The sequence below is a fragment of the Odocoileus virginianus genome, chromosome 34 (assembly GCF_023699985.2).
Source record: "Odocoileus virginianus isolate 20LAN1187 ecotype Illinois chromosome 34, Ovbor_1.2, whole genome shotgun sequence".
NCBI classification, from domain to species: Eukaryota; Metazoa; Chordata; class Mammalia; order Artiodactyla; family Cervidae; genus Odocoileus; species Odocoileus virginianus.
The window spans coordinates 8,254,482-8,325,977 of record NC_069707.1 but is presented as its reverse complement, the minus strand read 5'-3'; the positions used below and the strand labels follow the sequence as shown (position 1 = coordinate 8,325,977).

General features: G+C 47.7%; 1 protein-coding gene across 2 annotated transcripts; it reads right to left on the bottom strand.

Annotated features, from left to right (window-relative positions):
- Window positions 1-19,227: 19,227 nt before the first annotated feature.
- Window positions 19,228-70,784, bottom strand: LOC139033022 (rho GTPase-activating protein 20). Of its 2 annotated transcripts, none has more exons than XM_070461540.1 (4): window positions 70,596-70,784; window positions 57,139-57,221; window positions 48,605-48,763; window positions 19,228-20,560 (listed from the first exon to the last, which is right to left on the bottom strand). In XM_070461540.1, exons 1-4 carry the CDS (start codon window positions 70,665-70,667, stop codon window positions 20,386-20,388), a joined length of 489 nt encoding a protein of 162 aa, XP_070317641.1. In that variant the 5' UTR covers window positions 70,668-70,784; the 3' UTR covers window positions 19,228-20,385. The 2 variants fall into 2 exon arrangements, with proteins under 2 accessions (XP_070317641.1, XP_070317643.1); XM_070461542.1 differs by lacking the exon at window positions 19,228-20,560 and adding an exon at window positions 44,281-44,936.
- Between the last annotated feature and the right edge of the window lie 712 nt (window positions 70,785-71,496).

Sequence of the window (71,496 nt, the reverse complement as noted above, 5' to 3'; positions counted from 1 at the left end):
CCTCCGAGTCTTGTGTCCAGTATGGTGTCGCTTTATTACACTTATTCTCAGTTCTCCTAATGATACAAATGTCCTTCTATATATAAACTCTAAACTCAGCCATTGACATATGAAAAATGAGGAAGCTGGATATAAGAGAATTGCTATTTCTCTTTGGATGTGTCATTTAAAGAAATTTGATTGTTGCTGGGGGGTTATATATATATGTTTTCATGTAGAGGATCATATCTTCTAAATTTACTATGAATTAGTGAATCTATTATTATAAGAAACACATATAAGCATGTCCATTACATGTTTCAGTAACAACTCTTTTGAAAAAACAGAATGTTTGTTAATTATGTTGTGATAACTTTGGGCCTTTTCAAAAGAAGAAAATGCTTAAAATGCAAATGCTATAAATTATATTCAGTTCTGTTTTTTCCTTCTTCTTCCTCTCCTTCTTCTCCTCTTTTTTTCTCTTCTTTTTTTGGAGACTGAATTATGGGACTAGACATGGATACTTACTGACCCTGAATCAGAGCTGAATGGGTTTTAAGTGAGCAATTAATTTAACGCCCTGTTCATATCCCGATGTTTTTATCTTTGCAGCACCCCTTCCAAATCGTCTCTTTGACATTGTTCTTGAAGTCTTCTCTTTCTCAGGGCCTTCCTACTCCTGAAGAAGCCATTCCCTGATTCAGCAGAAGGCTCCTGGCTATGTCAGAGTGAAACCTGTCCCCTGTCCTGTAAACCTTCCCTGTTTTAAATCCTATTCTCTCCTGGGATATAGGCTTCCAGCTTCTTCTATTTAACCCCTGCTGCCCCCACGCCTCCCACCCCCAAAACAGACCAAGACACTTCTCAGTAGGCAACGTTCTTACATGACATCCATCATCAGCTCTGCATTCTAACAGTTCAAGGCTAAAGAGAGGGCTGGTGAGACACTTACTGAACATCTACTACATGCACTGTATTGTTCTAGGCATTTTCAGATACCTCATCTGATGTCATTTTTAGAACAACCGTGAGTAGTCACTCTCCTTGTCTTATAGCTGAGTCACTTGGGGCTACACGTGTCAGTTCATTTACCCAAGTTCACTCTGTTGAACCTGAGTCTTTGGATACTAAGACCAGTAGTCTTTCCATGATTTCTCTTAAGGATAATCCTTCAAGTGATTCATTTATTAGTGGAAATGCGATGTCCAACCCCAGTATACCAACATAGACCACACGAGTCCAGGTGGATCCCTATGGGGAGCTCTCACTTAACAGAGTCAGATTTAGGACATTGTCCTGAAGCTTCACAATCTCCTTCTGTCAGTTTCATTAATAATAATCAATTGAATACAATTTGAGGGGCTTCCCTCATAGCTCAGTTGGTAAAGAATCTGCCTTCAATGCAGGAGACCTGGGTTTGATTCCTGGGCTGGGAAGATCCCTTGGAGAAGGAAATGGCAATCCACTCCAGTATTCTTGCCTGGAGAATCCCATGGACAGAGGAACCTGGCGGGCTACAGTCCATGGGGTCGCAAGAGTCGGACACGACTTAGCGGCTAAACCACCAGAATACAATTCACATCATCTTTAAAAAAATACATAGCACCAAAGACTCAGTGACCTACAGAAACAGTTCCATAGACAGATTAGCATTTTCCACTTGTCTATAATTCTTCCATCAGCCAACAACACCCTATTTTAGTGAAGTTAGTAGTAAGTATGTCAAGAGAAGGGGCTTCCCAAGTGGCACAGGGGTAAGGAATCCATCTGCCAATTCAGGAGACGCAAGAGATGCAGGTTTGATTCCTGAATCTGGAAAATTCCCTGGAGTAGGAAATGGCATTCTGCTCCAGTATCCTTGTCTGGAGAATCATGGACAGAGGAGCCTGGTGGGCCACAGTCCACAGTGTCGCAGAGAGCCAGACAGGACTGAGCGCACACACTCCCACATGCCAAAAGAAGAGTAAGTTAGAGCCCTGGCAAGTGCAGAGCAGTGATAGCTTTGGCTCTTCTTGTAGACTGGACGGTTGATGGGAGACCACTTGAGAACCAGTCTTTCCATTCTAAGCTCACTCTTCCTTTCTCTCTGTGACCCACAGCCCTGAGTTTCTTAATTAGAGTGAGATCAACTACTCCCTAGGGCTTCCCAGGTGGTGCAGTGGTAAAGAATCCGCCTGCAATGCAGGAGACACAGGAGATATGGGTTCGATCCCTGGGTTGGGAAGATCCCCTGGAGGAGGAAATGGCAACCCACTCCAGTATTCTTGCTTGGAGAGTCCCATGGACAGAGGAGCCTGGTGGGCTACAATCCATAGGGACGCAAAGAGTCAGACATGACTGAACGTGCATGTAAAGCAACTACTCCCTGCATGGAGGAGTCTTTTCCCAAAGAGAGGTCACAATTTCCTCAAGGACTTTTGCATCATGGCAGTGCCTAATGACTGATGGATACCCTGGCCTTCTAGAAAGTTCTTCAACTTACAAATAAAAAAGTTTCAAAATAATTGAGCCTTTTCTCTGATTATGAGCCCCCCTCCCCAACCTGTCATGTTTTAGCCACAGAATCTTGTTACTCCCTAGAAAGTACACTGCACTTTTAGTCCCTTGGACTGCAGGGAGATCCAACCAGTCCATCCTAAAGGAAATCAACTCTGAATATTCACTGGAAGGACTGACGCTGAAGCCAAAGCTCCAATACTTTGGCCACTTACTTTGAAAAATCGACTCACTGGTAAAGATCCTGATGCTGGAAAAGACTGTAGGCAAAAGGAGAAGGGGATGACAGAGGATGAGATGGTTGGATGGCATCACTGACTCAATGGACATGAGTTTGAGTAAGCTCCGGGAGTTGACGATGGACAGGGAGGCCTGGCGTGCTGCAGTCCATGGGACATGGACAGTCGGACATGACTGAGCGACTGAACAACAGTAAGGGTGCACTCTTCTCCTGCCGTCCTGTGGTGAAGTTGCTCCCCTCCCTAGAAGGCTGCTCACCACAGCCTAGTGGAATCCTCTCGCTCTCACCCTCTGAGTCCAGCTCAAGCCCCATCTCCCTAAGACCCATCCCACAGACTCTTCCAGAAGGAATGAGCTCCCTTCCCTGGTTCTGCAGATGCTCACCCTGCATCTCCAGAAACCAGGGGCCAACCTCCACCTTCTGTCCTGACAAGTGCCCTGCACAGTACATGGTACAGAGTAGGCATTTACTACACTGCTATTACCTTCCGCAACAAAATTCTGTTATTATGTGAAAGCAATTAAATCTCGCTCTATGTTTATTGGGGTTGAAAGGTGTTACTCAACCTCTTTCTTCCTCTGTCGTGAAGTGACAGTGATTGGGGGAGTGCTAATGCTTAAGACCTTAAGGACGTCTGCTCCTGGCAGGTCTGGCTGTCATGATTGGCAGGTTGACATTGACACCAGCCCTTTAGAATTAGGCCGACAGACTTTCTGGCTTTGGCTGAGGTAAGGAGGCCTCACCTGGGACAGGGTTGAGACAGCAGGGCTCAGCACCTGGGTACTGACTGTGTCGGTGAACTTGGAGGGCACAATCACGACTGTCTCATCACCTCCCACCCTCCACCGACCGAAGCCTCGCTTCTCTGGGGGCAGGAAATCCTGCCACGTTTCCTCTCAGATCCTCTGGATTCACCTGCCCCGGAGTCGTCTAGTCAAGGCTATGGTTTTTCCGGGAGTCATGTATGTATGTGAGAGTTGAACTACAAAGAAATCTGAGTGCTGAAGAATTGATGCTTCTGAACTGTGGTGTTGGAGAAGACTCTTGAGAGTCCCTTGGACTGCAAGGAGATCCAACCAGTCCATCCTAAAGGAGATCAGTCCTGGGTGTTCATTGGAGGGCCTGATGCTCAAGCTGAAACTCCAATACTTTGACCATCTGATGTGCAGAACTGACTCAGTGGAAAAGACCCTGATGCTGGGAAAGATTGAAGGTGGGAGGAGAAGGGGATGACAGAGGATGAGATGGTTGGATGGCATCACTGACTCAATGAACATGAGTTTGAGTAAACTCCGGGAGTTGGTGATGGACAGGGAGACCTGGTGTGCTGCAGTCCATGAAGTCGCAAAGAGTCGGACACGACTGAGCGACTGAACTGAACCACCCCCGGGGATCAGGTTCCATTCTGTGCAGCTGAGGAGGCCTGGACACCAGGACTTAGAATCAAGGACCAGGGCCCGGTGGAGTCAGCCATGGTCCAAGGCTTTTCCTCTCTCTGCTGTGAATTCTCCACTGTCCTGAGTCCTCCAGCCAGATTGGGCTCAGGTCTCACCTTTAAGTGAAGGCATGGGATTCACTGACTTGCAGAGCACTAAATTCCTTTTATTAGATGACTGTGGTTGTAGTGAATTAGCAGTAAAACTCCTTGCCTGCCTCTCCTCTAAGAAACATCCATCAAAGTCTGTGGGTGCCTGGGTGGGGTGGGGAGAGACGTCCCAGCTTCTCAGCCCAGGGCTCGTGGGTGGAGGGCAGGTGGGGGCTTGGGCTGGGGCGGAGGAAATCCAGTCCATGTCCTTTAGGGTCATTCTTCTTCCTGGTAGGAAAAGGGCTGTCTTCCAGCCGGACTTTAACTCTGCTCCTGCACAACAGTTACCCGAACATCCCCGAGGTTTGCTGGGGCCATAGCATCCCTAATATTGCAGGTATCATCGTGTCTTGCAGAACCATTTGCTGTGTCCACAAAATGCCTGCATTTTTGCTGTGGATACACATATATTTTAAATCTGCCTTCCAGATCTTTGTGATAATTAATCTTTGTATTGGAATACAAAATCGCCTCAGCATAAAATAACATTTGAAGAACTCAGTGTTTTCAGAAAGCTGGCTTGAAAAATAAGAAAGGCTAGAACAAAATGTTCTTTTTAAACTGCCTTCCCCACTTATTGAGATCACAATAAAGAATTAGAAATAAACTATCCTGAGATTAGGAGATTAGAATCTGTGAATTGCTGATGATATAACCAGCTCAATGTCATAGGCAAGGCAACACTCCAACTCACTTGCATAGATCACTTTAAGAACTAAAGAAGCCTTCCTTTGTGATTGTATTTTGGCCCCCAAAATTGCACAAAGAAAACACGATGTCAAAAAAAGATAAGTCGGCAACCCTGAGCATCATTTAACTACAGAATAATTCAGCAGATTTTTTGAAGAAAAACAGAGAAAATTATGACAACTGAGGTTCTTTGTTAGCAGTCTACAAAATTCATGTGCAGCATTTGTTAAAAAAAAAAAATTAGAACTAAAAAAGTAGTAACTGTGGAAAAATGTTTAGTTAGCCTAAGTTTCGAAGATATCTTTTAAAGAGATAGTTCTTTTAGTTTTCTTTTCTTTTTTTTTTTAAATTTAATGCTTTTTTCATTTGTCATGTGAAAAAAATTATCCAGGGTTTTTACCTCCCTGCTTAAATTTTTAAAAAGAAAAGTATTTGTCACTTTGAATCTGTGTGGTCCTTTTCTCAGTCACTATGCCTTATTTGGTGCCTCCCGAGAAAGTCTCCTGGGAATGGCCTCTGAAAGTGGCATCGGCGCCCGGGGCTGGGGGTTCAGGATGCTGTGGCCGTATGTAGGGGAATGTAGTCACAGCTCCCACAAGAGGCAGGGGTTTCTATGCTAGCTCCAACCTAGCCTGAGCGAGGTTGTCAGTGATGAGGGTTCTGTGATCGATGGATGGCTCGGTTTTCCCGTTTTCAGGTTCAGCCACCAACCACCCCTTAGTGGTGAGGACAATGAGTGCCTTTTTCCCCTCGGTAATGGGAGCCTCTAGAATGCTCTAGTCCAGACTGGTTCTGATTTAGATCTCGGGATGTTGCTCAGATGAAGTAGGAAATGGCAATGCACTCCAGTATTCTTGCCTGGGAAATCCCAAGGACAGAGGAGGCTGGTGGGCTACAGTCCATGGGATCACAAAGAGTCGGACATGATTGAATGACTAAACAGCAAGAGCCTTTCGGCAGAGGGGTCAAGGCGAATCCATGTCAATTCTGGTAAGCCTGATAACCTCCCTTAGAGGAAGGGGGATAAGAAAATGGATCGAAAGAATAAGAACAAATTTATACTAAGCCATGGGAGAGTGTGTGGTCACCAGGACACACCACTGATACTCTTAATTCCTTAGCCCCCCCCTTCTGGGAGTGGATGAACTGAACCAGGGCCCTGCTGTGTTCTTTGTAGCTCATGACTCCTGGGTTTTTCTTACAGATTAAAGAATCACAAGGTTTTGCCTCCTGCCTTTGGGCCACAAAACATTATACAAAATGCTAATAACCACACATTTAAAAAAAACTGTTCTTGTATCTGTCCTAAATTTTACAGATGTTGATGGCAAAACTGAGCCCAAAGGCCATTTCTCTGAGATGTATCCTTTGTGAGAAGATCAGTAAATCTCAAAAAGCAACAGTTTCCCCCGCCCCCCCCCACCCCCAATTTGCCAAAAGTGTTGCTCAAATTTGAGCACCTCTCAGCATCACCCAGTGTGTGTCAGTCATGTCCGACTCTTTGGGATCCCATGGACTGTAGCCCGCCAGGAATTCTCCAGGCAAGAATATTGTAATGGATTGCCATTTCCTTCTCCATGGGTTGCCATGACCTTCTCCAGAGGATCTTCCCAGCCCAGGGATCGAACCCAGGTCTCCTGCATTGCAAGCCGATTCTTTACTGTCTGAGCCACCAAGAAAGCCTAAGAATACTGGAGTGGGGAGCCTATCCCTTCTCCAAGGGATCCTCCTGACCCAGGAATCAAACCGGGGTCTCCTGCATTGCAGGCAGTTTCTTTATCAGCTGAGCTACCAGGGAAGCCCAGCATCACCTGGAGGACACGTTAAAACCCTGATGGTGGGCCTTGAAACCAGTGCCTCTGACTTAGCAGGTCTGGGGAAAGGTCCAGGAACTGTACATCCCCCAAGAGTCCCAGCCTGGGCTGCAGACCATGCTTAGGAAGCCTCCGAGAGAAGGGTCAGAAAAAAGTAACTGTGTTTACTCCTGCATCCTCGGCATTGGGGTGGTTTACGTAGTGACATCTTTATAATCACTGGGTTATGCCACAATCCCAGCACTTTGCTAGTTTGCAAGCATTTGTCTTGCCCCTGAGATGAGCCTGCAGGCCCTTACAACGGAGAAATTCATTCTGACACCCTGAGACAGCCCCGGGGGGCCCAGTAGGAAGTTCACAAATGTTCATCTGTAAGAATGAGAAAAATAACAGCTTCCCCAGTCAGAAGTGACACTTCTGCTTTATCAGGTAGTGAATGCATCTCAGATCCTGGCTGCTATGCTCGATGCTGTTTTTCCAGAAAAAATTTGGGGCAGGGGCTACTCCAAAGGAATTGTGCAACCTCTTGTGTCGAGAATACTCCCAAGAACCTTTAATAGACAGCCAGAGAGATAACAGCCACTGTTGATTCACTTAGAGGCCTAAGATCTAACGAAACAGCTTTGCTGATTTTACTTTTTTTTTCAGATAAATGTGGTAATCACCTGTTGGTGACTCACTTCCAGTGGCCCTGGGTTAAGGAAACCAAGTGGACCACAAGTTACACTGGCTTGTTCTGAAACTTGGAGTCGGCTGTTTGCCCACAGGGTGTCTGTTCCTCATTAGGAGGGCTGGGCTATCTACAATCGCCCTTCTGCAAATCCCTAAACCCTTGAAGGAGAGCTTCCTTTACAGAACATGCTATCTACCAGAACATGCTGTGTGTGTGTGTGTGTGTGTGTATGACACTGTCCTTTCACTTACACATCACAAATGACCAGGTAGATAGAATACATAAGTGTTAGTTGAATCTTTCTTGCCATACAAGAAAAGGCAGTTTCAAGTTTAAACAGCAGTCCTTTGCACACTTAACTGCACACTAGAATCCCTTGGGGGAGCTTTTAAAAATCCCTAATACCAAAGCCACTTCTTATACCAACCAGTGAAACTGTCATTTCTGAAGATGGGATCCAGACATCGGTATTTAAAAAAAAAAATTCTACAGAGAATTGCAATAGGCAGCCAAACTTGAGGTCCAGAGATCTTAGCAACAGCTTCTGGGGTAAACTGATCTGTTAGTTCTACACCTGGATCCTTTTCTGCAATCCCAGCCCTGGACAAGCTTCGAAGCAGCAGGTGCAGGGCGGGAGGCTGGGTCCATTTCCCTTCTCAGAAGAATACCAGTCCCAGAGAACCACTGTCCTGACCCACCCTCTTCTGCTCACAGAGGGACAGAGCTGGAGTAACTTAGGATCTGCTGCAATCTTGCGGTTGATCAAAAGTGGCCACGGATTCTCTACAGCTGCTCCCAGCAAGCGATGGCATCTACTTCCCCACCCTCTGAAGCTGGGCTGCTTTCACGACTTGCTCTGCCCTGTTGGGTGTGACAAAAGGAATGTTGTGTGTGTTCTGAAGCCTGGGTCTGCAGTTGCCCAGAAGCTCCAACCTTTGCTCTCCTGCACGTGGCTCTGAGATGGCCGTGTGGGCAGCCACGCTCGCCTCCCGGAGGATGAGAGGCTGCGTGGAGGGGCAGCCAGGCGCCCTGCCCAGCCAGCACCCACTCACAGACCACAGGGACTCTCCGGCTAAAGGGTGTCAGCTGAGTGAGGACACATGAGACCAGCAGAGGAGCTCCAGCCAACAGAGTCAGGAAAATCAGAAACTGCTATTGTGTAAGAGACTGTGTTTTGGGGTGGTTGTTACTCAGGAGTAGAAGCCTGAAACCAGCAGGGACTCCAGCAACTGTTCTCGTGACTTCTGCACTAGGGCCACAATCTGCACAATGCTCTGCGTTGCATTGCCAGTACTGATTTTAAAAAAGCACTGATTTAATCTCTTTCTCGGTGGGAGTCTTCATTTTAAAGCAGCTTCATGACCTATTGGGACTTCTCTGGTAGCTCAGCGGTAAAGAACCTGCCTGCAATACAGGAGATGCAAGGAGACATGAGTTCAATCCCTGGGTTGGGAAGGTCCCCTGGAGAAGGAAATGGCAACCCACTCCAGTATTCTTGCCTGGAGAATCCCATGGACAGAGGAGCCTGGCAGGCTATAGTCCATGGGGTTGCCAAAGAGTTGACACGACTTAAAGACTAAATAACAGCAACAATAAACACGAACTATTGATATGGTATTTCTCACACTAGTGTGATGCATTTTTCATGATAACAAAATTTAAAGCAGACTGTAGAAATGTAAAATAAAAATCAACCAGTGAAGGATGCTAAAAAAAATCAGTACCCATGGATACAAATTATATATCAGGAAGCTTTAAGATGCAATACTGAAGGCTAAAGTAGCCAGAACTTTGAATAATACGTTGAAAACAAATTCCAGAAAAGAATGATTGTCTCTGAGGGCTCTGGGAATTGAACTACTTCTGTAAATTTACTTCTGATATTATTTATAGTCAGTCAGTGGGCGAAGTGCTTAACTGGGTGTTGAAAAGTTTGGGAAAAGGACATGGTTCCCAGGCTCAAGGAGCATGTAGTGTGTTCCATTCCCATCACTTCGGTTTTCCAAGTCAGTAACTGCTGACAGCATTCATCATCTTGGTTCTGATGGTGGGAACTCAAACCTAGCTCTTATGGAGACGGTCTGTGGTTCTTCAGTGGAAGGAGGGGAGCCCCAGCTCCAGTCGGCTTTTGTGGACAGGAGGGTGGAGCCGGGCTGGGGTGGGGAATGGGACTTCTCACGCAGCATTCTCGAAAGGGCCTTTACTGGGCAACATACTCGTGTGATTCAGCATCTAGAAATAATTAAACCAGGAGGCTGTGCCTCGGAACTAACCACTCAGATTTTACCTCCTCATATTACACTCATGTGCCTGCGTGTGTATGAACACACACACAAACACACACTGGTTTGCTAGGCCTGCCGTGACAAAATACCATAGACTTGGTGGTTTAAACAACTGAAACTTATTTTTCACAGTTCCAGAGGCTAGAACTTCCCTGGCAGCTCAGAGGGTAAAGAATCCGCCTGCAATGTGGGAGACGTGGGTTCGATCCCTGGGTCGGGAAGATCCCCTGGAGGAGGACATGGCAACCCACTCCAGTATTCTTGCCTGGAGAATCCCAAGGACAGAGGAGTCTGGTGGGCTACAGTCCACGGGGTCGCAAAGAGTCAGACACAACTGAGCCACAAAATCAGAGCCTACAAGGCCAAGATCGAGGTGTCTGTGGCTTTGGTTTCTCCTGAGGCCTCTCCTTGGCTTGCAGAGTGGCCACCTTCTCACGGTGCCCTCACATGGCGTTTCCTCTGCGGTGCACACCCCTGGGGTCTCTCTGGGTGTCCTAACCTCCTCTTCTCATAACGACACTGGCTCTTGCTGCATCACAGCACATCCCAGCGGCCTCATTTTAGCTGCATCACCTCAGGCCAGGTCGCTCGAGACACCATCATGTTCTAAGGTACTTCATTTGAGTTAAGGATTTGGCATAGGATTCGTGTGCGTCGGTAAATCCATATACATATATTTCACTGACAGGAAGTATGTCTGCATTTGTTTCCCTGTCAAGGAGTTAGTGTCAGCTCTCTGCCTGATGTTAAAATCTGCAGATAAAGACAGAGGGAAGAGAAAAGCAAGTGGCTCTGAAGCAGCAGTCACTCCGGCCTGAGTTACTGGAGGTGAGGGCCTGGGAGAGGGGCAGGAAGAGGGGCAGGAAATCCGGAGGCCCGGGCCGGGGTGGTGGCGGGGTTCATAAGCCGGCTCTGGCTCTCCAGAGGGGCGTCAGTTAGCTGGGACGAAAACCCCACCTTCTTGAGTGAGATTGCTCAAGTTCTTATTCAGAGATAATCGTCAAAGAGGAAATTTTGGCGGTTCTTCTCTTCCTTCTCATTCTCAAACTCTCCTCAATGTGATCAGGACTTCCTTAAACCAAAGCCACTCAGTTCCCATTTTCTCTAATTGGAAGCATTTCACAGAAAAAGCCAGGCTGCCAGAGAGATAAGTGAGACATTTCTTAGCTAAAGGCAGGGGAATTCTGCAGATAACTAGGGACTCTGAGAGCAGGATTGAGGATGTTTGCCTAAATCCAACAACGGGAATTAATTTACAAACTCAACGGACCATGAGTTTGTATGGAATGCAATAGTATGGAATCTACTCAACACTCAAGTCTGAGGGAACGCCTCCCAAATTTGTCTAGCCGATCTTCGCTCATCCTGCACAGTGGAGTGCTTCTGGAGCCAGCCAGAGGAGCTCCCAAGGCCTTCTCTTTGCTCCCGAGAAGGGCTGGAGCCATCACTGCAGGAGGTCCCACCTGGCCGTGGAGGGAGGGGCAGACAGGGTTTCCAGAAGGAAGCAAGCTAAGTCCACCCAGAACAAACAGTGGGACAACTGACGTGGAAATCCTGAAACTGGAAACGTCAACGAGGATGGCCAGAGATGGAAGACATCAACTCCTGCGGACAACAGTCCTCCAGGCAGAGGTCGGCACGAGGAGCCTGGGTGCAGGCCGCCTGTGTCCTTCGAGTCCCGAGCGGGATGCCTCCCTTCCTGTGGGTTTTGATTTTGTGGTTTGTTTGCCTTCCTGCATTACTTTTGCTTGTTTGGTTGGTTTTAGTCATGATGGGTTGAGAGACGTTAAAGAAGGAAGGGAGCTTCTACGGTATCTCAGCAATCATCTCTGGACATGGAGATTACAAATTTTGCTCAGAATTCATTAAATGAGTAAAACATATAAATATTTCCTGTACTGCTTTTTTTTTCTCAAGAAAGGAATTTACTTCTTCCCCGAAAAAGAAGCCAAATCTGGGACCCAGAGTCCCACAGGAGCCTGAGTCTCCCCTGAGGAAGTATGGGGACCCATGTGGCATGGTCAAACAGCAGAGGGTCCCCCACTGTGTTCCTGGGGAGCCTGCCTGGTGTCTCTCAACGGGTCTCCAGGGGTCTGTGGCTCAACAGATGAATGGTGGTCATTTCCTGTTACACAGACTTTAAGTGAGAGATAACTTGTTTTAAGATGTTCCGCCATATTTATTGGGCTTCCCAGGTGGCCCAGTGGTAAAGAGTCTGCCTGCCATTGCAGGAGCTGTGGGAGGCGTGGATTCGATCCGGGGGTCGGGAAGATCCCCTGGAGGAGGAAATGGAAACCTACTTCAGTATTCTTGCCTGGGAAATCCCATGGACGGAGAAGCCTGGCGAGCTACAGTCTGTGGGGTCGTCGCAAGGAGTTGAACACAACTGAGTGACTGAACGCACATGCAGCCATATTTATTGGGAATTTGCCACCAACTCTTGTCTGTATTGTTAAACTACTCTGTGCTGCTATTTGACTTGGTACAAAATTACAGTTATTCTAAAGTCAGCATGGTAACACTTCACAGTGATCAAAACTCTTCCTTCGGACTTTTAGGCGACTGATGCTCAAACAAGGCTGATGGGGAGGCCCTGGGGCACATCTCAGGCAGTGCTTTGCTTCTGTCTCTGTCAGGGCAGGGGCTGTGTCTTATTACAAAAGCAATACTCTCTCCACATTGCCTGGCGTGTAGGGGCATCCAGTTAAGGCTGGTGGAAGAGATGAATTCCTCTAGGGGCCACCTGTGAGCATAGAGCACATGTGGCCTTGACTCTGCCGCGGAGGGCGACGGAGGTCCCTTTGCGGTGGCAGAATCACTAGCTGGGCTCATCCAAGTGCGGCCTGGAGTCAGGAGCGAGGAGGAAGCGGGGTCATGTTCCCACCTGGGGGCCTTTATGGGAAGGGAGGTACATCCGACACAGAACTGAGTCTGGTTTTCTCTGCAGTCTGCCTCGAAAGTCCCACTAATAGTGTGGCCAGTGGAGAGAAGTCTATTTCGGCTGCCCCAGTAGAGGGACTCTATAGACAATATTTACAAGAGTTCAGGCAAAGGCCCTGAACAGAGGGAGGAAGTGGCCAGGAAGCCTTTTGGCTGGTCCCCCGGAGTCCTTCTCTTATTTACCGGTGTCCACAAGCCTGGAGAGAAATACCTTGTCTGAAACTGCTCGGGGGATTCCTCACTGCTAGTTTTAGTGATGAGCCCGTCTCCCCCAACCAACAACCAACAGGAAGTGGGGTGCCGTGCCCGTGGTCATTAGTGATGCTATGGGGGAAAAGAAAGGCTTTCACTCCTTCACGTCTTCCTCAGAGCTGTATGTTTCACATCGTATAACTAGCTTTTTCTTAACAGGAAGAAAACTACTCTGAGTGAGAACTGGTTCTCCCTTCTGGAATCTCCAGACTGCTGCATCCTTTTTCGAGGTTGCCTGTCAGGGTGGCTGTGTCCTAGTACAGCACTGCTCAACGCTGCCTGGATGTCAGAGCCACCTAGGGGCCTTGAAATGATCCCAGGGCCCTGGTTGGACCCAGGCCAACTTCTCAAGAATCTTTGGACTCAGGTATCCATATCTTTAAAAGCCCCTCAAGGAGTTCCAAGGTGAAGCCAGTGTTGCGAACCACTGCTTAGAGTCTAATGGCAGTCCTCACTGGTAAAACCTTTGATGAAAAAAAGTCCAAAGATTTCTTTTAATTGGAAAAAGTAAATTTTTCATAGTCTTATAACTCAAAAGCTACTGAAGGGATTTCCCCCCACTCCCTGAACTTTCCATTAATGAAAAACAAAACAAATTTATACTGAAAACAATAATGAGAAGATTCAGCCCAAAGTAGAATTTTCCAGAAAGTTATGGGCAAGTGAAAAAAAACCAAAGACTATCACTGAAAAAAAAAAAAAAAGCTTTTACAGGAATTTCCTTTTAAATTTGCTTGCAATGAGTGTCTTCTTTCAAAGGTGAATAAACAGCATTTGCCAAAAAGCCCCACCTCTGGCTGTTGCTAAGAAGCTCATTGTCAAGGGATGGAAATGCCCAGGGCAGAGTTAACTCAATCTGACTCAACGTGGGTTTTTCTTTTTTTTTTACAAGTCTTTTTTTTTTTTTAATTAAGAAATTAACAAAATGTTAACAGTAAGAGCGCAAGTGGGTTACAAAATGACTGGCAGCTAAACGACTGGTTGAAAAGAATTCTCTTGACAGCTAGGATGGATGGCTCATCTCACAAACACAACTGAAAGACTGTATCAACCCGATCTTTTGCTGGCAAAAGAAATGTCTCCAGTTAGTTAGATAATAACATTCTGGATAGTCCTGAATTACCCTGATGGGAGCAGAAGAGAGACACAGGACCTAACACTCACTGAGCCTGCCCCAGAGCATCAGACAACTGTTTATCCTTTGCTTTGTTTTTAGCACAAAACATTGACCTTGCTGATGGCTAAGGACTAGCTTTCTCTTGGGCTTCCCCTGTGGCTCAGCAGGTGAAAACTCTGCCTAGCAATGCAGCAAACACAGGAGACGCATGTTCAATCCCTGGGTCAGGAAGATCCCTTGGAGGAGGAAATGGCAACCTGCTCCAGTATTCTTGCCTAGAAAAACTCCATGGACAGAGGAGCCTGGAGGGCTACAGTCCAACGGGTTGCAAAGAGTCGGATCATGACTAAGCACGTAGCTTTCCCTTGCTGCTGCTGCTATTAAGTCGCTTCAGTCGTGTCCGACCCTGTGCAACCCCATAGACGGCAGCCCACCAGGCTCCTCCGTCCCTGGGATTCTCCAGGCAAGAACACTGGAGTGGGTTGCCATTTCCTTCTCCAATGCATGCATGCATGCATGCATGCATGCTAAGTCGCTTCAGTCATGTCCGACTCTGTGCGACCCCATAGACGGGAGCCCACCAGGCTCCTCTGTCCACAGGATTCTCTAGGCAAGAATACTGTAGTGGGCTGCTGTTTCCTTCTCCAGAGCTTCCCCTTAGCTGGAGGATAAAGCAACGATCCCTCAGGCTGACAGCTGAGCCCTTTCATAGTGAGGTCACATGGTGCCTTTCCACCCAGCGCCCCACGCTGCCTCCTGCGGGGCCAGTGTCCCTAAAGCCTTTCTAGTGAACAGACTCAACAAGTGAGAGCCCGAAAAAGTCTTCTGGACTCTTCCAGTGACTGTTTTTCTGCCGCCACCAGGGTCTTCCTATGGCCTAGGCATTTCGCAGACTGGGCAATAAGCGCCTTGCCACAATCACCAGGTGGGAATCATTACCCTCTTTTCCTTAAAATCTCATGGCGCTTTTATAGTCTCCTCCTTCAGATACCAAGGCTTATTTTCTCAATACAAATAACACCTTTTCACTGTCGAAGTACCTCGTCAGGTTGGGGTGCCGGGAGATGCTTATCCTGCAGGTCACCCTGGTTTCTCTGGACACTCGTGACTGAGCACAAACATTTGTGGGGGACCCGGAGCAGAGCGGTCCAGGGCCAGGCCAGGTAGGAACTGCCCCGTGGGGCGGGAGGAGGGGGCATTCCTCGACGATATCTCCGCGACGTGGCTGAACTCAGTGTGGGGTCACAGCCGTGGCCGTGGCCGTGATGGAGGGAACTTACGAAACAGTGAGAAAGACAGAGGCAGAACCCAGTTCACCCCCCTCTGACATGGCTGGTGCTCTGTACCTCTGAACGCTCACTTCTCTTCCCTCTGTTGAAATGCCCTTCCCTCCTCTCAAAGGTCCAACCTGCCTGTCCCTGCAAGGCTGAGCCCCGTTGCTAGTGGCTCCCCAACCCAAATCCTCCCCCTGTTTCCACGGAGCTCTGCTCAATGTCATGGGACAGCCTGGGTGGGAGGGGAGTTTGCGGGAGAATGGATACCTGTATGGGTATGGCTGAGTCCCTTCGCAGTTCACCTGAAACTATCACAACACTGTGTTAATTGGCTATATCCCAATACAAAATAAAAGGTTAAAAAAAAAGCAACAGAAAAGCAAATCCTACCCCCCTTCTCTGGACTTGAGGTTAATTGCCTGCAGTGGGTTGAATTGTGGTCCCTCCCCCAGCAGTCTAAGTCCTAACCCCCTGTACCTGTGCAGGTGACCTCGTACAGAAACAGTCTCTGCAAATGTAACTCAGGTAAGGATTTTGGAGGTGAGATCACCCCAGAGTAGGGTGGACCCTAAATCCAGTGAAGGGCATCCTCATAAGAGAGGACCTGTGAGGACGGAGGCAGAGGCTGAATTCATGCCTGGAACACCAAGGACCGCCCTTGTCCCCAGAGTCAGGAGGGCAGCTGGAGCGGCTCTCCCTGAGTCTGCAGGTGCAGTCGACCCTGCCGACGCTGCAGCTTTGGACTCTGACCTCCAGAACAGTGAGAAAATAAATATCTGTTGTTTCAAGCCATCTGGTCTGTGCCGATCTGTAACTGCAGCCTCGGGCAACCAAGATGCGCCCACCATCCCACCTGACTCTCTTGTTGTTGTTCAGTCACTAAATCATGTCCAACTCTTTGCAACCCCATGGATGGCAGCATGCTTCCTTGTCCTTCACTATCTCCTGGAATTTGCTCAAACTCAGGTCCATTGAATTGGTGATGCCGTCCAACCATCTCTTCCTCTGTCGTCCCCTTCTTCATTTGGCTTCAATCTTTCCCAGCATCAGGGTCTTTTCCAGTGAGCCAGCTCTTCGTATCAGGTGGCTAAAGTATTGGAGCTTCAGCTTCAGCATCAGTCCTTCCAATGAATATTCAGGATTGATTCCCTTTAGGATGGACTGGTTTGTGATCTCTTTGCTGTTCAAGGGACTCTCAAGAGTCTTCTCCAACACCACAGTTCAAAAGCATCAATTTGTCAGCACTCAGCTTTCTTTATGGCCCAACTCTCACATCCATACATGACTACTGGAAAAACCATAACTTTGACTAGACAGACCTTTGTTGACCAAGTGATGTCTCTACTTTTTAATTCGCTGTCTAGGTTTTCTAGGATTCCTTCTTGAGACCCATCCATTGGCCTCCATGTTTCGCCTCTCATATCCATGTCTGCGTTCTCCTACCAGATCCAGCTTGATTTTCCCTGGGTGTCTGGGTGTGCCTCCAGTAGAGTTGGGGCAGTGTGTGTGAGGGTATGAGCAAAGAGCAACTCACACTCCTGAAGGGACCAGCACGGCGTGCAGCAAAGCCTAGCCTCCATGGCTGCTCATCCCCCCCACCACAGAGGGACAGCCCCATTCTGTCCCAGCCCTGAGGACTCTTTGTTGCTTCAGGACTTTGGGGTGTCCTCACCCCGTCTCTCTGGTCCACGCCAGGCAAGCACTGGGTGAGGAGCACCTTCCTGGTGCTCCCCGTCATCCTCACTGTCAACTCGACCCACCACTCGGGTGATCTCACCAGGGCCTGACTTCACCAGGCTTATAGCTCCCTGGGGTCAGAGGTCACACCTTATCCACCTGTGAATTTCCTTATCCTGGTACTGATGACATATTGATAGTCACTGTGTATCTTCTAATGCCCTTCAGGATTTGGTCTCCAGTCATTTTGTCTTATCTGTTTGTTTGGCCTGCCCTGTCCCCCATCACCTTTCCCACTGCAGACCCTCAGCCCTTAGAAGGAGCCACTCTGCCAACACCTTGATCTTGACCTTCAAGCCTCCAGAACTGTGCAACAGTAACTCCCTGTTGTTTGAGCGCTGCAGTCTGGGGTGCTTTGTTACACAGCCGGAGCTGACCAGTACATCCCCGTAGTTCAGATCGCTCAGCCTCTTCCTTTGTATATGCTGTTTTCTTTGGTCAGAATGTCCCTCTATATTACTGGTGTGAAATCCTTGACTTTTGCTAAGCACAACTATGTGGCAGGCTCTGGGTGAGGATGTTTGCGGGTATTTCCTCATTTAATTTTCATAATAGCATGGTATCTGGAAACTTCCTTTTCATAAAAAGAAGCATTGCATATGCAGGTTGACCCACAGGGGTGTTATATCAATAAATAGAGTTCTGGGCAAACGAAAGACAGCTGTGTAAGATTTCATAATATTCCGGTGACCACACTGCAGGAGCTGGTCAAAGTGCATGTCCATCCTCGGGCACCTAGTCCAGTGTGACACAGAGGACCTCATGGTCACCTGATAGAGGATGGCATGGGACTTCCAACATTAGTAAGAGAAACAGTTTTGTGCATGACTTAGAGGAAGTTTCTGGAAAAAGAAAATCCGCCTGTGAAGCCCGGTTTGAAAGACTCTTACCTCATCTGAGACTCGGGCTTGTGTGTCAGAAGGGAAGTGTGTGTCAAGTGGTTACAACCGAGCTGGGCATGCAGTGAGCGCTAAGTAATTGCTGGCTGTTAGTCTTCTTTGAAGACCCCTCCCAAGGTTGTGCACCAGAAACATTAACTTTGACTCCTACCTTATACATGTGACCTGCTCCTATAAAGTTTATAGGGCCACAGTTACCTCCTGCAAGCATAAAACATAAACCACTTTTCTAGAGGACTGTAGCAAGTATAGGAGGCTGACGTAACACCAGCCATTTCCTGCCTAAGCCCCGAGCCTCTGGCTACAAAGCTGGCAGGACCCAGTTCCCTGACAGAGATGCTCAGTGAGCGTCTCTGTCCTTACGTGCCCCTACTTTCTAGGTGTAAACAGTCCCTTCCAAGGCTGCAAAGGGAACCCTCTTCTCGACCCCTTTGGCACGTGTGTACCTGTTCTATATCACACAACCAAACTCCACACTGGGCCACTAAGTGGTTTGCCAGAACAAGCTGAAACAAGTAGGGAGGTTTGTTAGAAAGTTTCTGGAGTCACCCCCGAGTGGCTGAGATCAGACGCCTTGAGAAATGATTCCAATCTTATCAACCATCCTGGCAACGAAGCCCATATTCCCTGACTCAGATTTTCCCCACCAAGAAAAAACAGCGAGAGGCTGGCGTAGGTATCCACGCGCCTGCCGAGTGTGCAGGATGTCATCTGAGCAGAATCATTTCTCAATCCTCCAAACTCCGTGTGTGGCAACCCCTTCCCATCCTCACAATTCCGTCCAGCAGCTAAGGTCACCTCCTGTCCAGGTGAGGGAACTGAGGCTGGGGAATTGAGGCCGTGGGAGGATCAGCCATGGAAAATAGGCAGGAAAAGACTGGCCCGGGATCCTAGCCGAGGTCTCCTCGGCTTCAGATTCCAGCCCCACGGAGCTTCTTGGGCTTCCCAGGTGGTGCGAGTGGTAAAGTACCCGCCTGCCCATGCAGGAGACCGTAACAGACGCAGGTTCGATCCCTGGGTCTGGAAGATCCTCTGGAGGAGGAAATGGCAACCTGCTCCAGTATTCTTGCCTGGAGAATCCCCATGGACACAGCATCCTGGGGGGCTACCGTCCATGGGGTCGCAGAGAGTCGGACACGACGGGAGCGACCGAGCACACGGGCAGGCTTCTCAGGCCGGCGAACACGAGTCAGAACCCGAGTCAGAACCGGAGTCAGGCACCGTCCAGACAAGGAAGGACAAGACTGATGGTGAGCACTGCGGGTCCCACACACACACTCTCTCCAGCTGTCCGGAGTTCCTTGTTGGAAATCTGGTTTTGGTGCGGGTGCGTATAAAGCCTGAGACTTTACTTACCCCATAGGCCCTGAGTGCTATTCACCTGGGTCTCTAAGTCAGATGGTTCCTGCCAGCCAACCGAGGGCGCAGTTGAGTTCGGATGGTGAGCGCAGATGAAGATGGTGTCGAGGAATCCCCGGGGAAGAGCAGGACGATTCAGTTCACTTCAACACCAACTTTTTGAGTGATATCATGTGCCAGGCGCAGTGGCCAACACCAAACCCTGGGCTGGGCTACCCGATTCCGAGCAGGGTGATGATTCAAGGACACCCAGCCCTGCATGTGGATTGTGAGGGTCAACGGAGCAAAGAATGTGGGAGACAAAGTGGACCTTTTCTAGGTTACCTTCTAGTCCCACAGGAAGGAACGAGCCTTGCCCTTCCTGAGGCTTCAGTCTCTTGGACACAGCTGACGTGGACACTCATTCCCAATGCCAAGAAGGAGCAGTTATAATAATGCTTATGTTTGTATCATCATTCTTGCAGCGTTTTTATATATGTGAGAATCCCGTGACGCACAAAGGCAATTGGAGAGGATGGTGTGTAATAAGGAAATTAACACCCCCATCAACCCTGCTGTGAGCAGGAAACTAAGGTTGCCCTGAGTCTTCTCATGAAAGACTGGGACAGCAAGCCGCTTTTGTTCCCGCACCGAACCTCCTATGTGATACTCTTACTCATGGGGTTCCCGGCTTACAAACGTGCTTTAAGGAGAAGAAGTACTATTATTTGTGTAATAAATCTTTTTGAGAGAAATAAACCTAACTGGTAGCCTGAGTCCTCGAATCGGTAGTGAATGACCAGCACTCAGCTGTCTCTCTTCCTTTCTCATCTTTGCTCACAACCTACTTATTTCTTTAAAAGCAACTGATTTGGATGAAATGCAGGAAAAAGCCGAAACAGACTCTGAGGCAGCCCGCTGCTAATAATAATGTAGATCCCCGCTTGCTCCTGGAGGGGACAAATTTTCACGTTCTGATTTGCTGTAACAGCTGTGAGTTTATTAAAGGACCAGGCCTTCCTGTGGATCTTAGGGTTGAAAACCTGCTGCTGAACTTGGTGGTACTTACGGAAACTCAGTGACATAAGGCTTTGAGGCCATCGTAAAGAAGATGGTGTTTCCTCCCCTGGGGGTGAGGCGGGCAGCCTCATCTTTGTCCAGCTCTTCCTCGCTGTCACAGGAGACCACCGCCAGCTCAGACAGCGGCAGCTTCTGTTCGAATCTGTAGCTCGTGGAAGACCTGGATAAAAGCAAGTGAGAATCTGGTTTGTCTTCTCTGTTTGACTCGGGAGTGCTACTGTGAACACGCGCCAGGTTAAGCCAGCGGCCTCGTAAGACCTGAGCATCCCCAGGTCAGAGGCGAGGTCCTCTTGCTTTCTTTGCTGTCCATCCCTGTCATTCGGTTAGCCGTCCATCCAGCATCCAGACAGTACTCAGAAAGAAAGATTGAGAACGAGCAAAACTTTCTGTGGGTCATTTCTGAGGAAGCAGCTGCCAGCGGGTCTGATTCGACAAGGTGCCCACTGGCACAAATGCCTTGCGACTCCCCCAGGTCCCCAGTTCCAAGCGGAGACTAGGTCTGTGCTGGAGGTTTGGCACAAAAGCAGAGATACAGTGTCAGCAGAGTTGAGTGGGTGCCATCCCCATCTCAACCCCCAACTCATACAATGACATTCTCAGTGGCCAAGGGTTTTGATCAATAAAAGCCATAATAGATGGGACTTTTGTCTTCACTGTTTTCTGTGGCAAGTGCCAAAAGTCAGCAGGACATGTAAAAGGACATTTCCTCTTGCTTCGTTTTAAGAGATTCCCAGTTTTATTGTAAGAATAAATAAAAAGCACCATATGGTAGATCAAAAGAAAAGCTTAAAGCCAGGCAGATAGTAGGCACTTAATAATGAAAAGAAAAAATTACAAAAAAGAATTGGAATTTAGCAGGCACTTTGAAGGATGAATAAAGTACGGCTTAGTGTTGAGACATTCCCTCCTGACAAGAACAAACTTGAAAGTCTCCCCTTCAATCTTAGTGGCCATCCCATGTACCACAACATCATTATTGTCAGGCAGGGGAGAAAAGACATTCTGGACATGCAGGAAACATTCACCCTAAAAGCAAGATACGTCTGGACTTCTGGACCCTTATCAAGCTCTTTTTTTCTATGAAGCTCCTAACTGCAATTCACCAGCAGAACTGGGGTCAGAAAAGAACCATGGCTTTGGCAGGGAGGGATGAAGCTGAGAGCCAAGGGTGGGGAGTGGTCCTCACCGCTCCTGATTTAGGAGAGGAGGACCACTTTATCTGGATGTAGCTCTCAACTGAATATAAGAATAATAGCCAGTGCAAAACACAGGCCCATAAATATCACTTAACCTCAGCATATTTTCAAAACATTTTAAGCATCTCAGAGGTACAGGGCAGTGCTAACACAGAACAGCAAACTTTGATGATAGCAGGCGTGGGGATGGCTTCTGATTGGTGGGGAGGGAGAGGTGGATGGCAGGGGAGAGGGTAGGGACAAGGTCACTGTAGCAATTCTTTCATTTTTCCAGAGATTAACACAAGGCCTTGTGCTGGCCATCTGGACAAAGTCCAGTTACTCTGTAGGGCAGGCTGACCTGTCAGTCTTAAATATATATATCTGTAACAACAATTTTCTGCTTGAAATAATAAACAAGAACTACGGTTGCATTTAGTTCCCGTCTCTCACATTGCCACCAGTGTACCTCTGGTTATCCGCATGCAGAGATTTAGGGCAGGAGGCTGACAGCACCCTCAGGTCCCAAGGAAGATGCTGCCCTACATTTTTCTGTGATTTTTTTTTTTTTAAATCATCGTGTAAATTCATTCTCCTTAAATATGTCACCCTCACTGGGAGATCACAGACTGATCTTGGGGAGAAAACAGACATTGACGCCTTCCTCCTAAACCTGTGTTTGTGAGAGCTGGAGCACACAAAGGACCAGACTTTGATATAACGGCTGTCTTCAGCATCTTCTCCCCCAGCATGTTTTTGTTGCCAAGGAAGATTGTCTTGGCATGCTCTTTGCAAGAAGCACAGGACTTCCCAGGTGGCGCTAGTGGTAAAGAACCTGCCTGCCAATGCAGGAGACGTGAAAAGATGCGGGTTTGGTCCCTGGGTCTGGAAGATCCCCTGGAGGAGGGCAAGGCAGTCCACTCCAGTATTCTTGCATGGAGAATCCCATGGACAGAGGAGCCTGGCGGGCTACAGTCCATGGGGTCGCAAAGAGTCAGACACAACTGAAGTGACTTAGCACGCACTGCAAGAAGCGCATCTCTGGCCTGTCAGCAAGACACGCTGAGACAGCACTCACACTCCAGAGACGGCCCGATGCCTCTATGACTTGAAACTTCGAAAGATATGCTGTCAACACCTGCTAGCTGCTCTCCCAGCTCCTGCTTTACCCCCAGCCCGTGTTTTCCGATTTGTTCCGATGGAGGCAGCCTGGCTCATTTTGTGTTTGTCTGCCTCGTTTTGGCTTCCCTGTAGGTGACTCTACAAACCACAAGCCAAATATATGACTTCTCCCTTTTCTACAAACTCAGTTGACAGCAGGGCCCAAGGACACATCGACCCAGCAAGATGTTACATTTTCTGTTCACAGGAGGGAAAATGCAAATCAAGAAATGGTCAATGTCTTTTTCTCCTGGGAGACAGAGTGGGGTGTTTAAGCCCCACCAAATCAGCCCTTGGCTTTTTTTTTTTTTGACTTTGTTTCTATTTTTGCCAAGAGAGGAGATGAAAACATAAAGTGTGAACTATGATTACAAAGTAGTGACATGGGTGTCAGAAGCGACCTAGGAGACTACCATCTTGTTTGTGGCTATACTTGCCATGTGGTTGTTAAAGCAATGGAGTCCAATGTGTGATGTGTCCCCAGGGGACCTGCTGAATTGGCACTTGGGATGGCTGTCTGACCAGTGGGGGTGCCAGGTGCCACAGAACCGAAAGGAAAAGAATCGTCAAAAGCCATCTCTAGGTCTCTGCCCTTGGTTCCTGGCACACAGCTCCTGACATCTTTGTAATTTCTTTCTTTTTTTTTTTTTCTCTTTTATTTATTATTTTTTTTCCATTTATTTTTATTAGTTGGAAGCTAATTACTTTACATCATTGCAGTAGTTTTTGTCATACATTGAAATGAATTAGCCATGGATTTACATGTATTCCCCATCCCGGTCCCCCCTCCCACCTCCCTCTCCACCCCATCCCTCTGGGTCTTCCCAGTGCACCAGGCCCGAGCACTTGTCTCATGCACCCAACCTGGGCTGGTGATCTGTTTCACCCTAGATAATATACATGTTTCAATGCTGTTCTCTTGAAACATCCCACCCTCGCCTTCTCCCAGAGTCCACAAGTCTGTTCTATACATCTGAGTCTCTTTTTCTGTTTTGCATATAGGGTTATCATTACTATCTTTCTAAATTCCATATATATGTGTTAGTATGCTGTAATGGTCTTTATCTTTCTGGCTTACTTCGCTCTGTACAATGGGCTCCAGTTTCATCCATCTCATTAGAACTGATTCAAATGAATTCTTTTTAATGGCTGAGTAATATTCCATGGTGTATATGTACCACAGCTTCCTCATCCATTCGTCTGCTGATGGGCATCTAGGTTGCTTCCATGTCCTGGCTATTATAAACAGTGCTGCGATGAACATTGGGGTGCATGTGTCTCTTTCAGATCTGGTTTCCTTGGTGTGTATGCCCAGAAGTGGGATTGCTGGGTCATATGGCAGTTCTATTTCCAGCTTTTCAAGAAATCTCCACACTGTTTTCCATAGTTCCATCTTTGTAATTTCTTAAGTGCTAAGAGCATTTAGGAGAATATCATAACCTTCAGTCTCTGATCCTGACTCCTGACAGAGTTCCTTGGAATTTCTTGGGTGACAAGAATGTCTTTTCATTTTCAAGAAGTCACTCTGGGTGGACTCTAGGATAGCTTCTGGGGATATTGGTCACCAGAAGGACCAAGCCATAATCAGAAACACGGAGCTTTTGGGCTCATGCCTTCATCCTCTGAGAAAGGGAGGAAGATGGAGCTTGAGTCAGTGATTGATCATGCCTATATGATGAAGCCTCCACAAAACCCTCAAAAATATGGTGTCTGGAAAGTTTACAGGTTGGTGACCATACCTGCAAGCTGGGAGGATGGTGCATCCCAACCCCACAGAGATAGATGCTTCTGTGCCCAGGACTCGTTTGGACCTGGTCCCGTGGACCTCTCACCTGTGCATGTGTGTGCTTAGTCATGTCCGACTCTTTGCAACCCAGGCTCCTCTGTCCATGGGATTCTCCAGGCAAGAATACTGGAGTGGGTTGCTATTTCCTTCTCCATGGGATCTTCCTGACCCAGAGATCAAACCCACATCTCCTGTGTCTCCTGCACTGCAGGTGAATTCTTTACCCACTGAGCTATCGGCAAAGTCCCTTTCTCACAACCTTTATAATAATAATAAGTCGATGAATGTAAATAACTTCCTTGGGTTCTGTGAGTTGTTATAGCAAATGACTGAGGAGGGGTTGTTGGAACCCGGATTTAAAGCACAGGTGACAACCCGGGATTTGTGACTGGCATCTGAAGTCGGGGGGCCAGTTTGCGGAACTGAGTCTTTAATCTGTGGTTCAGTCGCTAAGTCGGGTCCGACTCTGCAACCCCATGGACTGTCGCCTGCCAGGCTCCTCTGTCCATGGGATGCTCCACGCAAGAATACTGGAATGAGTCATTTCCTTCTCCAGGGGATCTTCCTGACCCAGGGATCAAACCCGGTCTTCTGCATTGCAGGCAGAGATTCTTTGCTGACTGAGCTTTAGTCTGCACTAATTCCAGTTAGTGTCGGGATTGAAGTGAACTGTAGGTGCCCAGCTGGTGGAAAAACTCCACACATCTGATGTCAGAAGTATCATGTGGTAGCCCCATTACCACTGCCAGGCTGGGCTGGGTCAGTCATGAGAGGAAATTTGTGTGCTCAACACCATGTGGGTGGGGGGAGCTCTATTTGGAACCCAGAGCATTTGGAGTTGTTCTTTAGTACTTTTATGTCCAGCGGAAAACTATAGCAACTAAAAAAAAAAAAAAAGAGAGAGGGCAGTGAGGATCCAGAGACCCCTTTGGAATGAAGGGCTGAGTTACTGTGCCAGATGGAGGACTCCAACCAGCTGAAGCCTGAAGGAAGCCTCACTGAGGCTGAAGGAAGCACAGAAGGAGCTGTAGGGGAAGGAGGTTAAGTGTCTCAACCAGTTGGGGGGGGGTGCTGTTGGAATTATGTCTATTTTTTATGTGCTCCTTCTGCGTGCATGTGTGTGCATATGCTAACATATTCCTTCTTCTCTGTCCTTCTCTTTGAACGGTGCTATTGGAAGCCAACTTTACAATTCAGTCTTCAGGTAACATGATATTTGGGCGGGACTGTGACTGCATTTGAGGAATAACTACAGCTCTTGTCTGCATCTTATAGCTCTGCTTCTTTTGCTCCTCCCTTCCTGGCTGATGCTGAATGGACCAAATTTTCTTTTACTTCCTTATTTCTCTGTATAATTGTTTGGAAAGCATACATTAAAAAATTATCTTAGCCATCATCCACTACTTTTTAAAATTTAAACTTGACCTTATGTTTTTCTAACAAAATCTAGAGATGATTGGTATGTCTGTCCTTTTCTTGAACAAGTCAAGAATGACTTAACATCTGAGCTTCTCTTCCATCTTTTATGATATTATCATGTATTATACAGGGTCCCTCTTGATTTTAGTTTCACACACTCAGTTAGCTATTATAATTATCTGTACCACTCAGTAACTATTTAGACTCGACAGTGCATTTGACGGATTTCTTTGGCCACTATTGTGTTTTGGGAGCTCCATCTTTCCTGTTGGATTCAATATCCTTCTTGCTGAAGTCTGCTGCTGCTGCTGCTGAGTCGCTTCAGTCGTGTCCAACTCTGTGCAACCCCATAGATGGCAGCCCACCAGGCTCCCCCATCCCTGGGATTGTCCAGGCAAGAACACTAGAGTGGATTGCCATTTCCTTCTCCAATGCAAGAAAGTGAAAAATGAAAGTGAAGTCGCTCAGTTGTGTCCGACTCTTAGTGACCCCATGGACTGCAGCCCACCAGGCTCCTCCATCCATGGGATTCTCCAGGCAAGAGGACTGGAGTGGGGTGCCATTGCCTTCTCCATTGCTGAAGTATACCTTTCAGTAATTTTTGTCAGCAAGACTCTGTGGGCGCTCAACTGTTAGACTTTACATGTCTGAAATTATCTGTATTTAACTTTTAACTTTGAATGGTAATTTAGCTAGAAATAAGATTCCTGTGACAATAACTGTTTTTCCCTGAGTATTTACTATAAAAGGTATTATTTATGGTCCTGGCATCTATTATTGCTTCTTAGAAATCCTCTGTCAGCTTAATCATTCCTTTGTAACTTGTCTGTTTTCTTCTAAAATAACTTTCTGATTTTTCTCTTTACCTTTACCTTTGATATTCTGCAGTTTTACCACCATATACTATCCTAGATTCAGTTGACTCATACAACTTGAAGATTCATATTTTTTCTCTCTTCTGGAAAAATTTCAGACACTTATTGGCTGACTACAGTCTCTAATTTTTTCAAAATTAATCTTCTTGTTCTAGAACTCTAATTAGGCAAGTTAGCCTTTCTCATTCCACCCTTGTACCTTTTATACTTCACATTTTCTTTCTGAACCACATTCTAAGTGATTTCCTTAGTTCTATATTCTAATTCATTAATTTTTGTTTCAACTGTATGTAACTTTCTATTAAGCCTACCTTTTGAGGCTTCATATCCATTATTTTTGTTTCACTTGTATAAACTGAATTTTTAATCTATATTTTCCCTTTGCACTCTTTCCTTGTATTTTAAATATGTTTAGATTGTTTTATGTTCTCCAGTTTTTGATGTGAAAATATTTTTATTTATATTTAATAACTGCCCCTTTTGGTAACTTGGTTCCTATTGTGATTTAGATTCTGAATATAGTTTTAGAAAAGGTTGTTTGCCATAGATGATATTGCTTATGGGAATATTCCTATGGAGCTGTTCGATGCTTTCTAGAAGCTTCTGGTAAAGCATCTAGAGGTATCTTTAACCAGATGCCTCATCTCATAAAGCAAAATGGAGTCACATGCCTGTATGTCTATCCCAGGGCCAGTCACTCACAAAAGGAGAGAAAGTCTTTAGACTGGTCAAGTCCTCCCCAATTAAACTGAAGGTGGTTCAGCTTCCTCTTAGACATATGGGCTTAGAAATTCCTTGGCAGCCCAGTGGTTAAGACTCTGTGCTTCCAATACAACAGGCTGAGTTTGATCCCTGGTCAGCAAACCAAGATCCTGCATGTGTCGTGGTGCAGCCAAAAATAAACAAATAGCTAAGTTTTTTTTTTTTTTTTAAAGAAACGTGGGCTTAGTGGGTGGAGCAGATTCCTGAACAAAATCAGAGTTCTAGTAGAGAGCAGGAAATGAGATATGTACACCTAAAACTAACACTCCCAAAGATTTCAAATTTTCAAAGACTCAAGAGTTAAGAATCCAGTACAGAAATTCCTTAAGGGCTGTTGAAGGGAGAGAGAAACGATAATTAAAGACAAAACCAAACATGGTAAAGGGTGAATTTTGGTGAGACATATTTTGATGGAGCATCATTTATTATCTTCTCCAGAACTGTCTCACATTTTCACAAAAGGCAAATGCTGTTTTTGTTGCCAGGTATGAGGCAGCTCTAACATTCCACGATGTGCTTTTCTGTTGCTTTATCCTTCTTTTCACAAGAGAAAAAAAATGGGAATAAAAGCAATTCAACAAAGAAAATGTAAATAAAATGATGTCTAAATTTAGATGATAAAAATTTAGTGCTAACAGTAATTTTAACTAATCTGTGAGTACACTGCGATCCTTTGAAGGGATCAAAGCCATCTGAAGAAAGGAAAAGCTACACCCACATTATTGATGCAGGGCTGTGCTTGGCCCCTGGTCACACACGTAGCAGTTAAGTGACATGAGAGGGGACAGAGTGGCTGACTCCTGGCTCTAGCTTTATCGTCAGCCACTCAACTTTGGCATCGGCTCTGCTGTGATTTCCTCGTGAAGCTAGGAAAGGAATAACAGAAGCAACTGGCTGGGGCCAAAGTGCCACAAAGTTTTGCTAAAACTGATCTACTTTCCTCTGTTCAATCAATTTTTGATAAGTGCCAGCCATATGTCAAAAACTATACTAAGTGTTGATGTGTCAGGGAGTAAACAAAACCTCTACCTTCACTGGAGCCCACTGGAGATGAAAACACTGCATCAGATTTAAAAAAAAAAATCTACGGGTATTTGAATTCTTCATTATTCATGAAGATATTTGCCACTTTGTTAAAAAGTAACAGCAATGCTGATCACAGTAGTAGGTGCTAAACTACCTGACATTCAGCATCCTAGACCTCAGGCTCTCCATCTGCTTCTGCAACTTTTTCCTGCCATTCACTCATTCATTTAGTCAAGTGATGTCAGATAAAGTGCTGGAGGAGACATTTCTGCAAAAGAGACAATTCAGCCAAGAACTGAAGACTTACTGGGGGAATGAAGGTATTGTTGCGAGTGAGGGGAGTGACTGGTTGAGGTTAGAAGAATATTCCAGAGAAAGGGAGGAGCAAATGCAAAGAAACTGAGATGGGAAAGATCTTACTGGGTTGAGGAACCACGGTTCCCTTGCTGCATGAAGCCATCGGGCACCCCAGCCTCAACATCCCTTACTTTTTCTAGGTCCCCATCCTCCACTCGGGGAGGCTGGCTTTCTCCCTGGCCTTTCTTCAGCCTACTACCCCTCCATTGCATCTTTTCTCAGGCTTCCCAGGTGGTGCTAGTGGTAAAGGACCTGCCTGCTAATGCAGAAGACATAAGAGACGGTCCCTGGGTTGGGGAGATCCCCTGGAGGATGGCATGGCAACCCACTCCAGTATTCTTGCCTGGAGAATCCCAAGGACAGAGGACTACAGTGGGCTACAGTCCATGGGGTCACAAAGAGTCAGATGCAACCACATATGCATCCTTTCTCTTGTCCCTCCGTCTCACATCCTTCCTTTTTTTTTTTTTTTAAATCATTTCCACATTTTTCCTAGCTTCTTATCAGTTCCTCCTTAAATTTTGGCTGCCCAGAATTTGGTTTTTTGGGTTGGAATGTTATTGTTCAACCTTGAAATCTACTGAGACTGTGAACATGCTTGGAAGCATTGCCAGCTTTCCTATACAACAACTTGTAAACACGACTCTGTAAAGTTTTAATGACCTCATGTATAAACCCTATGAAAGAATCAGCCTGTGTTGAAGCTGAGTTTGAAAGGCACGCTTTGCACACATTGTCTCATTTAATTCCAGCTCTGATTCACTGAGGAGGTGCTCTCATGAGGAAACCAAGGGTGCAAGGACTTTGCTAAAACCTGACGGCTAATACACAGGTGAGCTGAGACAGAAACCCAGGTTTTCTGACGCCAAATCGATCCTTTGCCTTCTGCACAGACAATACCATCTCCCTGAATAAACACCGCAGTTTCAATTTCAACAACTACAGGAAACCTTTCAAAGCTTACACTGAATAGGATTCTGAGTCCAGCTGATTTTTGAGACCTGAACTCTTGTTATTTATTTAGATCAATTGCCCTTCCAGATGGAATGGACAGAGCACCCAGGGACTGGCATAGTGTCTGGCACAGGGCTAAGTTTAACAAAAGCTTGTTGATAATAAAAAACATTAATCCATTTCCAGCGCCTCCAAGCCCATCCATGAGAATGAGTCATTAACTTATTTTCGATAGCAGCTTCTTGCTTTGGGAATCAAATTAAGCACTTTAAGTACTTTATGCCTCCAGCTCGAGTCAAATAAGGTCCTGTCTGGTCCGTGGAACTATCACTGATCTCCATGGGAACTTCCTTTCAGGCCAGCGCTGGACAGGCAGAGAGGGGCGTGAAGAGCTGATTCCAGAAGAGACGAGGAAGGGAAATGGACAGGATTCTAACGCTGAAACCTTCAGGGATCACTGCGCACAGCGATGCAGTTTATGGCCTGTGCTTAAAGGAAACGTTTCCCAGATCTACGGCTCTTAGGGCGCCTTTTGGAGCTTTTCAAAGTCGGGCCGTAGTTCCTTTGAAGATGTGGTTATTGCGGGGAAATGCTGCTGCCACGGGGGACTTTTCTCATTAAGCAATTGGAGGCGAGATTCCTGGACTCAGAAGAGAAGGGAGCGGTGCTGGGGGACACAGGAAATGTCTTGGCCTCCGCCGAGCCTCGGGGGCCCCGTCAGGGGCGCTGGCCTCGCGGGTTCTGCTGCCTGCGGCTCCGAGGGAAGCGGTCCCTGAGTAACAGCAGCTCGGCCCACTCCACGGCGAGTGGGAGGACCGGAAAAGCCGAGCCGCAGAGTGGGCTTCCCGCCGCGGGCGCCGGGGGGCCTCTGTCCTTTCACCCGAGGGGGCCGGGGGGCCCGGGGGAGGAAGGGAGGGCGGGTGTTAATCTGAAGCCCTGTCACGGTTTCCGTGGTAAACCATGGGTTTTCCAGGCCTTCAGAGTCCAGAGCCCACCCCACTGTGGCTGCCCACCCCCTGACCCTCCGGACGCAGTGCCGGTCTCTCTGTCATTAAGCCTGTTCCCCCAGGGGAAGTGGACATCTGGATCCTTCCCAGGGAAAAGGGAAAGCACTTCTCAAGCTGGATCTTGATTTGAGAGAGATCAAGAGGAAATAAAGAAATAAAACGAGAGCCACATGGATCCAGGCGTTCTCCCAGGGTTCCTGGCACTGCTGTCTCTCCTAACCTTCCCATCACTCTGCGCTGCGGTTCTGTTACTTCCCTGGGCAGAGATGCGGCTGAACTCGGGTCCAGCTTCCGCCCGTGACCATGATGCTGCCCTTGATCATGGCATTGCCCTGTACTGCCATTCTGAAATGTTCTGGCTGAAAAGAGACTTCGTGGGATAGGGACTTCCCTGTAGCTCAGATGGTAAAGAACCTGCCTGCCATGCAGAAGACCTGGGTTCGATCCCTGGGTGGGGAAGATCCCCTGGAGAAGGGCATGGCAACCCACTCCAGTATTCTTGCCTGGGAAATCCCATGGATGGAGGAGCCTGGCGGGCTACAGCCCATAGAGTCGCAAAGAGTTGGACATGACAGAGACTGACACTACTAAATCCTCCTACTGGGTGGGCACGTCTCCATGTCTCCATTTATCCTTCTGCCGAGCTCCTGCTTTGTGGGGGTCCAGGATGACTAAGGCTCACCCCACCCAGGAGGTGCCTGTGGTCCAGCACAATTATAGGAAGACAGGGGGATTCGTGGTGGAGCAGTCAGCAAGGATAAAGGCCCAGGAATGGGAGTCACGGAGAGTTTTGGAAACTTAAGTATCCCGGCACAGTGGGGTCGGGGCGGACAGGCAAAGACCATCAGACCGGAGAGCAGAGTGCTCTCAAGGCCGCATGGAGGTGCTGGGCTTTCGGCAGGAATGGTGAGATGTGATTGGTGGTTTAATTAGCTCAGATGTCTGACACTGAGGTTTGGAAATGATGGGAGACAGGTGAGTGGGGAGGTGTGTTGGGATCAGTCTTAAAGGTCTGGAGGATGAGATGGGGTTGGGCAGGCAAGGGAGACCAGGCAGGGGTTGGTTTCGTGGTTTGGAGCACTGAATGGATTTGGGGGGAAGGAAGTGAAGAAGGGGGCATTCCAGGAGGCTCAGGGGTAAAGAATCTGCCTGTGATGCAGGAGACGTGGGTTCCATCCCTGGGAGGGGAAGATTCCTTGGAGGAGGAAATGGCAACCCACTCCAGTATTCTTGCCTGGAGAATCCCATGGACAGAGGAGCCTGGCGGGCTATAGACCATGGGGTCGCAGAGTCAGATACAACTGAATGACTGAGCACGTGCACACACATGCACACACACACGCACACACATGCACGTGCGCGCACACACACACGCACACACGCACGTGCACACACACACACGCACACACACACACACACACACACACACAGAGGAGGACATTTTGCTCTTGTCTGAGCCACACTGTTCAGTCCCTCCCTAAAGAGAAGCCTCTGTCTTGACATTGTGAGAATTGTTGTTTAGTCACTAGGTCATGGGGGACACTTCTGTGACCCCATGGGCTATAGCCCACCAGGCTCCTCTATATCCATGGGATTCTCTAGGCACGAATACTGGAGTGGGTGGCCATTTCCTTTTTCAGGGGATCTTCTCAACTCAGGGATAGGACTCGAGTCTCCTGCACTGGCACGTGGATTCTTTACCTCTGAGTCAGTACACGTACCCTAAATGAGTGTCCAGGAGAGGCACGATCTAAGTGGAGGATGAAGAATTTCAAGTTCCTCTATTATTTCATTTGCTCACTTCTATTATTTGTCAGCCTGGTATAAATTTGCAAGTTAAACTCGCCCCAGTGAAAACTGGGTGGAGGAAGTTGAAGTCCCTGCAGAGACAATGGGATTCAACCGGCAAAGACAGCATGGCCTTCCTTTTGCCTTTCTCCTCCTCCTGGCCTTGCTCTGGGTCTTCCCTGGGGTTAGAGAGTACAGCATTCTGAGGCTCGTAGTTTGGCAGAAAATAAAAATACTTGGCACTTAGTAAAAATAAACAGGGACCTGCAGTGAATAAATATTAACCCGGGACAATTAAAAGATGAACTATCTTCCAGGACCTTTGAATTGCCAAGAATTCAACTATGCTCCTAGAGAACACGTGGGCTCTAGAATGAGGAGGAGGGGAAGGCAAGTTTAGATGGCTTCTGTGGCCAGATTCCCTTGGTAAAACTGGGTTACAGCCTCCTGTGACCCAGTGTTTAGAGTTTCTCCTTAAAAATTTTGTTTTGCAATTTTTTTCACTAGTATATCAAGAAAGCCTAAATTAACTAGTGACAACATCACCGACTCAAGGGACATGGGTTTGGGTGAACTCTAGGAGTTGGTGATGGACAGGGAGGCCTGGCGTGCTGCGGTTCATGGGGTCGCAAAGAGTCGGACACGACTGAGCGACTGAACTGAACTGAACACACCTGGGCCCAGACCTATGCGGCCCCCATGGAGTTTGTTCACAGCACAGGCTTGGTTGTGGGCAAACCCCGCTTCAAATCCAGACTTCACTGCTTCCCTGAGCTGTCCTTCCAGGCAAGGAAGTCAGTCACCCAAGCATCAGCTACCCCACTTTCAAAGTGAGAATAAATGTGCCAGTGGTGGGCTTCTACGTGCATCAAATTACGTAAATAATACAAAAGATGTTAGCCCAGTGCCTGGCAGAGAATCAAAACAGTAGAATGTTAGGTCTTATCGCATCCTTTAATCCACAGCGAGCAAGCTCAGGGACAGTGGCATCTGGGTGCCGGAAGGCATGTGGAGGGTTTCGTGGCCCAGCGGAGATTTCTCTCTGCGGGAGTTTGTCTGTTTCAGTTTCTCTCTGGAGGCGGAGGTGGGCAGCGAGTGTCCATTGTGTCAACAGGACAGAGGCTGGACCGGGGTCAGTGCAGCGCATGACTGGACATCTGGCAGAGGCCGTTCAGGTCATGCTTTGCCAGTACGTATGGGACACACCAAGCCTGAAAGACACTGTAAACAGCCCGCCTCCCTTCCCCACCCCTGCCCCCACTCCATCTCAACTTGGGCCCGTCCCACCCTGTGCATCACAGGAGGTGGTCCCTCTGTGACGCTGGACTACGTAGCTGCCCACATCCGCCAGTGGGAAGGTGGCCTGCCCAGGGGACTGGTCACGGGGAGTCCCCTCTGACCAAGTGCTGCGGTGCACACACAAAGGAAGAGACCTTCTGCCCTCTCTTCTGGCGCAAGTGGTTAGCTTAATGATCTCCATCAAACAGGAAGAAACTCTTAAGGGTCTTGTTTTTTGTTCCTTTCCTTTTAAAAAATGTGACATTCATGCCTCCTGCCTGTTGCCAACAGTACCACAGAGACTCGAGAAAGAGGGAAGGGGAGTGGGGGAGCCCTCAGCGCTGACCCCTCGGGGCTGCTCTCCTGGTCCCCACTCTGTGATGGGGGTGTCCACTCTTCAGCTTTCCCTATCCTTACATTCAGAAGTGAAGTGAAGTGAAGTGAAGTGAAAGCCATTCAGTCGTGTCCAACTCTCTGCAACCCTGTGGGCTATACAGTCCCTGGAATTCTCCAGGCCAGAACACTGGAGTGGGTAGCCTTTCCCTTCCCCAGGGGATCTTCCCAATCCAGGGATTGAACCCAGGTCTCCCACTTTGCAGGCAGATTCTTTACCTACCTGAGCCACCTGGGAAGCCCAAGAATCCTGGAGTGGGGAGCCCATCCCTTCTCCAGGGGATCTTCCCGACCCAGGGATCAAACCGGGGTCTCCTGCATTGCAGGTGGGTTCTTTACCAACTGAGCTATCAGGGAAGCCCATATTACATTCACAAATTCCTGTGAAAAATAGACCTGGGACAAGGGACTCCATGACTTAAGAAAAAAAAAAAAACTTACAAGATTTCAGAAGTATTCATACTTAAATCCTCTGCACACTATTTTACAGATTCATTCCATTTTTTATAGTTTTATTTATTTATGTTTGGCTGTGCTGGGTCTTTGCTGCTGCCTGGGCTTTTCGCTAGTTGTGGCGAGTGGGGGCTGCTCACTAGGTGTGGGGCGTGGGTTTCTCGTTGTGGTGGTTTCTCCTGTTTGGAGCTTGGGCTCCAGGGCACGAGGGCTCACTAGTTGTGGCTCCTGGGCTTCAGAGCACAGGCTCAGTAAGCACAAGGGCTTAGCTGCTCTGCAACACGTAGGATCTTCCCCGACCAGGGATCGAACCTGTGTTCCCTGCACTGACAGTCAGATTCTTTCCCACTGAGCCACCAGGGAAGTCCCATTTTTACAGCAATAGTTAAGGAAGAAAACCAGTATCTGTTGAGCGCCAAGGAGGTGACAAGTAGCATCACATCTTTATAAGAGTCTACCGGGGAGCTTGATTATGTCATCTTGCAGGTGAGGGAAACCAGGACAACAGAGCCCAGAAGTGACCCAAGAGGGACTGTCTCCAGAGCCCACACTTGCTTCAGGACTTCACGCCACCTACCACCAAACCCAGCAACCTCACCCAAAGGAGGCAAGCCTGCACTGCTGAGCGTGATGGCTCAGCACTCACCTCTCAAGAAAAGAGGACAAAGCGAATTATGTTGGATAATGACCTCCAAGCACCAGACTGAAACATGGTGAGGCTCCTGCAAAGAATGTCACTGCACAGTGGCAGGAAAGAAAATAGCCTATTTGTTTTTTTTTTTTTTTTTTAACCGTACTAGCTATATACTTTACAGAAAGGGGTTTGACATTCCATGTAACATTAGAAAACAAAAAAATTTTTAAGGACGGGATTTTTAGTAAAGTGGATTTCAACTGGATTCATTGTTAACTAGCACAGTTGAGGAAAATTTTATTTCTGTGAAAATGATAAAACTGGAAACTACTGATAGTAAATTTATACACACGTATCGGCATCAGGCATGATGGTCTGTGACAATGCAAAGCATTGCCAGGTAACTTGCCGAGATGGAAGCTTAGTGTCAAGATGGAGAAGGCACACTCAGCTTGCTGAATCATATCACCATGTGGGCCCCTTCAGAGCTGCCCGGGGCCCACATTTCTAAGCATGGGACCCATCACCCGAAGTGTCCCCAGCTCCCCTCCCACCTCCACTTCGCTCCTTCAGTAACGGGTGTGTTTACTCATACATTTTCTTTCTCACAATCCCACCATCCAGAGCCTCCTGTTCTAATTTCTGTGGCTTCATATCTTGTCCTGGTAGATGGTTGGGCCTGTTTCCTTTCTTTTTCTCGACAAACTTGTCTTGGCTGTTTTTGCACATTTAAGAACCAGTTCTATTAAAATTTCTGGGGATTTTTGATCAGTTCAACACTTACACAGTAATTTGGGGGAGACAAGGAGAGCATCACAATTGAGTCTTTTTATCAGTAAATATGGTACAACTCTCCAGGTTTCAAGTCTTTGCTTATTTCAAATTGTGGACAACATGAAATGACAGTAAAATACTAAAAAAATAAACTTTTGGATAACTAGTGGAATTTTGAAAAGATTCTGGGAGTAACTTCTCTATTTGGGGGTATAGATTTACCAATTTAATCAAAATTTTCTCTTGAGCATTTTTCTTAAGATTTATTCCAATATTTTAATGCTTTTGTTTTCTATTGCAAACCAGATATTTTCTTACTTTTATTTTGACATTTAAAAATTTGTTTATTTCCAACTCAACTTTCTTTTTAATTCTGCTACTTATTTAGATGTTTTTAAATTTTGCTTTTCTACATTTTTTAGTTAAACGACCAATTGATGTATTGTAAGCATTATTTTCTAATAATAGCATTTAAGACATAAAGGGGCTTCCATGGTGGCTCAGACGGTAAAGAATCTGCCTGCAATGCAGGAGACTGGGGTTTGATCCCTGGGTTGGGAAGATCCCCTGGAGAAGGGAATGGCAACCCACTTCAGTATTCTTGCCTGGAGAATTCCATGGGCAGAGGAGCCTGGCAGGCTACAGTCCACCGGGTCACAAACAGTCGGACAAGACTGAAGCAACTAAAGCACACACACAAGATGTAAAATATTATATAACATGAACTAGCTTAAAAATTTTATATCTAATAATGAAACAAGAAATCCCATTTTTAAATAGCAAATTTATCTTAATAATATGGTTGGAAATTTTACTACAGTTATATTTAAAGGTTTTGAAAACAAAATGAGTACACGCAATTATCTGCAGCTGGATAGAAATTAAGGTAGACGTTTCACAATGAACGAGAGGCGTATGCATCAGTTGTGCAACGACATCAGTCATAAGAATCCCTTGTTTACATGAAAGCAGTAGTGTTGCATCACTTCTATATTAAGGAATTGCAACTTGATCTATTTTGGGGTTAAAACAGGATTGTCATTTCTCCTTTGATGGTACTTTCTTAGAATCACTGTTTCATAATCTATCAGCCTCTTATGGTTTGGTCAGATTATTTCTGACCAAAGGCAACTGATAAAAGAACACAACTGACTGTATTTCACTGAAACTTTAAGAAATATTGCCCCAAATTGGAACCATTTTACTATAACAGAAAACCAGAATGTTAAAAAGTTTAGATGGAAAAAAACTCCTCTCACCAATCTTGATACTTACCTTATTCTTGTTATTAACAGTTATTAAACATTAAAAAATAAGCTATATTGAATTTATTACTTTCTAACCCAACTTGTTGTTGAGTCACTACGTCATGTCTCTGACTCTTTGCAACCCTGTGGACTGTAGCCTTCCAGGCTCCTTTGTCCACGAGATTTCCCAGGCAAGAATACTGGAGTGGGTTGCCATTTCCTATTACAGAGGACCTTCCCAATCCAGGGATTGAACCCACATCTCCTGCATTGCAGGTGGATTCTTTATCACTGAGCCACCAGGGATAAACACAGTTATTAAACATTAAAAAATAAGCTATATTGAATTTATCATTTTCTGACCCAATACATACAATAATTGGTTACAATAGTAGAAAATAGTTTTTAAAATAACTGAAATTTATTCCTATCTTAGACATGGGAATAGGGTAGATTTTTAGCTTCTGATCAAAATTCTCAAAGTTTAAATTTGCTTTTTTGAAAAGGAAAAATATTTGGAATTCAATGAATATATATATATCTATATAGATATATAGATATAGATAGGTACTTAAAAATAAATTCAAACATATCCAAAGTGTAACAGTAAACTTCCCATGAACCAATTCTCAAGCACTAGGAGGAAGATACTATAGTTATATTTTCAAACTTTTATTTATTTATCAACCTGTTTATTTATAAAGGGGTGCTTTTGTTTTACTCATCACATACAATTTTAAATGACAGAAGAATATAAGGAGATGTAGATACTGGAATTCTGAAATGATTTGGGGAGTATCTTATTTGGGGGTATAAGCATGCCAATTTGTGATCCCACCCCGTGGCCTAGAAGAGACACCTCTACAAACAAGCCTATGGGAATCGATCTGTACTGTGGATACAAGACGGGCATGCACAGGAGTCCTCTTAGGTTGATCCTAGCCTGCTCCTTCCCCTGGACCTTCCCACCCTGTGTCTGACCTTTAACGTGTCCTTCCTGGCCCACAGGAGCGTCTGCCTGCTCCCCTTTGAGCTGTCCTGAATAACTGCGGGCTCTGGGGTTTGTCTGCTTGGATTTAAATGTCAGTGTCTCCACTTAACATTAGCGGGCCACTGGGCAAGCCTTCTACCCTCTCCTGGTACATCCTCATCCCTAAGATGACTGTAACAATAGGATTCATGTTGGATCTGGTTATGGGTCCCAGGCTTCATGCTCCCACAGTAGTGCTCCACATCCACACTCCTGACGTGGCCTCCTGGCGGGCAGAGCATCTTGTCCCTGACCCTCGACTTTGGCCTTGGCCATTGGACCTATTGGGACAGGTTGTCAGTGTACAAGAGGCAAGCAAAGGCCTGAAGCATGCCTGTGAGGTTGAGTGTGCCCTCATGTACCTCCATCACCGTCAGAAGCAGAAGCCCTGAGTGTCCCGGAAGAAGAGACACTGGGGGACGTGTGACCCCAACCTGTGGTGGGCACCCACACCCAGCTGAACCTGGCTGCATCCGTCAGATGCTAGGTGACTTACAGCTGTATAAACAAGAAGCAAACGCTTGTTTTTGTAAGCTACTGCATTTTGAGATGATCTGTTCTGTGTCATTTCTGTGACATTCGCTGACTAATACAGCTCCTGATGTACAGGGTGACTGTAAAGATAAAATTAGGTGCTCTTTGTAAAGGCTGTAGAGTTCATCTCACCATAACTGCTCAGCCAGGGTTGGGTTTTTGGTCTGTTTCCAACCCTCTGGGTCATGTCCTGGCTCCCTAACTGCCTCTTCCCAGTGCGCTGCCTTTTTTTCAGCTTGGGACTGACCCTCTTGTGAAAAGAAACCCAGATACCCTGTATTGGTCATGAACCCAGGCCAGTTCCTCAGACAGAGCCCCTCAATCAGAGATGGAGACTATCTGGTAGGATCCTTTATGGAAACAGTCATGTCAGAGTTTCTCAGAGTTAAAATGAGAACACTACTCATATCAGAAACACTTAGAAAGATTTTATAAACAATTTTCCTAACATTTTTTTTTTTCCCTCACCAGGCATCACTTAAGCCATGAGGATCATTTCCTCTTCCTATGGATGGAACTCTCTCTTTCAATGAAGCCGAAGACCCCAAGAAAAAAATGATCTCAGACCAAATTAGTAAAATGAAACTTCATGTCAGCTTTCCTTTTCAGAAATGCGCCAGAAATAAGCCAGAGTTTATTTTTCAACAAGGTTAATAAGAGTCATCTTTCACTTGACAAATGGTCCCTGTGAGGTAGTATTTGAGCCCTGTGACCCGAGCAGGTCTGAAGGTGCAGGCATGGACCACACACACGCACACAGCTGTGGCAGGTGACTAAACCCATCAAGAGGTGCAAAGTGATGAGCAAGTAAATGTCAGATGTTGATTAAATTTGGCCCAGGCTGAGTGGAGATGGGTGCAATAGGGGGATGAGGGTCAACTCTTCAGAAGGAGCCAGCAGGGCAACTGAGAGCCAGGGCAACCAGGAGAGCCAGCCTTGCTGAGTCGCTTCAGTCGTGTCTGCCTCTTGTGACCCCAGGGACTGGAGCCTGCCAGGCTCCTTTGTCCTGGAGTGGGTTGCCACTTTCCTCCTTCAGGGGATCTTCCCGACACAGGATTGAACCTGAGTCTCTTTCATCTCCTGCATTGGCAGGTGGAGTCTTTACTGCTGAGCCGTTGGGGAAGCCCCGCATGAGCCGTAACTATAGCCTTTATGCACTCACGCACGCTCAGTCACTCAGCTGTGTCCAACTCTTTGCAACCGCATGGACTGTGGCCCTCCAGGCTCCTCTGTCCATGGGATTCTCCAGGCAAAAAGACTGGAGTGGGTAGCCTATCCCTTCTCCAGGGGATCTTCCCAAACCAGGAATCGAACCGGGGTCTCCTGAATTGCAGGGGATTCTTTACCAGCTGAGCTACCAGGGAAGCCCCCATAGCCTTTATGCATTTTATCAAATGAAAAGCATTTCATGAATAAACACAGATCCTGGGGTGTCTGTTTATACTTTATCTACTTGTATTACACTGAAGAGGCTCTTTTTGGCCAGTTGGTCAAATTCTTTCATTTCAACGACAAGAAGAACCTATGAATTCTGCAGCATTGTTAATAGTCACAATTTTTCAAGATCCCAAACTCATAATGTGAGTTTGGGTTAAAGCTGACTCAAACGTCAGTGTAACTGTGATTACACCAAATGATGACTGAGAAGAGTTAAAATTTAGTGAACTAACTGCATTTGTGGCTTTTCAAATCTTGTAACATGAAAGAATATACCAAATTTATGTTACTGCTATTAATAGCTAATATTCTGCTTAATGATAACTTTAATAACTCTGAAATAATATTTACTTTTATTTATTTATTTGGCTGTGCTGGGTCTTAGTTGTGGCACATCAGATCTTTGCTCTTCATTGCAGCATGTGGGATCTATTAATAGTCCCCTGATCAAGGATTGAAGGCTCCCTGAATTGGGAGCGTGGAGTCTTAGCCACTGGACCACCAGGGAAGTCCCATTAATAGCTTCTAATAGAAAAGTACTTTGAATGAAAAGGATGCTGATACACGTGTCACAGTAAACCACTAATCAGATCGTCTCCCTTGGTTACCAATGATCTCTACGTTTCTGGATCCAGTTCACAAATCTCACAGTTCATGTTATTTCTGTTTGGGATGTGCATATAATTCATTGTCAAACTGGGCTGCTCTTAAGAGTGAAAGGGGCAGGGGTTACTGTTAGTAATGATGTCAGGACAAAAGCAGGTGTGAGCTAGGCATGTCCTGGGCCAGGAGGGTTACCCTGCTGATGGCCATATTTGACAGAGCTGACCAGTCTCCTCCTTGCTACCCTTTCTTCATTTAGCTCCAAAGCACCACACTCTCTTAGCTTTCTTCCCATTTCACAAATTTCTCATTCCTGACCTCCTTGGGTAGTCTTCATCTTTCCCTCAACCTTTTAATGTTGATACATCCTGGGGTTCAGCCCTTGGTCGCCCTTTCTTTCTCTGGTGATCTTATCCAATCTCATGCTGTTAAATATAATCCACATGTCGATGTGATGGTTTTAAAAACATGACCCTGCAGCTTTTTGTACACCTTTCTTCAGGACGTGAATCTTAATTTCACTCCCTCTGAGTGTGATCTGAACTTCCTGACCGACTTCTACTGAACAGATTATGGCAGAAGAATTCGTTTCTGAAATTAGGTTACAAACAGGCTGTGGCTTCTATATGGGGCAATCCCTCACTCCCCTGGATTACGCATCCCCAGGTGAGCCCGATCCTTCTCTCTGCCCTGGCTTCCACCCTTACCCTTGGCCATTTCCCACAAAGCAGCCAGTGCAATCCTGCTCCATCCCTTCAGGGGCTCCCATCTCACTCAACAAAGAAAAAAAGCCAGAGTCCGGCCTCCTGAGAGCCCACGGGGGTGTCTGATCGGGCACTTGTTACCTGCTGCCACCTCGCCCATTCTCCTGCCCTTGTTCCTTCTTCTCCGGCCCCCATGGCCACCGTGCTGCCCTTCATCATGCCAGGCACACACCAGCCTCCAGCCTTTGCTCTTGCTGTTTTCTGGGCCAGGAATACTGATATCTACTCTGCTTTCATTTCCTTCATGTTTGCTCAAAACTCCCCTTTGCAATGAGGACCCCTCCTTTGCTATGAACTGCTGATTCTTCTACCCAGTTCTAACTTTTCCCCCATGACACACACCACTTTCCAACATACTGAAAGTGAAGGTGCTCATTTGTGTCCAACTCTTTGTGACCGCATGGACTGTAGCCCGTCAGGCTCCTCCAGCCATGGGCTTTTCCAGGCAAGAATACTGGAGTGGGTAGCCATTTCCTTCTTCAGGGGATCTACCCGCCCAGGGATTGAACCTGGGTCTCCCGCATTGCATGCAGACTCTATACTGTCTGAGCCACGAGGGAATCTCTAGATCGTTTATTATGTTTCTTGTCTACTTTCTGTCTGCCCTTGCTAAAATATAAGCCCCACAAGAGCAGGGCTTTTTGTCTATTTTATCTTAAGTGCCTGGAACAGTGTCTGATATAGAGAGATGCTCAGCTAAGAAACATGTCGACTAATGAGTGGTTCCATGATGGGCACCATCATCTGGTGACAAGCACACCAAGGCCAAAAACCCAAGAAGAAATGGTAATTTTCATGGATATCATAACACCAGATCAAATGGCAAATATCAGTTTACAGATCTCCATTTGTCTGTTTATTTACTGAACTTGGGCCTTTGTGGTTTTCCTTCAGAGCAGCCGAGCAGTGAAGAGTGCAGGCTCTGAAACCTGAGTGCCTGGGGCCTGGGTCCAGCTCCACTATCCAAGGACTTGCTGACCTCGGGAAATGCTGGCTTCCTATCTAGAGGGCAGGAAAGGAACCTCTGCATGTTGCAGCACAGCAGGGCTCAGTCCTGAGTCCCCTTCTCTTTTTTTCTGGACACTCACTACTATGGTGATTTCTTGGAGAAGACTCTTGAGAGTCCCTTGGACTGCAAAGAGATCCAACCAGTCCATCCTAAAGGAGATCAATCCTGGGTGTTCATTGGCCGGTCTGATGTTGAAGCTGAAGCTCCAATACTTTGGCCACCTGATGCGAAGAGCTGACTCATTTGAAAAGACCCTGATGCTGGGAAAGATTGAAGGCAGGAGGAGAAGGGGACGACAGAGGATGAGATGGTTTGATGGCATCACCGACTCAGTGGACATAAGTTTGGGTGGGCCCCAGGAGTCGGTGTTGGACAGGGAGGCCTGGCGTGCTGTAGCTCATGAAGTCACTAAGAGTCGGACACAACTGAGCGACTGAACTGAACCAGTCTCATGGTTTTAAACACAATCTATCTATCTATCTCGCTGAAGAAGCTGAAGTTGAATGGTTCTATGAAGATCTATAAGACCTTGTAGAACTAACACCCCCAAAAGACGTCTTTTTCATTATAAGGGACTAGAATGCAAAAGTAGGAAGTCATGCTGTGGTTCATGGGGTCGCAAAGAGTCGGACATGACTGAGCAACTGAACTGAACTGAACTGATCTATCCATCGATTTGCTTTAAATATTTATTTATTTACTTGGCTGTGTCGAGTCCTAGTTGTGGGATCGTCGATGTGGCATGCGGGCTGTTGCTCAGAAGCCTGTGGGATCTTACCTAGACAGAGATGGAACCCACATCCCCTGTTCTGCAAGGTGGATCCTTAACCACTGGACCAGCAGGGAAGTCCCCATAACCTGTATGTTGATATGATGCTCATGAACACACCCATGAATCCTTCAGCATATCCTCCTCCAAAAGGTGAAGTTTAATTTTTCTCCTTTCAGGTGCAGGCTGGACTTGTGGACTCCTTTCTAAGAACAGACAGTAATGAGTGACAAGATGCCCCTTCCCATCCGATGGGAATTTTGCGAGAATGAAGTGAGTTACTAGAAGTAAAGGATTTAGTACAATGACTGGCAGGAAGTGAAAGTTGCTCAGTTGGGTCTGACTCTTTGCAACCCACGGACTATACAGTCCATGAAATTCCCCTAGCCAGAATACTGGAGTGGGTAGCCTTTCCCTTCTCCAGGAGATCTTCCCAACCCAGGAATCAAACCCAGGTCTCCCACATTGCAGGCAGATTCTTTACCAGCTGAGCCACAAAGGAAGCCCCAAATCAAGCACATACTATGTTTGCAATACTCAGCAGGCTGGGTCCCTGTGTGCTAAGTCCTTTCAGTCTTGTCTGACTCTTTGCCACCCCATGGACTGCAGCCCACCAGGCTCCTCTATCCATGGGCTTCTCCAGGCAGGAAGACTGGAGTGGGTTGCCATAACCTCCTCCAGAGGATCTTCCCAACCCAGGGATTGAACCCTGGTCTCCTGCATTGCAGGCAGATTCTTTACGGTTTGAGCTACAGGGAAGTCCTGTTAAGTATTGGTAAATGCTGGTAAATATGTCAAGTAAAGGCCTTAGGCTTGGAAGTTCCTTAAATATGTTAATACATTAATGTCAATACTAAAATATACATCAACTCCATAAGGGGGATAGCCAGAACCAGAGCCACGAACAAACATTTGACCTGCACGGTGACCCCATGCGCAGAAGACCCCGGGGCTAGGTTTCATTTTCTGCTCTCTGAACCAAGCACCCCACATTTTCATTTCACCCCAGGCTCTGCAGCCAGTCCCGGGGGTGGTGATCATCACCCACGGACTGCTACTGCTTGGGGTAAAAGGACATTTCAAAAGAACTGGGCATGTTATGAAATGCACTTAACTTCTTTGTGTCTCATGCTATTTATAGTAAAATGCAACTGAAGACATTTCCCTTTGGCTATGAGGCAAAGGGCGTGTTCTTGTCAATATGCTGCTGAGACTGTCATAGATTTTCACTTGCTGATGCTAATCACACCGATCGGAAAGTAACCATGCGGCTCACAGTTCTAAAAATCAGATATCGAACCCTGTAAAAGTATAGCAAAATTTCTTTAAAATAGCTCATTATGCACAGTTGAACATGGTACTGACTACATCCTAAAAACACAGTAGAACATTCTAAACTAAATTAGATAAGTTGACTATACTTTCCAAACATAGAGGAGTTGCACTCTTTGAATTAAAAACAACAATCCAAACTAAAGTAGACTCAAGAATCAGTCATCATTCCTTCCCTTCTGTCACCGTACCTTTCCTATCAGATTTTAAAGAGCCTGAGAGCTTGGACTCTATCACCACCAGACATAGCAGAATGACTCAGGCAGAGCAGATTCTCTACAATAACAGTAGCGATTAGTTAATTAATTATTAACAATTAACTTCCAGGCTAGTGAGGGCTATGACCTTTCTTCTCTGCTCTCTTTGGGCCAAGGGTGGGACCTCAGAATCCTTCCTGGAAAGCACTTGAGAAAGTGACTGTTCCTCATAGCAAATGCTTCACACAGGGGTCCCCGTCCCCTGGGTCATGGACCACTACTGGTCCATGGCCACATGGCAGGAGGTGAGTGGTGGGCAACTAAAGCTGCATCTGTATTTACAGCTGCTTCCCATTGCTCGCATTAGCGCCTGAGCCCCACCTCCTGTCAAATCAGCGGGGGCATTAGATTCTCAAAGGAGCACAAATCCGACTGTGAGCTGGGCTTACGAGCGATCCAGGTTGTGTGCGCTCCTTATGAGAATCATCCTGAAACCAGTCCCCACTCCCTAGCCCGTGGGAAAACTGTCTTCCACAAAATCAGGCCCTGGTGCCAAAAAGATTGGGGACTCCTGGCTTAACATGAGTGCCAGACCCATTCTAAGCTCTGTACATGTAGCCACCCTTTTCATCCCCACCCCAAGCCACTCTATGAGGGAGGTGCTGTTTTTATTGCCACTTTACAGATGAGAAAACTGAGGCATATAGAACAGTGCAGTTTCAGAGCGTATGCTTTGAGCTGTGTCCCTAAGCCTGGGCGAGAGCTGGCCATTGGAAGAGGTGCAGCCTTCCAGGTGGCAGGAACAGCCGGGACAGAGGCACAAGGTCCATTAGAGGAGACGCAGTGGGTTCGAGGGCTGGGCCATGGGAGCGTGTCGACATCTGATCCACCTACTCAGAAAGTGCTGTCAGCCTGACTCCTTTGGGAAGAGGAAGAGGGATCCTGTGTTATCATTTCTGAGCAGTGTGTGAAGGCTCAGGTCTGGGCTTGGCTGCAGCCCTGAAGCTGGGGAAGCCACGTGGTCGGGTGTGGCAAGGTCTCTGGGATGCTGTGACCAGGGGCCTGCAGCCGATCCATACGCCCTCCTTGGTGCAGAGCCCGTGTGGCTGACTGTCCTTCTGAACAGATGCCCACTTCGGGGTTTCTCCCCTGACTGCAGGCAGGAGGGAGCCTTTTGAGGAAGGACTTGGGGTGTTTGTTTGAATGAAAGCGAGGAATGATTCAGCAGCCTGCACGGTGCTCTGCGCTCACCAGGCAGGAAGGGGCCGCTTCACTTTCTCGGGATGTGCTGGGCAGGACTTCCCCAGCTGCTGTTTGCACCTCGGGGGATTTCTCAGGGCTCTGAAAACAATACTTCCCTGGCTGGGAGGAATATGAGGGGAGGATGCCAGATGCGTTTTGAATTCTTTGAAATCTCTAAGCATCTAAGAAAATTAATCACGGTGGGTAGGTGTGAGAAGCTCTTTAAAACGGGCACGTTTTCCCCCAAAGCTTAAAATAGAACTTTTCAAGGGAAATTAAATGAAAGTATAAAATATTTGCAAATGCTTTCCTTCCTATAAGACAGAAGTACAATGCCCCCACCCCCCCAGTCATCATCCATGCAAAGGAGGGTCTTTCCCTCCACTGCTGCACAGACGACCCCGGGGCTCTCACATCTTTTTCACGACTCTGGCCTGCACTTTGCATGAAGACCCTGCACTGATTGTGGACATCAGGACTTCCCCCTGGGGGCCCACGCGTTCCCTGAAGAATCGATCCCACAAGTCTCGAAGGTCTATATGCAGTAACCCCATCCCAGCTTTCCTTTGCCAGTGTGGAATTTGTGGAAGGCTATCACACATCCCCTGAGCCCTTTTCTTTCTGAAAAATCTGTGGAATCCTATTTGATGTGCATGTGCCCCTGGGAAGTGCAGCTCAAGTCAGAGAGCTTCCCTCCAGGATCCGGGTGCTGCCCTCTGAGAAACGGGGTGCAAGTGTTAGGCTTGCTTCTGCTACTTCCTCTTGGGGGACTTGAGACAAGCACTCAGCCTCTCTGAGCTTTACCCTCCTCATCTGTGAAATGGGTTGGGAGGATTAAGCCAGCTGACACGTGTGATGTGCCTGGCAGGTGCTCAGTTTCGAAAGTGAGGTGGGTGTTCCCCAGGCACTCGGGCCCAGTAACACACTTGAGTCTAGTGCTCTCTGAATTCTGCCGTGGCGATAAAAGACTCAGAAGCTGGCAGGCACAGCTCGTTTCCAGAAGACCAACCCGACCAGGCTCCAGGTGACTTTCTTCCGGGTAGTCACTGCCCTGGGCTTCGAACTGGAGCTCAGGTTTGTTCGTGGTCAGGGGGTCACGCCCAGGTGCCCTGGGTCCCGTCCTCTGGGCCGCTGTGTCCCTCACTCAGAATCGGACATCCTCTTGCAGCCAAAGCCAACTGGTGGCCTGGCCCAGTGGCTCCTGTCACCGCTCCTTGTTTGGGCTGCCACCTTGGAAACTGCACAAGGCCAGGGCTCCCCTTGCCCCTATGCAGGAGAGGTTGTTTTTCATTCCCTTTAAGCTTTAAGGGCCCCCTGGAAGGAGGAGAGGAACCCCCTCAAACCAAAGAACAGGAGGGTAGGGCAGGGAGGTGGCAAGGTGGGGCAGGGTGCTGCCCACTGGGTGGTTTATCCCCACTGGTCCAGGCCATCTCCCTGGCTCTGCTGGGGGTATTCCTCACCCACTAGCAGCCTCTTGGGCACTCTCCTCCCCCTTCCCGGAGGAGATGAAGAGAGTTACTTAGTTGCCGGGTGACCATTGGTCCCATTTTTCACTTGGGTGCAGCTAATCTATCAGACACTGTGGCGGGGGGAGGAAAGAAGGGACAGGTTCCTTGTGAGGAGTTGGGTAGACGGACCTGGTCTTTCTCCTTCTCTCTCTTCCCAGAGCAGGTTGAGGCAAAGGAGCATACAGATGCGTGTTCCTTCCGGGTAATGGGAAAGAAATCAAGAGGCATTGCTGATACACAGTCAGCCTACAGCCAGAAAATTAATACTGCACTTCTTTTGATGTAGCCTCTCCTGATCTAATACAAATGTTGAAGACGTGTAATTGCATATTTTCCCCCAAAGAGAAAAATGATTATCATGGTAATTAACATTAACTTAATTACTGAGTTTCTAAATTTCTGATTTCAAATTTGTTGCTGTGTACACTTTATGCACTTCTTAGCAACCCAAAAGATCAAGTTCACTAAGAGGTTTTTTTTTAAATGATGACTCTCCTATACTCTAACTGCCCTAGCTTTCTACCTGCTACATCTGTGATGTTTCCCGAGGCAGGCAGCCTCTCCGGTCTCTTGGTCTCATTTGTCAAACGAAGGGGGAGCTCTCTTTGAGATGCTTTTTTCAGGCAGTGGGGACTTGGAAAGAAAGTGCCTTTTCACAGACAGGAAGATGGTGCCGGTCGTGTGACTTACCTCTGCTTGGCGACGACCAGCCAGTCCCTGAAGAGGAAGAAGTGCCTCTCCTTGGTCTTGGGGCCCTGAATCAGCACCACGGGGCTCTGGAGGATAGACTCTCTCTGCTGGGTGGGCAGGTCCAGCTGCTGGAGGGACACGGCGGACGCCAGGCCTTTCCTGGGTGGAGGAGAGTAGGAATGAGTCTCTTAGGGACAGTGGTCGGTAGACAGATAGGATGTGAGGAGTCACAGGTCAGAACAGCAAGTCACCAGGAGTCTGGCCTAACTGGGGTGGAAATTAGGAGAGAAAACAGTGAAGAGGCTAACTGCAAGTTGTTGTTTGTTCTTTCCTTCAAAACTGGATTTACAATAAAGCATCATCAGTCAAGAAATGTTGGTCCTGCGTCAGTGAATAGCGAATACATGTTGATAATGTAACTGTTTAGAATTTCTGCGAGAATTTTAACCTAAGGCAACGCTTCCCAAACCTCTTCGTGTCCCCAGGAGGTGAACTAAGGCTGCAAACTAAGGCTGGGCCCCCAGGCACGGGGCAGCCGAGTGGAGCAGTGAGGTGGCATCGCTGTCACTCATTTGTGGCACACGGGTGGGAAGCTTGGACTTATTTACTTGGGAAAAGTTTTCCCTAAAGGTTGTAGTAGTCAGGTTTAGCCTGCAGTGAAATCTAAACGTATGACTCCAAATCAGTGGTTTTCCTGCACAGCATGATTCTGCCGCATGGGGAGTCAACACCAGCTGCAAGGCGCAGGCCGTGGAAACGCATGACTTGATTCCAACATCTTCTTGTGATTCTTACAAAGTTGGGACCACTCAGTTCCTGTTGGTTGTTCACTTCCTGGTCATTCACTCAGTTTCCGGCAGACATGGATGATCTCAGTGTGCGTGCGTGCGTGCGTGTCTACGTGGGTGCATACGTGCCTACGTGCGTGCTTGGAAGGCGAGAAGGGGAGGTGGGCAACTCTTCTGTTTTACTCTGAAATTAGCCAACCAAGATGGCTGTCTGCTGGGCCTGTTTTCCGGTTGCTTTAAATTTATGCTCACACTCCTTCCATCCTAAAGGCGGCACTACTGACTCTTGGAGGCAGATCTTTTATACAGGGAACCTTCTGTTTAATTCAGATGTGTTGTTTGAATAAAGCTGTGCTGGGGCTTAAGGACCCGTTTCTATTATTTAAAGCAAACGTGAACATTTTCAATACTCAGTATTCTCCAGAAATCAATGATGTGGCACGAATCTTTGACGGAGCGCCCTGATGAAGAGTTCCCACTGGTTAGCACCATTCTGCCTCCTGACCTTTCCACCCACCCGACACCTCCCACTGCCTCCACTTACGCTCAGCACAAGCTCCGGTCCAGAAACGATGGGGCCCCGGGTGAAGCCTAGGGGTGTGTGCATTAAGCCTTTCCAGGTCTTGGCTGATGGCTACTTAACTATTCAGGGAGAGAACCAGGGTAGAGAAGCGTTCGTCGCTCAGTCTGTCTGTGTCTGACTCTTTGCCACCCTATAGACTAGCCCGCAGGATCCCCTGTTCATGGAATGCTCCAGGCAAGCATACCGGAGTGGGTAGCCATCCCCTCCTTCAGGGGCTCTTTCCCAGCCAGGGACATCGAACTGGTGTCTCCTGCATTGTAGGTGGATTCTCTACCATCTGAGCCAGCAGCGAAGCCCCTAGATAGAGAGACCCTGGAAGCCTCAGGTAGAGAAATTGGTACTCAAACCACAGGACCCAGGAACTAGAACTCCCTACTGTGTTTATTAACTGACACATACCACTTTATATATGGAGAAGGAAATGGCAACCCACTCCAGTACTCTTGACTGAAAAATCCCATGGAAGGAGGTGCCTGGTAAGCTACAGTCCATGGGGCTGCTTTGCAACTTCACTTTCTTTCACTTTCACCACTTTATATAAAATAAATAACAAGGATTTACTGTGTAGCACAGGGCACTATATTCAGTATCTTGTAATAACCTATAATGGAAAAGAATCTGAAACTGTATACCTAAAACTAACACAACATTGTAAATCAACTATGGTTAAATAAATTTGAAAAAGCCCACCTTGTTTAAAAATAGATAAATAAATGTCTCTGAGTTTATTTGGAAATGCCTCATTATTTCCATATGTTGGAGGGACAAAAGCTCACGAGTACAAAGGACAACTTTGGCTACACCCACCCAGCAGAGCCTGCCTCACTGCCGACCCAGAAACTGCACCCTCAAATGCCTGAGGGGCCAGGGGGAAAAGTGAACGATTGTGGCGTGTAATAGGGAGTGGTGGGGGTCTGTGGAAAAATGGCAGAAGCCTTGCTGTGTTCAAAGGAATGGCCCACCGGCCCCATACAGAAATGTGGGCCCAGCGTCCCTGCCAGCTATTTAAAAAGCCAGAAAGCCAACATCTTATTAAATGTCAACTGATTCCAAGCATTTATTTAAACACAGGAGGGCAATGCTCTGACTGCTGGCTTCATTTCAACCTTAGTTACCTGCAGCTTTAGAGCCTCTGATGATTTGAGCAAAATATTTGAATATTTAAAATCTGATGTTACAAGCTATATTGAGAGTATATATTTGAGAGTTACTCTCAACTATATTGAGAGTAACAGATCTAAACCTGTCAGATATTTAGTCATTTCAGCTTTAAAATCTATGGACACATAGATAAGCCATGACCAGCAAGAGGAAGTAGGTAGGCTTCTTTTTTTAGAATGCTGCCCCCGCCAAGTGCTTTTCAACATTTTGATCTTGGTCTAGACACTGTTTTTTCTTTCCCCTCACATTTCACTGCTCTTCCCCTTAACCATCCCTTCCCTCTTCTCTGCATTTCTTCGACATCCCAGGGGACTGTACAGTCACAGAGGCTTTAGTTTTCCTATACACAGAGACCCAGTCTGAGTGATGTCGTGAAAAAAAAAAAAAAAGCACCTTGTGTTAACCATATTTCACAACAAAGGCGCCTCAGCACTCTCCCCGAAGGGAAATTTTTTAAACGTGCTGAAATAGGAAACCAGTGATGTAGCAAATACATGGTGAATGGAAATAACATTGCCCTTTGCCTTTCCACGTAGTGATGAGTTTCCAGCCTAGAGTGGGGCCGGATGGCGACTTCTCACAGTGAAAGTGCTGGCTGCCCGCGCTTTTTGAGACCTGAGCCACTGCCCTAGACCCTGACCAGGGACTTATATAGTATATTGAGGGCCCCCACTGGGCTCAGAGTCAGCTCCCGGCCTGAGCAAGCTTGCAAGCATGCTTCAAGTCAGTTCAGTCGTGTCCGACTCTTTGTGACCCCATGGACTGCAGCACGCCAGGCCTCCCTGTCCATCACCAACTCCCGGAGCTTGCTCAAACTCATGTCCATTGAGTCAGTGATGCCATCCAACCACCTCATCCTCTGTCGTCCCCGTCTCCTCCTGCCTTCAATCCTTCCCAGCATCACAGTCTTTTCCAATGAGTCAGTTCTTTGCATCAGGTGGCCAAAGTATTGGAGTTTTAGCTGCAGCATCAGTCCTATCAATGAATATTCAGGACTGATTTCCTTTAGGATGGACTGGTTTGATCTACTTGCAGTCCAAGGGACTCTCAAGAGTCTTCTTCAGCACCACTTTGCTTTAAGTAGGGGAAGAAAGAAGTTTCTCATGGAAGCAGAGTGAGTATGCTCAAAGGGACCACTCACTGGAAGGGCTGGGTACCAGGTTACTCTAGTCCAACTCTCTGACCTGAACTCCATCTCTGTCTAGATCTGACATAAGGAATGGAGAACGGTGAAGCATTTAGGGGTTGTCTGAGTGACTGGTGGTTTTTCAAAAGAAACAAAGTGCTCTTAAACTGATCTCAGCAGTAGGAAGCCTGAGCTTGAGGTCACGTGTCACAGGGGGCTGGGGTTTAGAGGCAGCCGAGATGTGGGTCCTCTATTTCCTAGGATCCCGGGGTGGCCTGCTTTAGGAGCCGCTCTGAGTAAAGACATAGACACATCTCTCTCTTTCCAAGCACTTTGTTTCAGTGTGTTTTCCCCTGAAGTCTGGGTGTAAGCCTTGTCCCGCGTAACTCAATAGTTTCTCAGGGTTTCCTTGTCTCAGACCTGAATTCCCCTGACTCTCTGAACCCCTCCATCCTCCACATGACTCTCTGGGGATTTTTTGAAGTGTATGAGCTTGATCTAGTCCCAGACTTAAAATCCTGCAGACCTGCCACTGCTTTTGAGATTCTCAGGGCTCCTGTGGGCTGAGCCTCTTTTCCTCCTGTGATGTTATCATTGTGTGAAAGTGTGAAAGTCGCTCAGTCGTGTCCGACTCTTTGTGACCCCTTTGGAATTCTCCAGGCCATAATACTGGAGAGGGCAGCCTTTCCCTTCTCCAGGGGATCTTCCCAACCCAGGGATCGAACCCAGGTCTCCCACATTGCAGGCAGATTCTTTACCAGCTGAGCCACAAAGGAAGCCCTTGTGTTATCATTAGTTATCACTGTGTTATCATTCGTTCTCTAATATTTTCTCTAAAATTCATACATGGCTTTCAGAAGGTTTAGAGTTTAGACTACTCTTTACCTACATGGCCTCACTTGATTTTAATTCTCATCTACCTTGTGAATTAGGCGGGAATCAGTGAGCCCTATTTACAGATGGGCAACCCGAGGTTCAGAGATGTGAAGAACCAAAGTTAAATGTTGACGGAGGAGGAGATAAAGCCAGGTTTCTAGACTCTAAATCTTTATATTACAGGAGGATTTTCTAAACAGGAGTCCAAGGGTGGCTTCGTGGGGGCTGGGGACATCATTTAAAAAAATCAGACTCTCAAAGGACTTTATGTCTCCTAACTAGGATTCACGATTCCATGGGAATTTCATGAGTGTATAAATGACACTCTACTACTAGCCCTTTAGGACGTGTCGCTCTGTACCTACAGTCGTCTCTTCCAGCTTGGCCAATTCCCTCTTGTCTATCAGAATCCATTCCCCATCCAACTGAAACCAGCTCTGACTCTCCGGCACATGTGGGTGCTTCCTTGGAGCTGGCTAGCACCTTGCTCTGTCTCTAATGCCTGTCTTGTTCTCCTGTGGTTACAGGTTCACCTGTCACCATGTTGGGACCATGTCGAGAGCAGGGCCTTTGTTTTATCCATCGTGGCCTCCCCAGCATCCCACTCTGTGCCAGGTACCCAGAAGGGGCTCAGTAAATCTGTTGTTTGATTGACAGCCTGGAAGATAGGCTATTAAGATTAGACACAAAAACCAATTCCGAGCTAAATCAGGTCAGAAGATGTGGTTAGCTTGATTCACACAGGACTTGGTAAATGTCATATGAAAATTGTCACTTGCATTTGAATGGTGCGGTCACCACCCTGATAAGTAGGGCAGATATTTCAGCCACTTATGGATCTCCTACTGTATGCAAAGCACTCTACTGCATTCCCTGATGAGAGGATGGGTAAATTCTGTTTGATTTGGCCAAGCTCATATCAAGTTTGAGGTCTGGAGGTGGTTCCACAACCAGACCATCCAGCGTGCTTGTGTTTAGATACTCTTAGAGGTACCTGCATCTCCTAAATCTAAACCTCTGGTCTCAGGGGTCAACTGGCAAGATAACCTGGAAGCTTTGATAGTTATAATTGTTATTGTTATCTGTGTTGAGGTTTGAGCAAACAGTATAGCTACAGGCGTGGCCTTCCCTTGTGGCTCAGATGGTGAAGAATCTACCAGCAGTGCAGGAGACCAGGTTTGATCCCTGGGTCAGGAAGATCCCCTGGAGAAGGGAATGGCAACCCACTCCAGTATTCTTGCCTGGAGAATCCTGTGGACAAGGGGTCTCAAAGAGTTAGACATGACTGAGCAACTAACACTTTCAGGTGCTGCTGTCTGTGATCAATAAACAACCTGACTCATTAGTCAAATCACGCTGCTTCCAGTGACTTACCAAAGAAACACGGTTATCTTGCCCTGTGACCAGATGTTTAGCTGTAAGAGACACAGGTACCTCTAAGAAGTATCTAAGCAGGAGCACGCTGGGTGGTCTGGCTATGGGACTACCTCCAGACCTCAAGCTTGGTATGAGCTTGGCTGAGTCAAACAGAATTTATCCACACTCTCACAAGGAAACGCAGTAGAGTGCCTTGCATATCGTAGATGATCTGTAAGTGGAAGAAAGAAACTGCTCTTTTTCCTGAAAGCAGCACCTGAAAGCGCTGGGTGAAACAGGTGCTAACGTGGAGGCAAAGGTACGTAATCTGTCTTCATTAGTGAAGTCAGACACACTTTACTTTCACTTATCTTCTGGAATATGCTTAACCATGAGAGAGTTTTACTCAACACCCACCATCATTGTCTCTTAACCAGATTTTCAGTCCTGATTTTTCTCATCCTTCCCTGTTGTGAATATTACCTTATGAGAGACCATTATAGTCCCTATATTCTTTGAAACCTTCATGCTAAGTTTTAACCACTAAAGATGATGATCAAAACCATAGTATGTGGATTCAAATATTTGGTACCCAGCTAGCAGATTTTAACCGTCTCCAGCCGCAGTCTCAAAGGGCTCCTGCTGACTTCCCTCTACCCTGTGAGGTTTGGGCATCTTCTCCCAAGTGGGTGGAGGGGTAAGGAGTGGCCTTCTCAGGCAACACGTGCTATGTGGGATGCCGTGGTTCCCCCCACCCAGCACCCCCGCAGGCATCCTTGCCCTCTTGTAGGCCAAGAGCATCACCTATGATTTCAGTCCACTCTCCCTCATGTTTGGAGAGCCTGAGAAAGTCGTCTTCATCTGCCTGATGGAGACAGTGAGTTCCCATCACTTTACCAGAGAATCTGCCATCACCTGTGGTGTCTTTGTGGACAAGACTCGATGGGAAAGACTGAAGGCAGAAGGAGAAGAGGGTGACAGAGGATGAGATGGTTGGACAGCATCACTGACTCAATGGACATGAACTTGGGCAAACTCTAGGAGACGGTGAGGGACAAAGAAGCCTGGCGTGCTGCAGTTTGTGGGGTCGGGAATAGTTGGACACAACGTGGCAACCGAATAAGGACAACGTGGTGTCTCATCCACGAGCCCACCTGTTTGTGACTCAGGGTTGCTGACCCAGCTCAGTGACCCTCAGGCAAGCCCCCTAAGTGTTCTGCTCCCAGCCCCTTCTGGGCAGCCTCCCCTCCCCTCCTGGGATCCTGATCACGCCACAGCTGGCTCTGTTGCCAGGCAACCTTCTGAGATCAGTACCTCCTCCAGGTGATGCTGAGTGGATAGAGGCGGGGGCTGTGTCTGCAGTGTCCCCTCAGACCTCTCCTGGCCTCTGACCCCCGCCCTGCAACCATCCTTTCACAAAAGTCATGATATCAAAACCTAATGACTCAAAGGCTCCCATCAGGATGACAGCTGTATGACCTTCACTCTTAAATGACAGGAGATAGTGAGGGATTTTAGTAACAGATGGAAAATCTCATCTTCCATCAAGTGCTATGGCTTCTGTCCAAAAGCTTCCAAGAGATGTGTGAAAGCAGTAACTACCTGTCTGCAAGAACTAAGCTTTCACGTTCAGGGAGGCGGTCTATAGGCTCTGAGGGAGGGAGAGAGCACTTTACAGGGGTCCCGGGGGCTCTCAAGTGCAGCCTGGCCCCCAGCATGAGTTGGGAACCTTCTCCACGTGTCTGAGTAAGTGTGAGTTCTGTGTCCATGGCATCCTGGAATGGGGGCCCTGTGCCCAAGCGTGGGGTCTGGGGATAAAGGAGGGACCACTGTGGAATCTCAGGGGTCCTTTCTCCGAGGGTGCTCTGGCTTGGCCATGTGCTGTCCACTGCCTGGAGCGGGCTCTGTTTGGTCATCCTCCCAGGGTCCTGCCATGATGCTTTAGGTCCCTGTAAACTCACTCCATGCAGAGAGTCTTAGGGAAGCCCTGAGACTCTGGCGTCACTCAGATCTGAACTGGGCTCCCAGTCCTTGTCATCCTGTGATGAGTTACTCAACCTCCTCCACTTGTGTAGGGATAAAAATTGGGCCAATTCCCAAGGCGAGCTGGAGGGTAAATGGTGCAACGTGGTGACAGGGAGCGGTATCGCATGGGAAATGCCCGAGAACAGGCGCTCTTCCATGCTGCTTTCTGCCCTGGTTACCTCCTGAGGGGAGTGAGATCCCAGGAGGGACATGGACACGCATCCAACTTGGACCAATTCAGCAAAAAAAAAAGACTGAATTTAAACATCAGTCTCAGATCCACCTTTCACTTTGGTGAACTGTTTCTTTCCTGCTCTTTGGTTCTTTTTGGAGGGTACCCACATGATGCCAAGACCCCCAGGGGTGAGCCAGTGAGCACCCCAACAACACTCTGCCCCCGAGGTGCCTGGTACCTGGGGGTAAACTGAGGCCTCTGCTTGGTCCACCTTCACGTGGACCAGCCGACCCTTCTGCTGTGGGAGGGACCATGCCCTGGAGACAGAGACCCCCTAGTGACAGGCTACGAAATGAAAAGAGAACCAGGCGGCACCTCCACTCAGAGAGGCTCCCCACCCGACTCCTCTGGTCCCCTGTGGGGTGTGGGGAGGTCTTCACTTACCTGGCGGGTAGCCATGCCTTGCTGAAAATCTTGCCCAGTCCGGTTGCTGGCACTGAGGGGCAGTGCTGGGCCAGGCTCCCGAGCTGTGGAAACAAAGCAGAGTGTGGTTGTCTTTTTATTTTTTTCAATTATATTTTCACTTGTATTCATTTTAATTTCCACATACAGTTGCATGGTGGAGATTATACCAACATAATCCCTAACCCTAACCCTTGGAAGGAAAGCTATAACAAACCTAGGCAGCGTATTAAAAATCAAAGACATCACTTTGCTGACAAAGGTCCATATAGTCAAAGCTATGGTTTTTTCAGTAGTCACGTATAGATGTGAGAGTTGGACCACAAAGAAGGCTGAGCGCTAAAGAATTGATACTTTCAAACTGTACCACTGGAGAAGATTCTTGAGAGTCCCTTGGACAGCAAGGAGATCAAACCAGTCCACCTTAAAGGAAATCAACCGTGAATATTCCTTAGAAGGACTGATGCTGAAGCTCCAATACTTTGGCCACCTGATGAGAAGAGCTGACTCATTGGAAAAGACCCTGATGCTGGGAAAGATTGAGAGCAGGAGGAGAAGGGGACAACAGAGGATGAGATGGTTGGATGGTGTCACTGACTCAGTGGACATGAATATGAGCAAACTCTGGGAGGACAGAGGAACCTGGTGTGCTGCAGTCCATGGGGTTGCAAAGAGTTGGAAGCAACTTAGCAACAACAACAACAATTCTTTCTTCACTCTTAATAGCTTTACATTAATAGCCACATGTTCCCCTAATTTCTCAGCCACTGTGTAGCTAGGCAAGTCCTTGAGATCAGTTTTGCCAAAAAAAGGTGTGAGTGGAAGTCCTGTATTACTTATCTGAATGACCAAACCTACATGTCATAAATCACAACATCATAATCAGAACTTCCACCTGTACAAATATACTCGAGAGAAGGGAAAACAGGCATCCACAAAGCCTTCTTGCAAAAGATGTCCATAGAAGTATCTTTCATGAAAGCCAAAATGTGCAAAGAACCCAGAGAGAGGGGGCTGCCCTGGTCTGCCCCTTCGCAAGGAAAGCACCAACCTCAGGAAACACCAAGTCCTCCGGGAGGAGGGGGGATGAGGAGGCTGCACCTCCTCACACGGACCATCGGGCGGAGCTGGCCTGAGCATCCTCACCTGTGGCACAGCAGGTGCAGGGGGCTTCTCACTAGTCGCCCCCACCGCCCCACCACCCCCTCTGTGCAGTCAGGCCGGGTCTCCGAGTCCCTGCCTAGGCTCTGCCCACAATGCTGCCTCCAGTCATCTCCTGCCCATCTGGTACAGTCAAGAGCCTTGATTTCTGGGCTCAGTTTAGCGACTCAGATGCTGAACTGAAGTTGACACGCGGCCCCTTTCGGGTGTGGCAATTCAACAACCCGTAAGCAGCCCTTTGGTTTTATTTCTGCAAAATACTGATCCACTGATCCCCAGGATTTTCTCAACGATACCCAGCTGCGCGTGTGTGAATGAGTCTTGTTTTGCACTTTATTGAGAAAGGCCACGGATTTCTGCCACATTGCTGTCGTTGTCCAGTCACTAAGTCATGTCTGACTCTTTGCAACCCATGGTCTGTGGCACACCAGGCTTCTCTGTTCTTCACCATCTCCATCTCAAACTCAACTCACTCCACTCTTCTTGTCTGGAAAACCCAATGACAGAGGAGAAGGCGACAGTCCTGAATGGTTGCAAAGAGTTGGACACAACTAAGTACACACATACACATGTCCATTGAGTTGGTGATGCTATCCAACCATCTGCTGATGACCCCTTCTGTGAATTTTCCAGTTTGTTGTGATCCACACAGTTAAAGGTTTTAGCCACATTTCAGCTTAAATTGGAGAGGGGGGCTTCTATTCCAACCTATTGTGCTTTATAGACATCTCACACCCTCTGTTGGGGGTTTCCCAGACAGTGCTAGTGGAAAAGAACCCACCTGCCAATGCAGGAGATGTGGGTTCGATCCCTGTGTCGGGAAGGTCCCCTGGAGGAGGAAATGGCAACCCACTCCAATATTCTTCCCTGGAGAATCCCATGGACAGAGGAGTCTGGCGGGCTACAGTCCATGAAGTCAAAAAGAGTAGGACATGACTGAAGCGACAGCATGCACACCCTCTGTTGCCTCCCACTGTGTAGGCACTGAGGAATTTCTGGCAGGGAAAAGGGGATCTGCCCATTCCCGGAGTTCAGGCGGCTAGTGCAGGAGCAGAGGGGGCCGTGTGTCTTCCTGGTGTCCGGGGACCAGGCCTTCCCGGCCTAGGCTCAGCATTAAGTGCTGTGGTTCTTTCCAGGTGTGTCATGAGATCTCACTGCAGGTCGAAATCTAAATATTGGACCCACCCTCTGATAATCAAATGCAAAAACTCATTCCAAGGTCAAACAGAAAGTTCATGGTCATCAACCACGCTGATAAGAGTGATGGGGGTAAGGGATGGCTTCTAGCCTTGGGTGAACTGGGACGATGAGGAGTTCACATGTGTGTGAACAAAGGGAGGCAGATGGCAAAATCGAGGTGAATGGTCCCCAGGAAGATATGCTGGTGGGCTGGGCCACCTCTCCCTAGAGTACCACGTGGCAGGTACGTGAAGAACCGTCCGACTGGACTGGAACAAGGACAAAGGAAGTTTCTTCTAGCCAGCCCGGTGTTGGGAGTGAAGAGGACCTCTCTTCTCTGAGGTACCTGTTCTGTGTCCCAGCTATGCCTAAACGCCACCCCTGTAGAGTCATTCCCGTCCAAAAGGTTTTCTGCCCCCCCGATAAAAGATAACATTACAAGACACTCGTACTCATTTAAACCTCCAGGCTGTGATTTATTCTTTTTGTAAAAGCAGGTTTTCCTAAGAGGGGAAAGGGGGGTGAATCTGAAGATGCTGAAACCTGCTCTGAAAACCAAGAAGGTCCGACTTCATATCTCTGTCTGCTCTATCCAGCTCTGGGGGTCAGGCAAGGGCTTTTTGGAAGATTCCCTAAAATCTTGTCATTCTTTCCCTGCTGCCCTTTCCGGAAAGGCAAAGTAGTGGCAGAGGGAAACCCGGCTTTGTTAGGGAAGCTGTGAGCAGGAGAAACATGCTCGCTGGGGCTGGTGGGACCTACAGAGGCCAGTGGGAACCTCTTGTAGCATCCTGGGCACTGTCTGGGCCAGGCACATTCCACACTGCCCACTCTCCATGCCGCTGTGGAGCCAGCCACTGCCCCCAGTAGGCGGGTCGCCTTCTGAGTCCTCAGCCAGAGGGGGGGGTCACGATCTTTGTTTCTTTTGCACCGCTGCCCTGAAGCGTGGGCTGAGCTCCCTGGCTCCAGACATGGTGGTTCTGTGGCTTCCAGCAGGTTCTGCAGGAGCAGGGGTTGGTGCTGCACACGGGCTGGGGGGCTGGCGGGGCCCGGGGAGCCTGCCTGGAGGTGGCCTCACACCAGTGTTCCCCCTCAGCCTCTCTCCACCTGGCTTCACGACAATTGATCCTGCTGGGATCCCCTGAGGTAGCAGAGGGCCCCAAATACCCTGTAACTCGGGCCCTGAGTTGGCAGGCAGGAGGAAGTGAAGAGCAGGAGAGAGGGATGTCTGAACCCAGGAGGTCTGGGCTGGAGAGCTGCCGCCTGCCCTGTGAGCTGAGCCAAGCTGCTGAGCATTCTGTACAGAGCCTCAGTCTCCTCATCTGTAAAGTGGGCATGCCCCGGGTTCTCTCCTGCTTTTCCTTACCCCTCCATCAGGAATAGGATATTCATTTAAGTCAGTTCTCTAAGCCTCATTTCTGTGAAATGAAATATTTTATTTTCTTATGAAAGGAAATGAAAATATGAGACAGCAGGTAGGAGATCTGGGAGGTGGAGGCAGGTGTAAAGCGTTATTATTCCCTCAAAACATTCCTACGACTTTGTTCTTTATATTTTAAAAGTTTATTTACTGACTTATTTTTTGCTGTGCCACCACACAGCTTGTGGGACCTTGGTTCCCCAAACAGGGACTGAACTTGGGCCATGGTAGCGAAAGCCTGGAATCCTAACCGCGAGGCCACCAGGGAACTGTCACTACTCCATGCTTCAAAGTGTTCTTGTCTCAGAACAGCATCAAATAAAGCCTGTTATCTAAGCCCTTCATCAGATCCTCTGAGAAGCTGATGACCTGAGTGCCTTGAACCTGGTTTAGCTGCGTCCCCATCAGATAGCAAGTCCCCAAGACAGAGACGGTATCCTATTATTCTGTTTTCTTTCCCGAGTCTTGCAGCCCAGAGTCAGGTGTGTATAAGTGCAAGAAAATGTTGGTGTGTGAGCTGATGGTGAGCTGTAAGTCCCCGGTGGGCAGGGCACACCTGCTCCCCTCCCTGTCTTCCCAGCACAAGGCTGACAGCAGTGTGGGGGCCAACAATGTGACGTCTAATGAGTTGACTCACCAAACGCTAAATGCATAAAGCCAACCACAAGTGAGAAAAACATCAATACATACCAATAGTGTGGAATTGATCTGGACCCAGGCAATGTACCATACCTACAGAAGACAACTGCAGTGGCTTTCATGTGTATATTTCGACTACAGAGTTGGAGGAGATGGGTTTTTTCTCTGTTTATGGTGCAGATTAACGAACCATCCATTCGTTCTCGCACACTTGCAAGACACCTGGCCCTTCTCCAGTCGTTCCAGCTGCGGTGCTCCATGCAAGATCCTGCCTTGACTACTGGCAGGGCACACATGAGGCATGTCCTGTCTTCAGGGAGCTTATGACAGGCAGCACTGGGGACAGTGTCTGACTGCATGGAAACGCAAATGGGAGATGCTTAGCAGAGGAGGAGTTTGTAGAATTAGAACTGTCAGAGCAGGCTTCCTGGAGGAGGTGGCTTATGAGCTGGACCTAGAAAGTAGGATTATAGCAGGTCAGGGGAAGAATTGATGCTTTCCAGCTATGGTGCTGGAGAAGACTCTTGAGAGTCCCTTGGACTGCAAGATCAAACCAGTCAGTCCTAATGGATGTTAACCCTGAATATTCATTGGAAAGACTGATGCTGAAGCTCCAATACTCTGGCCACATGCTGTGAAGAACTGACTCACTGGAAAAGATCCTGATGATGGGAAAGACTGAAGGCCAAAGGAAAAAGGGGTTAGCAGAGGATGAGATGATTGGATGGCATCACCGACTCAATGGACATGAACCTGGGAAAACTCTGGCGGGAGATCCTGAAGGACAGGAGAACCTGGCATGCTGCAGTCCATGGGGTTGCAAAGAGTCAGACAGGACTTAGCTACTGAAAGATAAAAAATGGGCACGCGGGACTTAGGAGTGGGCAGCGATGCTCAGGGCCAGGGCACAGATGAACAGCCTGTCTGGAGGAGGAAACGGGGGGAACGAGAGGACAGGAAAGAGATTTCATTCACATGGCCCGTGGTATCCCACGTTCAGGAGGTGACCACACGAGCGAGGCTGGATGGAGACACTTTAGCTAATCCTGGAAGAAATCATGATCTTAAAACCAGTATATGTGTCCCCAGCTTCAGACCCAGCTTCTTCCTCGCGAGTCCCTGGGCCCACACCTCAGCACCACTGCCCTTTCTAAACAGGTGGTGGGTGGAGATGGAGGCGCAGTGGGACTTGCCAAACGCCCTTGTGGTGACCTTTAAAATCCGAGGTTTTCTTGATGCTTCTAAACACACCTCTGCCCGCCGCCCCCAGGCGGAATTCTCTATTGCAGGGTTCTAGCTGCCAGCAGCAGCAGCAGCAGCTGGACGGTCAATGATCACAGCCCTGGAGGCTGGGCGCCTCCTTCTGGTCAGAGTTGGTAACTGCGTCACCTAAAGGGTCATTTTTCAGACTTCTCTAGGCAGAGTCAGGTGGAAATTACCCTTGGGGTGAGTAACAGTTAATAGTTACTGAAGACTTCTTGCAGGTCAGGCACCTTCCCAGTGGGTTGTGTAGATGGTCTTATTTGTTTTCCTCCTAGCAACTCTCGGAGGTTGGTAGTTATTATTCCCATCTTTACCAAAAGGACATCAAAACACCGAGAATTCAGAATGTGCCCGAGTTTACATAACCAGCAATCAACCAAGGTATGCCTTCTGATATGAACTGACTCTTAACAACAGAATGCAGGACTTACAGTTCTTATTTTTACAGATTTGTAGCATGGTGATACTTGTTATTTAAGGACATACTATGAAAACCCCATTGTTTTGAACGGTACAAATTGTTCAACTCGAAAAACTTTAAATATCTACTATCTGCAAGGCCCCAGCAATGATACATCATGAAGGACAATGTTACAATAACAAACTCACAGTGTGGTAACAAGACATGTATTCAAATAGTCACAAGACAGAGAGAACGTTCTAGAAGAATGCTGTGAATGCTATGGGAACACAGGGAGGAAACGTGATTTCTGGCATGGAGCTGGGGCTGGTGGGAGCAGATCTGATAGAACCTGCTGGAAGGGTGACCTTTGATCTGGGCTGGTGTTGGGGCAGATGATGCAGATGGTGGCAGGCGTGGGTGGGGAGAGGCATGTGCTGGTAGGGGGAGAAGTTCTAGCAAAGGCGGTGGGGCAGGAAATCGGAGGGTGTCCAGGAGTCAGTGGGTGAGTGAGAAAGGAGGTAAGAATGGAAAGTAAGGATGGCCAGATCACTGAGGGGTTAAGGATTCAAATTATCTCATACACATGGAAAGTTCTGGATCAGGAGAGCGATGGAAGCAAGAAATATGTCAGTGCAACAAAATCGTGAGCAAGGCCAGCTTCAGGGAGAGGCAGAAGGCACCTAAACGTCTGTAACACTGGCAAAGACCCTCAAAGGGCGCTTTAAAGAAACCATCCCCTGACGTGCTGACCCTCACACCCTTAGCCCTCTTCTGTTCTTGCGGCTGGCCTAATGATAAAATAGATACAAGACAGTTTAACAGGAGAAAATAAAAACCCATTTTAATTCATGTGCATGGAGATCCCACAGAAATGAGAGCAGGTTTAGTTTTTATACTTTTTAGACCAAGAAACAATGCATTTGTGAGGAGTTGGCAGCACAAAGAAACAGGTTTGGGTCTCTGTCTTGCACCATCCATTTCTTAAGTAACTTTAATTCAAAATAACTGATATGTCATTGAGGCATATTTTGGGGCTGCCAGCCCTGATTCCCAACTCCAGCATGCAGAATGGTTCATGTCGATGTCCACCCCTGCCTGACATGGACTGTGGTCAAAATAGCTCAGGAACCTCGCACTGCACTGTTTATCAACACTTTTATGTATATATCCTAGTTTATCTACACAACTGAGAGGCACATGTGTTTTCAAAGGCATTTAACATACAAAACAACAATAACAGTAAAGACAAAACAAAACAACTGCCTGAAATTTGGAGAGGTCATTTGCTTTGCCTGAGGTCCCACAGCTGTAAGCGGTGGGATGGCTGTGGGCAGTCACCAACATACTATGATTTAATAGGTTCTTCTAAATTTCCCATTTTAAATACTACATTCCATCATCCTATGATCCAGCAGCTCTGCCCTTAGGTATCTACCCAAGAGAAATGAAAATCTACGTCCACACAAAAACTTGTACATGAATGTACACAGAAGCATTATTCCCCATCACCAAAAAATGGGAACAACCTAACGTCTATCAACCAATGAGTGGATAAACAATACGTGGTCTATTCCTACAATGAAATAGTATTCAGCCATAAAAAGGAACAAAATACTGATGATAGCTACAACATGCATGGAAAACATACTAAGAGAAAGAAGCCAGTCACAAAAGGCCATGTATTATATGATTCCATTTATAGGAAGTGGCTGTAAAGTGAAGTCCGCTTAGTCATGTCCAACTCCGTGCGACCCCATAGACGGCAGCCCACCAGGCTCCCCGGCCCTGGGATTCTCCAGGCAAGAACACTAGAGTGGGGTGCCATTGCCTTCTCCGATAGAAGTGTCTAGAACAGACAAACCTCTAGAGGCAGGAAGTAGATTAATGGTTGCCAGGAGGTGGGAAGAATGGGATGGTGGTTTCCTGCTAATGTCTGAGGATTCTTATTTGGGTGATGGAAATGTTCTGGAGTTAGTGGCGATGGCTGAACAACCAAGTATGTGAATGATAACGCAATTAAAATACTTGTTTTAAAACGATGTCCCAAATTCAATTCTTTATTCTCTTCGCTACATAGCCTGTATTTCTACCCATCAGAGAAGCTCCTCTTTAAAAAAGCAAACACTTTACCAAAGCCTTCACAGTCAATTGTGCCTTAGATTCTTCTAACCTCCCACAAGGCTCAACACTGAGGGCACGGCTGTTTGGAAAAGGAGTCAGGGCACAGAGAAGGGACTCTGCTGTGGGAGGTGTGGATTTGGCTGAATGGGGAAGCTCGAGGCGGGCTGGTGCCTGGGAGGCTGGGGTCGGGTCTGTGAGGTGGGGCGCAGGACCCTTACTGCAGGACCCACGGGGGCCACTCCAGAGGACACTGGCTGAGACGTTTTGAGCTGCCTCTGTTTTTCCTCTGCTGAGTCACAAAGTGATTTACAATAGACAGGGAACTAAGATACGCCTCATCATGCCTGCTAAGTCGCTTCCGTCGTGTCCGACTCTTTTTGACCCTATGGATCGTAGCCTGCCAGGCCCCTCTGTCCGTGGGGTTCTCCAGGCAAGAATACCGGAGTGGGTTGCTGCGCCCTCCTCCAGGGGATCTTTTGTTATTTACCATTAAAAGAGGACCAGGATCGTAAATGGGTTCATATCCAGCTCTCCGCGGACTAGCCATGACCTTTGGCAAGTTACTTCACCTCCATGCCTCTCTCATTTGTAAAATGGCAATAATGATAATTATTATTGAATTATGAAATGATTCATATGTAAATGTAAAATGAAATAATGATAACTATCCCCACAGCATTATTATGGGTATTGGATTCGTTCCCCCGCCCCCCGCCCCGCCCCGCTGCACCTGAGTCACATCTTGGGCTTCCCAGGTGGCGCTAGTGATAAAGAACCTACCAGGGCAGGAGACACGAGATGCAGGTTCCATCCCTGACTCAGGAAGATCCCTTGGAGGAGGGCACGGCTCCCCACTCCAGTACTCTTGCCTGGAAAATCCCATGGAGGGAGGGGCCTGGTGGGCTGCAGTCCATGGGGTCGCTAAGAGTCCGACACGACTGAGCGACTTCACTTTCCCCTTTCACTTTCATGCATAGGAGAAGGAATGGCAACCCACTCCAGTGTTCTTGCCTGGAGAACCCCAGGGACGGGGGAGCCTGGTGGGCTGCCGTCTATGGGGTCGCACAGAGTCGGACACGACGGAAGCGACTTAGCAGCAGCAGCAGCTCCCATGTTTGTCTGTTAGGAAGAGCCGGGAGCATGTTTGTTACAAGTTAGTAAAAGGACTGTTACACTTTGAATATTATCTTAATTCTGTGCCCCACTGGAAATAAAGTTTCCAAATGGGCAAAAATTCTGTAATTTTAAATACATCTGAAGGAAATGGGTTGCCCGGGTGGAGGGTACAGAGATGAGATTTTGCTGAGCAAGGCTGCCATTCTCACACAGCCTGTTTCTATGAAGTTACAGTTTGGGCGTGAGAACCAGGCTGACCCTTAGATCTGAGCAGATAATTCAGAATCCATGAATACGGGCCAGCTCCCTCAAGAAGAGGTGGAAGTGAGGGTGGTTTAGCAGCTCAGCAGGCCTTCAGGCCCAGATGCACCACAACCTTTGTAGGATTGTAAATGTGTAGGGGCATGTCTTGGGCTTTCCAGGTGGTTCAGTGGTAAAGAATCCGCCTGCCAATGCAGGAGACCCGGGTTTGATCCCTGGGCCGGGAAGATCCTCTGGAGAAGGAAATGGCAATCCACTCCAGTACTCTTGCCTGGGAATTCCCATGGACAGAGGAGCCTGGTGGGCTACAGTCTGTGGGCTTGCAAAGAACCAGGCACATCTGAGAGACTGAACAACAAACGGCATGTCCCACACCCACGAGGGTCCTGCCGACTGAAGTCCACCCTACCAGGAATCCCAGGGCTCTCTGTGTTTGGAGAATGGGCAAGGAGAAGGGAGCAGAGACGTTCCTGCAGGTCACCCAGCAACACCTCCCTGGTGGCGCATGGCTCTGCTATGAAATCAGTTAGGATCACAAGTTAGAAAGCCTTTGATGAAACATGGCTTCTTTTCTAAGACACAGCCCGAGGGCTCTTCCCTTTCCGGATCTGCAGAGCGATCCATCTGAAGCACCACAGGCTGACTCTGAGTTCCCACCAGCCACGCTTGGATGTCAGACAACCCGCCCAGCAACAGAGCTCATTGCCATCTCAGGCCTTCACTCCTACGGAAGTGATGTTTCAGCGGCTGTGATGTGTGCTAACAGGAAGTCAGGTCCTGGCAGGACCACCAGCATGCCTCTGTAGGTGATCATCACTGACAACATGGAATCTGGGGTCCTGGGCTGGGCGGCAGGCCATCAACGGTCGGAGGAGGTGAGGGAGGTGCTGGACCTGGGTGAACCCAGAGGACTACACACTCAAGCTCCCAGGAGCCAGTTCCCAGAGTCCAGGCAACGGGGCGGCTGCGAGAAGCAGAGACAGATGGCCGAGGTCAGCCCCTCTTTGGTGGAATGTTGGCTGATGAAGCTGGAAATGGGATCCAGGACCAGGCGCAGCCCTAGACCCAGCACTAGGAGGGTGGCCTTCGCTTGTGGTGAAGCCTAATGGGTGTGTAACAGCCTGATCCAAAGTGGTTGGCCACAACCAGCAAGGGCACCAGGCGGCACTGGGAAGGCAGCTCACGCTCCCTGGGAGGGCCCCAGCCCCTCGGGTGATGACAGAGCGCCAGACCTTTTCCTTGGTGGCTTCCACTGGCTTTCCCTGTGGCCATCGTGGCCTTTGTTTTTAATAACGGCTACACACAGTGGAAAGAAACTAGGTAACAAAGAGAAAAGCCAGAGTTGATCATTACAGAGAAACAGCAGAAGGGGCAAGGCTCCCTCCTCTACCCCATGCCAGCCCCCAGGCAGTGGAGAATGGAGGGTGGGGGGTGAGGGCAGGGCTGGGTACACGAGGTGCTGCTGCAGGTTGGGGATCTGAATGAGCTCTTTCAAATCAAACAGGCTTCCATGTGTCCCTGGCATCCCCCTGTCTTTTCTTCCAGAATCTGATACTGTTGCAATTTTGAGGTCATTATCCTCAGCAACAGAACACCACCGTTTAGAGATAAAGAAGGAAAATCAAAAATTTAGCTCGCTTTTGCTTCCACTCAAATATTGGGACCACAGCGTCCAGAAGGTTCTTAAAAGAAGCCTGTCTGAACTAATGCTCCTGAAATTATAGGTCCTAGATTACTTTTGCATTATGATTTAAAAAGTTGAACTCTAACCAGTCTTTCTTTTCTTGCAAATGAGAAGTTTTGTTATTAACTAATATTCAATTTATCAACCTTTTCCCCCCAAAAGGTTTGTGCATGTACAGTGGCCCATTTCCCACATCCACTCCTCCTCACCTGACAGCAAGCCCTGCTGATTTCTGCCTCCAGAAGGCCCCACAAAGTGCCCCACCTTCTGGGCTCCCACCCAGACCTTTTCTTGCCCCTTCTCGTTTTCCTTGCCCCTCTTCTGGCAGGAACATCAAGACCAGGAGGTGTTCCTGCCATTGATCTCCACCCCCTCCAACTCCCACTCTCTATTGTTGCCAGATTGTTACTTAAAAAAAAATTTTTTTTTTTTGATGTGGACTATGTTTAAAGGCTGTATTGAATGTTTTTATAATATCTTTTCTGTTTCCTATTTTGGTTTTTTGGCAGAGAGAGGCAGGTAGAATCTTAGATCCTGGACCAGGGATTGAACTCACACTCCTTGCATTGGAAGGTGAAGTCCTGACTACTGGCCGGCAGAGAAATCCCTCAGGTGGTCACTTAAACCACAGACCTGATCACGTCACGTTCCTGCAGGAGAGCCGTGAGTCCTCACCGGGAGCACAGGCCCTGCATCCCAACAGCACATCCTGGACACACCTTCCATCCGTCTGTGGCTGGATGCTCCCTTGCCTGCAAGTCCTGTTTCTGCCTGGCAAACTCCTATGCTTCCTGCAAGACCTGGCCCAAGGCATCTCTTCTAGAAGCTCCCCTGTCTCCCCAGGGGAAAGCCTCCTCTCTGTACTCCCCTGACACCTGTGACCTCACTGCACCGTCCAGGGTCTGTGCTGGGCTTCTCCACCAGCCGTGGGCTCCTCCGTTTCGTCAGCCCAGGGTCCTCCACATGCCTGCATTTGATCTACGCTTGTCACCGGCACGAGTGTCTATCTGGAGAGGGCAGTTGCTAAGTGCAGTTACAAAGAAGAAACAACCCCTAAAGCTTCGTTTCCAAGAACACTGGCCAGCTGAGATGGAAGATTCCCGGTGGGTCTACTTCAGACGGAGTCACGCTCTTGCTGTCCCAAGAGGTGACACAAACCCTCCGCCCTGTCTCTTGTGGGGTGGTTGAGTTTCTCCCTAACGACTTCTGCCCTGAATCTGGGCCAAGGTCAAGTGCTCCTGCAGCCCCTTTAAATTTGGCTGAGGAGGTCTAAATTTAAACCTCTTGTCTCTTCTCCTTCCCTTTGCTCCAAGATATACCATTTCATGTGAACACTACAGAGTCATCTTTAAGAAAGAAATCCACTCCTTAAATAAACAGATGTTTCATTTCACTTAACAAGTGTTAAATTGATCTAGCATCAACAAGCAACTGTTGATTTCAATTTAACGTCATTCGTAAACGAATTAACAAATCACAATAATTTAACATCATGCCTACTGCCTGGGCTGGTGCTCTGTACGCAGAATTATGACTGTTCTTGACTGTAAGCTAAATTCAGAGATTTGTGTTCCTGAAAATGTGAAGACTTGCTTTTTCTCTTCTATGCTAAATGTTTCTTTTAAAGTGAATTTAAAAAATCACTTTGAGAGCTCTTTATCACAATATCTAGTGCGACTTACCCCCAGTACTTCGAGGAAGAACTAAAAACAATAAACAGGAAAGGGCAGAAGACCCCAACAACAGAAGGAGGAGAGGTGTAGATTTAGGGGTTAGGATATGCAGTGCCAACCCTGAGCCTCAACAAATGGCCCCCTCCTCCCCCTAGAGTTCTGGTTTGAGATTTCTAAATAAGTATCTCTTTAAAAAATAAAATAAGAAATATATGCTCATTGTGGAAAAACAGAAAATATGGGTAATAAGTAAACAGCAAAAATGCACAATTGACAAAAATTCTTACATCTAAGCTAACCAGGGTAACATTCCAGTAGAGATTATTTCAGACTTTCATATGAACATATTCTAGATAGCTACATAAACCAATATTGGGTCAACCAATATATACTGTTCTAAATAATGACCTTTAAGTTGGAGTCTATTTTTAGTCCCCTTTGGCGGGGAGAAGACTTGCTATATTCACTCCCCTTAGTATCTGAGTACCCAGTGGACCTTCAGGCTTAAGCCTCCCTACTCACCATGCTTTTTGCAGCGGGGACCCCATCACGGCTTTTCTCTGGGGGTGCTCTCGGAGCCTGGGGACCAGGCATGCTGGGGCAGCTCCAGGACAGCCAGGAGCGGAGCTCAGGGTCTCACGACCACACTGGACCTGAGCAGCCCGGACCCACGCTGGCCATTCCGGGCGGCGGTGCGGTCAGAAGCGCTGTTCCCAGCCGAGGGCTCCGGCGCTTCACGCCTGCGCCCGCCCTCTATCTCGGGGACTCGCTCTATCTGCCAACTGGCTAGAAAGTTGCGAGTTCTCTCTCCTTCCTCCTCTCTCTCTTGTCTCTTTCACCTTGCACTTGGTCTGACCTGCCGAATTCTAAAGAGCTTCATGCCACCAGGGTCTGTTTTCAGCAAATGTGACTTGTAGGGTTATCCTTGCACAAAACGGGTCGCCCAGCACCTCTTATTGCAGAAGCTTCCATCAACTGTTGGCCACTCTTACCCAAGAGAACAGTGCGGGCCAGTGAATGGAAAGCAGCGCACGGTCCCCTGAGTGTCCAGTAGGAAGTGGCTCCGGAGCGATTGCTTTTTATAGCGCGCACAGGTGGCCGGTACAAGCCCCTTGCGTGAAGGCGGAGGGCTGGGCTCCCCGCCTTTGCAGAGAGAAACCTTTTCAGAGAGAATAGAATCTTGAACGAATGATTTGCTTTCTTCTGGGAACTTGAAACTGTTAATTAAAATTTTTTTCTTGGTGAAGATCCTCTTTTTGACTGAATCCATTCATATTGGTGATCAACGGAACACACGGATTTCTCAAGACTTTTCTATCAGTAACTGTGACAGTCATTTAGAAGATCCTTCAGAATTTAAGGTTTAGTGGCAACCTGAAAGATAACCTGGTCCCAACACCCGATTTTCTAAAGAAACTAAGAT

Coding starts and splice junctions, on each gene's coding strand:
- LOC139033022 (XM_070461540.1), bottom strand. CDS start 70,667: ATGCCTGGTCCCCAGGCTCCGAGAGCACCCCCAGAGAAAAGCCGTGAT. Junction 57,222..70,595: donor TCCCCGCTGCAAAAAGCATG/GTGAGTAGGGAG, acceptor TTGTTTCCACAG/CTCGGGAGCCTGGCCCAGCA. Junction 48,764..57,138: donor AAGGCATGGCTACCCGCCAG/GTAAGTGAAGAC, acceptor TCCTCCACCCAG/GAAAGGCCTGGCGTCCGCCG.